The sequence below is a fragment of the Bos grunniens genome, chromosome 20, assembly GCF_055505025.1.
Source record: "Bos grunniens cultivar Pamir isolate PY7600 chromosome 20, Bosgru_T2T1.0, whole genome shotgun sequence".
NCBI classification, from domain to species: domain Eukaryota; kingdom Metazoa; phylum Chordata; class Mammalia; order Artiodactyla; family Bovidae; genus Bos; species Bos grunniens.
The window spans coordinates 65779773-65851861 of record NC_141184.1 but is presented as its reverse complement, the minus strand read 5'-3'; positions in this window follow the sequence as shown (position 1 = coordinate 65851861).

Sequence of the window (72089 nt, the reverse complement as noted above, 5' to 3'; positions counted from 1 at the left end):
AGATGCAAACTGTTACATTTAAAATGAATGAACAACAAGGTCCTACTGCACAGGACAGAGAACTACATTCAATATCCTGAGACAAACCATAATGGAAAGGAATATGAAAAAGAACATTAATATATATGTAATTAAGTCCCTTTGCTGTATAGCAGAAATTAACACAACTACAAAACAACTGTACTTCCATAGAATAAATCAACCATATGTCGATAAAATAAATTTTGAAAAATCACTTGTAATGCTCTATGTGGTCATTTGGCTCTGCTCAGGGTTCAAGTGCCCTTACTGTCTGTTGAGCCAATTCATAACCACTGTGACGATGACCATCCAGTGGGCACTTGAGAACCAGTCATCCCAGTGCATCTGGGAGGGTGCAGTTCCAATGTAGCCCCCTGCCCTGTTGTGAAAACAAGAGAGGCCAGCCATCTTCCCGGACTCAGCTGGTTTTCATCAGTTCTCCACGAGACAGTTTTGCCCCATTTATTTTTGATCACTGCTGACCACGATAATTTACTCTCTCGTCTCTGGTTTTCACATCCCCATTTCACGGAGAGGCCAGTGAATATCTGAACAGAAGGGAAGTCAGAGTCTCCTGCCGAAAAAGGAGGCAGGGTGGTGTGTGTCTGCTGGTGGGAGACAGGGAGGAAAGGAGACAGAATATGATCCATGAGGGACCTATGCGGAGAAGAGGGGCGGGTAGAAAGAAGAGACACCTTTTGTCAAAAGGTGTGGCCAGAGATACATTTATAGCCCCTATTGCCAAAGGATGAGGGGAGGTTTGTGTTCCCTGCAAAATCGCTTTCCTTTCCAAGAAGGCAGTAAAACTGCACAGCAGTTCATTTAAGTAAGTCAGCTGCCTCTGCCAGGCGAGCCATGTCTGCGGAAGGATGAGACCCGGTGGGCACAGGGGGCCGTGAGGGCGCCGGGATGAGGGGGCTGGTGTGCCCTTCAAGGTGGTCACGACAATAATAATGGGGGAAGTAAAGAACGCATTGTCAAGAGCTTTGTTTTACTCCTTTCCTCCCTCCAGCCAATGAACCAGCGATGAAAAGAATACAGCTGGTGATACAGAGAAGAGAACAACAAAGCACGAGGGTGAGGAAATCTGGCCTGTCCCTCTGCCCGTTCGGGGAGAGTGAATCTGAGGTTGTCCGGCTAGAGGCAGCTCAGGTGGTGAAATACACCGTGGCGGCCGAGAACTCTGGTTTTTACAGCCAGGTGGACCTGGGTTTAAATTCCAGCAACACTACTTGCTAGCTGCCAGTTTTTCAAACATCAGTACATTTCAGTTTTCTCATCTGGAAAACAGGATAATAATGTTAGTGATAATAACCTAATGTCTCTTAGGGTAGTTGTGATATTAGGTAAGAGAAGCGAGACGTTTCATCACCACTGACATTTGTAGCGTTAATGACTTGGAGCCCTTTCTGCTTCTCCCTGTCCATCCCACTCATCCTTCTTTCCAACCAGTCATCAAATCCTATTAAGATTTGCTTGAAGATGTCTTCCGAATCCATCCTGTCCCTTCCATCCACACTTGGTTCACACATCATATCCCCCCGGACTATTCAGGGACCCTGACTGGTCTCCCTCCCCTGGAGGAACATTAGCTTCACTTATCACACCTGGGAGTCAAGGAGCCCTGGGGAAAACTGGGGTTCACTTAGCAGAAGAAAGAGAAATGGATGCTGAATGAAAACCACAGGTATCTCCTCTCCATAGATCATGCTTCACATTATGCCCCAAGGCATATAATGCTTCACATTATGCCCAGTGGTCTTTCAGCTGTCTTTCTTTTTTGAAGTCACTAAATTAATTCTTTCTTTAAAAAAATATTTATTTATTCTTTAAATTTATTTATTTTTAATTGGGCGATAATTGTTCTACAATACTGTGTTCGTTTCTGCCATACATCAACATGAATCAGCCATAGGTATACATATGTCCCCTCCCTCCCACCTCCTACCCCATCTGACCCCTCTAGATTGACACAGTAAATTTCTACTGGCTAACTAATTTTGCATATGGTAATGTATATATTTCCATGCTACTCTCCCAGTTCATCCCACCCTTACCTTCCCTCCCTGTGTCCACAAGTCAGTTCTCTATGTCTGCATCTCCATTGCTGCCCTGCAGAGAGGCTCATCAGTACCATCTTTCCAGATTACATATATACATATATATATGTTAATATATGATATTTGTTTTTCTGACTTACTTCACTCTATATAATAGGCTCTAGGTTTGTCCACATTATTAGAATTGAGTCAAATGTGTTCCTCTTTATGGCTGAGTAATAGTCTATTGTGCTTATGTGCCAAAACTTCTTTATCCATTCGTCTGCCGATGGACGTCTGGGTTGCTTCCATGTCCTAGCTGTTATACATGGTGCTGCAGGGCACACTGGGGGGCGTGTGTCTGTTTCAGTTATGGTTCCCTCAGGGTTCATGCCCAGTGGTGGGATTAGTGGCTCATATAGTAGTTTTCAACTCCGAATATTCACTGGAAGGACTGATGCTGAAGCTGAAGCTCCAACACTGGACCACCTAATGCAAAGAGCCAACTCATTGGAAAAGACCCTAATGTTGGGAATGACTGCAGGCAAAAGGAAAAGGAGGTGACAGAGGATGAGATGTTAGATAGCATCAGTGACCCAATGGACATGAATTGGAGCAAACTTCAGGAGAGGGTGAAGAACAAGGAAGCCTGGTGTGCTGCAGTCCGTGGGGTCGCAAAGAGTTGGTCACAAATTAGCCACTAAACAGTAACAATAACAATGGTAGTTTTAGTCCTAGTCTTTTAAAGAATCCCCATACTGTTCTCCTCAGTGGTTGTATCCATCTGTATTCCCACCTGGAGTGCAAGAGGGCTCCCTTTTCTCCATACCCTCTCCAGCATTTATTGTTTGTAAATTTTTTGATGGTGGCCATTCTGAGTGGTGTGAGGTTATTTTGATCTCCTGGTTGTTTTGATTTGCATTTCTCTAATGAGGAAAAGGAGTAGTCAAGGCTGTATATTGTCACCCTGCTTATTTAACTTCTATGCAGAGTACATCACGAGAAACGCTGGACTAGAAGAAACAAGCTGGAATCAAGATTGCGGGGAGAAATATCAATAACCTCAGATATGCAGATGACACCACCCTTATGGCAGAAAGTGAAGAGGAACTAAAAAGCCTCTTGGTGAAAGTGAAAGTGGAGAGGGAAAAAGTTGGCTTAAAGCTCAACATTCAGAAAATGAAGATCATGGCATCTGGTCCCATCACTTCATGGGAAATAGATGGGGAAACAGTGGAAACAGTGTCAGACTTTATTTTTTGGGGCTCCAAAATCACTGCAGATGGTGACTGCAGCCATGAAATTAAAAGACGCTTACTCCTTGGAAGGAAAGTTATGACCAACCTAGATAGCATATTCAAAAGCAGAGACATTACTTTGCCAACAAAGGTCCATCTAGTCAAGGCTATGGTTTTTCCTGTGGTCATGTATGGATGTGAGAGTTGGACTGTGAAGAAGGCTGAGCGCCGAAGAATTGATGCTTTTGAACTGTGGTGTTGGAGAAGACTCATGAGAGTCCCTTGGACTGCAAGGAGATCCAACCAGTCCATTCTGAAGGAGATCAGCCCTGGGATTTATTTGGAAGGAATGATACTATGGCTGAAACTCCAGTACTTTGGCCACCTCATGCAAAGAGTTGACTCATTGGAAAAGACTCTGATGCTGGGAGGGATTGGGGGCAGGAGGAGAAGGGGATGACAGAGGATGAGATGGCCGGATGGCATCACTGACTCGATGGACATGAGTCTGAGTGAACTCTGGGAGTTGGTGATGGACAGGGAGGCCTGGCGTGCTGTGATTCATGGGGTCACAAAGAGTCGGACATGACTGAGCGACTGATCTGATCTGATCTGAATAAGGAGGATGTTGAGTGTCTTTTCATGTTTGTGAGCCATCTGTATGTCTTCTTTGGAGAAATGTCTGTTTAGGTCTTTTGCCCACTTTTTGATTGGGTTTCAGCTATCTCTTGATGGACAATAAAGCACCCCAAAGTGTAGCGTCTGAAATACAGGGATCTATAGTTTCTCAAGAGGCTGTGACTTCCCCGGGCAGTTCCCCTGCTGGCCTCACCTAGGGTTGCCTGTGGGACTGCATTCAGATGGCTCCTTGGGGTCGTTTACCTGCCCTCTTCCTCCACATACTCTCCCATCACTCAGCAGCTACCTTCAGCTGCTTCATCTCAAGGTGATCCTCCCACAGCAGGGAGTCGCTTGTACCACACCGACCGCACTGGTGCAAAAGTCACAGAACAGCTCAGACAGAATGAGGGGGAAACAGCCTCCACCTCTTGAAACAAGGAGTGGCAAAAAAAAAATCTATTTTTAACCCACAAAGAATCTATTTTAATCCACAAAATGAAGATGAGATTGGAGGTGATCGAGATTTAGCTCAACAGCTGAAAGTCTCTGCCACTTTCTTGCCCAGGATTGCATGCCCACTCCTCACTTTCAGTGTTTTTTTTTGTTTTTGGAGATTTGGGGTGTGGCTGTGACGTCTTGAGGGGGCTGGGGTGCTGGGTCTGACCCAGATGAAGAAACCACAGAAGTGAGGCATTTGGCCCCCCAGGCTCTCAGCACCTGATGGAAGGGGCGGGGACAATAGTCACCATTCATCCCAGCGCTGGGCCCAGGAAGCTGGGACAGGGACCCTGCAGACCCAAGTTCCCATCCTGCCTCTGTCACTTGTATGAGTGAAAGCTTGCCTTGTGGCTCAGCTGGTAAAGAATCTGCCTGCAATGCGGGAGAACTGGGTTCAATCCCTGGGTTGGGAAGATCCCCTGGAGAAGGGAAAAGCTACCCACTCCAGTATCCTGGCCTGGAGAATTCCATGGACTGTATGGTCCATGGGGTTGCAAAGAGCTGGACACGAATGAGCGGCTTTCACGTCACTGCGACTCGCAGCTGACTCCCTGGCACCCAGTGTGGCCCCTGATGGGTAGTCAGTGCTCCACAACTGTTTGCTGGATCAATGAACAAACCTCTCTGAGCCTTATTTTCTTCATCTGAAAAGCTGTGGTAACAACAGGAACAGCTGGTGCAGTCAGGGTGATGCTGTCAAGCCTCAGCTCTTCTTCACAGGCTGGGCGGCCCTGCGCAGTCTCACATCGTCTGCCTCCAGCCTCACTCCACACCAAGTCCCATGGCTCTCTGCACTCCAGTCACCACAGCTGTATTCCAGTTTCTCAGACTCACCTGTCTCCTCGTCTCAGGACCTTGCACATGCTGTTTTCTGTGTCAGATGTGCTTTTCTCTCTGTCGCCACTGAACTAGCTATTTCTCCCATTCCGGTTCCATCAGCAGTTCCTGAGCTCAGCCGTTCCTGGCCCTCTGCATCAGGCTGGGTCCTCTCGTTGCTTGCTTTCAGAGCACCGTGTGCTTTTTCTGCCTGGCTCTTCTCAGAGGTGGTATTAGTCAGGGTTCTCCAGAGGACAGACCCTCCAGAAACAGAATACACACACACACATACACAGGCACACAGACACACAACACTCACACTCAGCCTATATATTCGGACACACACTCGTATCTGTATCTATGTACACACACATACAACACGTTGTGTGCTGTGTTAGTCATTCAGTCGTGTCCGACACTTTGTGGCCCCATGGACTGTAGCCCACCAGGCTCCTCTGTCCATGAAGATTCTCCAGGCAAGAATACTGGAGTGGGTTGCCATGCCCTCTTCCAGGGGATCTTCCCAATCCAAGGATCAAACCCAGGTCTCCCGCATTGCAGGAGGATTCTTTACTGTCTGAGCCACCAGGGAAGCCCATACATAACACATCTATATCTATATACACATACACACACATAGAAAACACACACTCAACATATGTGTATCTATATCTATACACACATACACATAATACACACTCAACATGTCTATATGTATATCTTTATCTATATATACAGAGAGATTGATGTATTATAAGGAATTGACTCCACAATTATGGAGGCAAAGAAGTCCCATGATCTGTTATCTGTAAACTGGAGACACAGGGAAGCCAGTGGTGTAATTCCAGTCTGAGTCCCAAGGCCTGAGAACCAGGATAATCAGTGGTGCAAGTGTCAGTCAGAGGGCAAGAGAATATTGGCATCCCCACTCAGGAGTCAGACAGAAAGAGAGCACATTCTCCTGCCCTCTGCCTTTGTATGTTCTTTAGACCTTCAACTGATTGGACGAGGCCCACCTTCAAGGAGGACGATCTGCTTGACTCAGCCTACTGACTCACAGGCTGATACCATCCAGCAGCACCCTCACAGACATACCTAGAAATCATGATTAACCAAATACCTAGTCTCTCTGTGGCCAGGTCAAGTTGACATGTAACTTCAACCATCACAGAGACTGAAGCTACGGTTTGCTTATTACTGTCTGGTTAATGTCGGGCTGGCCAGCCTGTCCTGTTTTGCAAGACTAGTGTTGGGGCTGGTTTGTTCCATAGTGCAAATCCAGAGCTTAGCTCAGTACCTGGCACACAGTAGGTGTGTGACACATGCTGGGACTGGAGGATCAAGGGGAGGGTAAATACATGATTGCCTGGTGTGGGGCTTTGGTGCCGGAAAGGCATGTAGCCAGTATTAAGAATTTTATTTAAGTGAATGAATGAATGAGCTAGTGAATGGCTGGAACTAATCTATGCACTAATCTGTGGGAGAAGACAAAATCAGAAATGCAATTACAAAGCAGTGAGCAAATGTTAGAAAAATTTAAGCAAATCACTGCCACAATTCCCCAGCTGTCTTTCTCATTGTTCTTAAAAAAAAAGAATTTTTGCTGATGGGGGTTGGGGATAAATTTAAAAAGCCACATGAAAGATGAGCAGTGACCCCAAGAGGGGTTATACCAGGAGGAGAGGCCAGAACTGTCAATGACTTCCCAATGGTGCCCAAGCCACCAGTACCACAAAGCAGACGGTGCTTCCCTCAAGCCATCCCCGCCCCGTGGAGCCAAAGATGCACCAAGGTCAGGTCTGTAGATGGCCTCAGTTCCCAGTTCCTTCCTGGGCATTCTTGGGGATGCACTTTTAAAACTCAACCCAGATGCTGTAAAAGGACAGCAGGGCGGATGCTCCTCTCACACTTTGCCCAGCGTCACGGTTGGGGACCAGCAGATGCCTCCACAGGGCCTGTGCCCACCCCAGAAGCCGCTCATGGGCCAGGCTGGAACTTGAACCCTACTGCAGCATGTCAGAGTTGCAAAGAGCCTCAGAAGCCTTCAGTCTGCTCCTCCCTTTAAGCAGACGGGAAACTCAGGCCCAGAGAGGAAAACTGGATGACCAAGATAACAGCAATTTAAGTTAGCCATGTCATGCCAAGTCATAATGGAGCCTGAGGCAAAAGGAGACACCCATAAACCCGATCCTGCTTTTATTGTAAAATTTGGTATTTTGTTCATCATGATTTTTGCATTAACTTTGATGTTGGAAAATATTGCATTAAGACATTACTTATCTTGATTAAAGTTGTTTTTTTTTTTTTGACATCCCTTTAAATTCTGCTCCAGATGCGAGTGCCTTACCCCAGAGAGGGAGTGTAGCGGGAGTCAAGGCAGCATCCTGGATTTGTATTTCTTGTTGGGAAGCCCACACCCTTTCTCAGTCAGGTACCCACACTTCTGGAAGGAACTGGCTTTGTGGGCAAGCCCATGGGGACCCCACTCCCACCTCTAGCATCACCCCTAACCCCACTTGGGTGACCATGGGCTGGCCACTGAATTTCTCTGAGTTTCTATTTTCTCCTTCCGAAAACTGGGCAGTCCCTCATTTATCCAATTGATTTTTTTTTCCCAAGCATCTACCATGTGCCTGGCTCTGAGCCCACTCCTAGGCATGTGCAGAGACTGCCTGAGGATCTGAGATCTCAGTGCCCGGCCCTGGGCATGCACAGAGACTTGCTGACTATCCGAGACCACACAGAAATTGCTTAGGGCAGAGCCTGAAGATAGGGGCTCCAGTCAATATTATTATCTCCTTTTTTTCCTTTTGAGACCAGTCAATAAAGGACTGATGTTGAAGCTGAAACTCCAATACTTTGGCCACCTGATATGAAGAGCTGACTCATTTGAAAAGACCCTGATATTGGGAAAGATTAAAGGCAGGAGGAGAAGGAGACGACAGAGGGTGAGATGGTTGGATGGCATCACCAACTCAATGGACAGGAGTTTGGGTGAACTCCGGGAGTTGGTGAAGGACAGGGAGGCCTGGCTTGCTGCGGTTCATGGGGTCACAGAGAGTGGGACACGACTGAGTGACTGAACTGAAATGAACTGAATAGCTATTTAATGCATAATATCCTAAAGGCCAACCCAGATGCTCTGAGCCTACTTCCAAGAGGTTCTAGCTCCCAAGATCTGACCTCTGCCTGTGCCACCCTCCTGCCCCCCACCCCCTCACCCCACTACCCCCACCCCCCATTTCAGCTGCATTCCCCGACCCCTGGGCCTGAGATAAGGCCGCTGTCTCCTCTTCTTTTCTCTTCTGTCTGGCCTGGTCAAGCTGGCTTATATGGTCTTAGTTTTCTGTGTTTTTAGTGACGTGGGTGGGGGACGTGAGCAGGGGAATGGCTGACTGGCCCGCAGCTCCTGGGCCTGTGGAAGACACTGGTCACAGGGGGCATTTAGCCTCTGTCCCCGCTGGCTGTAATTCTGGAGGCAGCTGAGCTGCTTGGGATCAGGTCCCCCGGCTGTGATGACAGGCCTTCAGCAGGCACTATAATTGCAGTTAAAACCACCCATTTTCCTCCTGGCAAGCTCTAGTTAAAGAGGTGCTAGCGGGCAGCCTGCTTGTCTGCAGTGAGGCTGATCAAAGGGCTGAAGGCATCTGTTTTGTCTCTGTTTTCTTTCACCACCCCCCTGTCCTTTGAAAAAAAATAGTTAAAAAGTAATTTATGAAAATGAATACCTGTCCTCCTCCGGAGGCTAAAAGGCAGCCACATATTAGAGATATTCAATGTGCTTTGGGTGTTTTTTACACTTCGGTCAGTTTTATAATGAGAAAATTGGAGCTAGAGAATGCTCCTGATATGTCCGTTCCCATTAAAACCTCTCGGCAGGGTTTTTATAATATAAGGCTTGACTCTTTACACCCCGAGGATTTCCTGAGGAAGATTAAACTCTCCCGCCTCCAGCCTGTGATGGGCAATGGTGTCCTGACTGGTCTGTAACCCCATAGGCCTCCCCACTCGCCTCTCCCAGTTTTCCTAGAGCCCAGAGGAGAGGTTGTACTGGACGAGGTTGTCCAGGTCTCCAACCTCTGCCTGTTCTCAAGGGTCCACACTTTAGAAATTTCTCTTCATCTGACTGCACACAAATAGGTTTTCCATGTAGAAATACATATACCCCTCCCTCACACATAATTTTTTTCCTCTTTGGCTTACAAAGAGGATAAAGGCATTCACACATGAGAAGAAAATATCCTGAGCAGAAAAAGGATGAAAAACTTGCTTGGGACTCTCAGGAAATGGGACACATTTAAGGAAACTGTAAGAGAATAATTCATTGAAAGAACAAAACAAAAACACGTGTAATGTCTTGAAAGAGGTCTCATCAGCCACGCTTCACACGGCATGCAGTTTTGTGGCTTTGGTGAGAAACTTTAGCTCATTTGCACAGTCATTTACATGTAAAAGCAACACTCAGCCTTCCGGGAGCTGGGAACACAGAGAGGTCCTGGACTGCCAGTCACCACGTTTGAAGGGTTCACATGGTAACTTAGAAGCTCCCTGTCTATGTTTCTTTCTCATCTCCGTGTGCCAAGATTCTGCCAAACCCTCGGGAGATACCTGATAAGGACTAGTTGTGCCCTGTTGGGTTTCTGGCCCACCACAATTAAGGGTTAATTCTTCACCCTCCTTGCTACCATCTTTCTTGCTTTCAGAGTCCCTCTGAAAACTCGAAAGAATCTGCACGTGTATGTGTACAGAAAATTTATAGTTTTTGGAGTATTTTCATAGCCTTTGTTGCACTAGAATTCCCACCATGATACCCTGAAATAGGCATTACTGTTCCCATTTTACAGATGGGGATAATCAGGGCTCGGAGGGAGGAAGGTGCCTCTCGAGGTCACAGGGCCAGAAAATTATAGGACCCATATCTGAATGCCTCTAAAAGAAGCCTCCCCACCACAGCCAGCTTCAGGAGTTTGCCAATGAAACAACCCAGAGCTCGACATCTGACAGAGCCTGGCTGGAAACCGAGTCTGATCTTGGACAGGTCACTTTCCTGCCCATGTCAGGGTTTGGAGGGGCCACAGTAATCAGGAATCTGGTAAAGTGAAGGCACCCTGCCCTCTCTTTGATGAGGTTTGGCTCAAGGGGCAAAGCTCCCCATTCTTGGGTCCTCCAGGCCCTGCCTGGACCCTGTGATGTTCCCTTCCCTCCCCCTGGGTCTGAAGGCAAGCCTTGGAAAGTAGAACAAATCATTCACGCCTGTGGGCATGGAGATGCCCAGACTCTGATCCCTTCCTGACTTCATGCTTGCTCCCTCCCAGCAGGCCTGGTGGCTCATTAGCATAATTCAGCTGCCCATTTGTACGGGCCATGCGAACATTCTTTCTGGTTCCCAAACACCCCGGGGAAAGTAAGACTGCTGTCCCCACTGGTCAGTGATTCCGTTACATACGCCAGCACGCCCCTCCATGTGGTATGGGAGAGCCGATGGAAGCATTTTCTTCAAATGAGCTTTCATTCCCTTCCAGAATGAACTCCCTGGCATGTCAGCTTTCTGTTCATTAGACTCTGGGCTTCTGCCTAGGAAAGTTGAGCTGGATTGAATGGAGACAACCTCCCGCCTCACACGCAACCCTGACTCGGGTGGGTTACGGGCCACCTCCCCTGCCCTTTCTCAGCATGTGGACAAAGACCTGCGGGTTGATTAGATGTTCAAGCACAATCCCTAGTCGTGGGTCAGTCTTACCTGTAATGGGAGGAAGAAACCTGATCAGCTACTATATGCCAAGTACTGCACTGAGCAGTTTGCCCAGTAATGATTACATAGTGACAGGTGAAGTGATCTGATCTGATAGACCAGATCTTGAGGCAAATATTTTCCATGCATTATATCTCATTCAAGGTTGGGAATTACCCTGAGATCTATACTATTGCTGCCCATGACATTTTAGGTGAGGATACAGACAGAATACCTTCCCCAGGATCTCAGTTAACAAGCAGTGAGACAGGCATGCACACTTAGCTGTGTGGCTCAAAATCCAAACCTTTTTAAATACCAAATAATGTGATCTTCATAACAGCTCATGAGGATGAGGTTGCTAATTCCATTTGATAAATGAGAAGGATGAAGGCATGGAAATGGTATGTAATTTGGGCATCTCTCCAGAGGTCATGTGTCTGTTGAGTGGGAAGGCTGGGATTTGAATTCAGAAAGCCTGACTTGAAAGCAACATACTCAAACTGGGCTTTAAAGCCACACCAGATCCTCTACTATCTCTTTCCTTGGAGGCTAGATGCCCTTTGTCAGAGCTAGGTGGGAAGTTTCTATTCACCCTTGAAGACCCAGTCCAAATGTCCCCTCCTAAGGAAAGACTTCTCAAATTATTCCAGTTCCATCAGTGCTTCCTTCTCTGTGCACTTATATAGCCAACTCGGTATCCCCAGGTTTTACTTTCAATTTGTCTCTGTCTCTCTCACCAAAGAGCAGCTCCTTAGTGATGGAGCTTGTCTGCATATCCTTCAATGTGATACAACACAAGATACTGAAGTAGTAGTGGAGGGTAGAGAATAGCTCATTTTTTCTTTCAGCTACCTTGAGATCTTCAAATATATCACTGGATGTTTTGTATCCATATAACATATTTAATAAATATAGATCAGGATCACACAGTGTGGTGGCTAATATCACGTCTGTCCAGGACTCAATCATCCACCCCATTAGGTAGGAGTGTCACCTAAGCTGATCCCATCAATGTTATTCCCTGGGAATTTTTCTCCTGGAATCATGGGGAAGAAGAGTTTTCTTTGTGCTCCAAGTCATAGAGCTGGAAAATTGTGAACCTATGAAGGGCAGCCCTGGTGGTGCAGAGGTTAAAGCGTCTGCCTGCAATGTGGGAGACCTGGGTTCGATCCCTGGGTCGGGAAGATCCGCTGGAGAAGGAAATGGCAACCCACTCCAGTATTCTTGCCTGGAGAATCCCATGGATGGAGGAGCTTGGTGGTCTACAGTCCACGGGTCGCAAAGAGTCGGACACAACTGAGCGACTTCACTTCACTCCACTTATGAAGGGTAGCAATGGTGTCCAGCACTTGTGGGAAGCCTGCCTCCTGTGGGAGGTGGGATGGAAAGAGAGACAGAGAGAGGGGGAGAGAGGGGCCCTCCAGCCATCCTCAAAGTCCACTCAACACTTGTGCTCTTTGAGGTTTGATGAAATGAAACAAAGAATTTCCTTTTTACTCTTAAGCTACTTTTTGAGAAGTTTCCATCACTTGCAAATGTTCCTGGGTGATGTATATATGTACATTATGGGGTATATATACATTTTAATGAATTATAGTGTCAAATTTTTATATAAAAGATAAATTAAAAACTATGCAATACTGCTCAAAACTCAACCCAGTGGCATAAAATCATATAGCACTTATTGCACGCCTTTCCCTCTATAAATATGTGCCCTGGGAAGAAAGGTCCTCTCTCCCGACATGGTCAATGTATGTGCCCCAAACTGACGGAAAGAGTGTGGATTTCAAGGTTTTCTTAACCATCACAACCAAGGGAATCCACCTTTATGAAGACAAGGTTTTTGAGAAGTGATGGTATATTACTTCTTCTAACAGAAGACTTAAAGGAAAACTGAAGACCACCAACATAAAAGCAGATAGATGGAGAAAATCATCTATGGCGCTGAATACACAAATACATTTTTTATTGTTATTTATAGGTATTTAGGGGTTCCCTTCGGAGAAGGCAATGGCAACCCACTCTAGTACTCTTGCCTGGAAAATCCCATGGACGGAGGAGCCTGGTAGGCTGCAGTCCATGGGGTCGCTAAGGGTCGGACACAACTGAGCGACTTCACTTTTACTTTCCACTTTCATGCATTGGAGAAGGAAATGGCAACCCACTCCAGTGTTCTTGCCTCGAGAATCCCAGGGACGGGGGAGCCCAGTGGGCTGCCATCTATGGGGTCGCACAGAGTCAGACACGACTGAAGCAACTTAGCAGCAGCAGCAGCAGGGCTTCCCTTGTGGCTCAGCTGGTAAAGAATCCACCTGCAATTTGGAAGACCTAGGTTCAATCCCTGGATAGGGAAGATCCCCTGGAGAAGGGAAAGGCTACCCACTCCAGTATTCTGGTCTGGAGAATTCCATGGACTGTATAGAAAGAGTCGGACATGACTGAGCAACTTTCACTTTACTTTCAGGGCTTCCCTGGTGCCTCAGACAGTAAAGAATCTGCCAGCAATGCAGGAGACCCAGGTTTGATCCCTGGACTGGAAAGATACCCTGGAGAAGGGAATGGCTACCCACTCCAGTATTCTGGCCTGGAGAATTCCATGGACAGAGGAGCCTGGTGGGTTACGGTCCATGGGGTCACAAAGAGTCGTACATGACTGAGTGACTGACACGGGAATTTAAAGAATCTTTAAGAGGAGTGTTGATCCTTCCTGATCTTACCTTACTTGCTGACTTCACACCCAATAAGATCAACCTCCACACTCGGTAATAGGTTGTTTCTTAATATTATTTGTCCTGGAAATACTATGAGCCACCTCTTGGCCCATCTACTGTCCATCAGAACAATTCCTATCCCATGTTTGTCCATAACTTTGTGTTCACTGGTCATAGTGCAATGAGTGTGCTCTGCAGGTGCAGCACTTGCTAAGCCATCAGCTAAGTATCTGCTACACAGTTGGCTTCTTCGGCTCCAACATGGATCAGAAGTGGCTCCTGACCTCCAGGAGGTCATAACCTCTAGAGAGAAATAGAAAAGGAAATAGAGTATCATGTGCTTTGACAGAGGGATCTATAAAGGGTGGTCCAAGCACAGAGGAGGGGTTTCACTACCATTAGCAGCAGGTCAGGAGAGTTCATTAAACACTGCAGCTTTAATCCTGGCTTTGACGTATGTTAGGAGTTTACCAAGTAGTGAGAGAAGAAAAGCATCCTAAAACTACATTTGAGTATTTTTCAATTCAACTTTAAGAATCATGTCCCCAAATGTGTACCTTGCCGTAAAGGGTCTTTTTTTTTTTTTTCTTACAAAAAAATTATGGAAGAGGGAAGAATTTATATCTCACTTGGAGATTTGTCTGGGCCTTTTCCTAATCTACACAACTGCCTCCTGAGGAAAGGAAAATCCAGTAAAATATCTTATGTCTAAAAGCCACAAAAATATGCAGAGCAGGAGCTAACTTTGACATATAAATATATTAAATAAATGCATTCACAGCTCAATTTCCTCACCCTCTGACTGTAATTTATTCAGACAGCTTCAGCTGAAACCATTTCTCACTTGATACAATAATCTGCAAAGGTGTGTTCAACTTCTCTTCATTCTACAGGGCTTTGTCCTTTTCTTGCCAAGAAAACATTACATCCCGGGACCTCTGGCCTCTCTGAGTTGAGATGGGTGGGGAATGGACCCAATCCTCTCTGGCAGGAGAGTCAAGCTGTTTCTGTGCTTCGAGATGTTCTCTTTCAGTTCAGTTTTGATTGATGTGTCCAGCACCTTAGAATTTAAGTAAGCCTTTCATCATCGTTTACAATGACCCAGGGAGATGGGTCTTGTGATGCATCCTGTTCGATAGCTGAGGAATCTGAAGCTCAGAAAGTAAGGAAGGAAGAGCAGAAGGAAGAAGGGCTAAGGAAAAGGAAGACTTAATGAGCACTTACTTTTGAAGGTGCTTTTCACATGTGAGATCTAATTTAAGTCCTCCACACAATCCTGAGAGGGAGGAATTACGGGCCCATTTTAAAGCCCAGAAACTGAGACTCTGGGTGGAGAAATAACCCTTAGAAATCAGCAAGGCCTCCATGTGACCCAGTCCCTCACCAAGGCCCTCTTACCAGAAATCAAATCCCAGCCTCTGAAGGCTAGGATACCATCATGGTATCCTACCATGATGAAAGGCTGTCCTGGGGACCTACTGAGTGCCTGTCGGTTAGAGGGGTATGAGTAAAGGTGAGACACGGATCTTGCCTCCTAGCTGAGAGGCTTAGCAAAATCCTGGAGAGATGACCTTCCCTGGGCACGCAAAGAAGCCGCTCTCCGGCCTGTCAAAGGGTAGGCGATCCTGTAAGCAGATTAAGCCTCTGGCAGGAAGGCGCAACCTGCTCAACTTTTCCATTCCCGGGACAGAGTTCAGCCGGGGCCCCAGCAGCACTTAACCCCCGGGTCAAGTGAACTTGCTGAGTTTCAAAGGCAGATTGGGCTGAAAACGTGCCCACTTTGATAAAGAGGTTTATGGCGCGGGGCTGGAACACCATCCCCCACCTCTCTTCCCCCACCACCCCCACCCCGCCCCACCCCGCCCCCCACCATCCTCGCTCTAAAAGCCAGCTTCTAACAGTCCTCATCCCATGCATAATCCACTTGTTACTTAATCACGAAATATAAAAGGTGGCATTTGGTTACAGAACCAGCTGGGATTCAGAGCAACAGAGGCCCGTTAAACCCTCTCAGAGACCCCCCCCTTTTTCGCCCGTGTGATGACCGTGCCCTAAACCCTCCTCCCTGCAGCCCTGGCCAGGTGCTCTCCGGTTCGGGTATGTCATTCATCCCGCCATGTCACCAAGGAAACGAGGATGGCTTCCTCCACAGGGCAGACCAGGAAACGAGCTGAGAAAAGACGTCAAGGTTCGCTGGTGTTCCGGGAACAGAGGCAGAGTCCTGCCTTCATGCCTCTCTATTGCCAAAGCCCATGCTTTTGCCTTTTTAATCAACTTTATTGAGGCTTGAATAAAGTTAATGATTTACAATCATTATATATATATATATATATATATATTTAAGACGTAAAACACGATGCTTTGATGTATCAATCCATTGTGAAATGATGCCCTCATCCAACTAATTGAACTTTCCCATGTAGTAACCTTTTTCTGGTGAGTGGTGAAAACATTTACGATCTCCTCTCTAAGCAAATTTCAAGTACACGATACATTGCTGGACCGTCCAGTCAAGGCTATGGTTTTTCCAGTGGTCATGTATAGATGTGAGAGTTGGACTGTGAAGAAGGATGAGGGCCGAAGAATTGATGCTTGTGAACTGTGGTGTTGGAGAAGACCCTTGAGAGTCCCTTGGACTGCAAGGAGATCCAACCAGTCCATTCTGAAGGAGATCAGCCCTGGGATTTCTTTGGAAGGAATGATGCTAAGGCTGAAACTCCAGTACTTTGGCCACCTCATGCGAAGAGTTGTCTCATTGGAAAAGACTCTGATGCTGGGAGGGACTGGGGGCAGGAGGAGAAGGGGATGACAGAGGATGAGATGGCTGGATGGCATCACCGACTTGATGGACATGAGTCTGAGTCAACTCTGGGAGTTGGTGATGGACAGGGAGGCCTGGCGTGCTGCAATTCATGGGGTCGCAAAGAATCAGACACGACTGAGCAACTGAACTGAACTGATAGTCACCATGCTGTATGCCAAATAGCGAGAATTTATTCATATTGTAATTGAAAGTTTATATCCTTTGACCAACACTTCCTTCCCTGACTCCTGGCAACCACCATTCTGCTCTCTGCTTCTATGAGTTGGATTTTTTTAGATTCCACATATGAATGAGATGGTGCAATATTTGTCTTTCTCAGTCTCCATGCTTTTTTCTACTCACCTTCCTTAGTTTATTTAAGCTTCAGCCAAATTTTAAAAAATCATAAAAATTCTAATTAAAAATGTGGAAGTAAAGATGCCACTGCTGCTGCTGCTGCTGCTAAGTTGCTTCAGTCGTGTCCAACTCTATGCGACCCCATAGATGGCAGCCCACCAGGCTCCCCCGTCCCTGGGATTCTCGAGGCAAGAACACTGGAGTGGGGTGCCATTGCCTTCTCCAAAAGATGCCGCTAACTGAACACAATCTCTTTTCATTTGTTCTGGCTCATATATAACACTGATCAAATAATTGAATGGAAGGGTGACGGATGGATGAGGGCTGGCTGGCTGGATGGGTGATGAATGGATGGATGAATAGGTGGTAGACAGATGAATGAGTACTGGATGGATGGAATAGATGGATGGGCTAATTAAATAAGTTTTTTTCCTTTGTATCAAGGACTTCTCCTAATCTAATCTATCTCTCATCTGAGCCATATTTTACAAACACATTGTGTGTCCCCCAGTACCCATCTCCATTCTCTCTCTACTAGACTGATAGTAAACAAGGATTGAGGAGACCATCTTCCCAGGGTTCTGGAGGATAGTGTGCCTAAGGTTAGATAGCAGTGTCCTGAGTCAGAGCCCACTCAGAACTACTCTATTATGTCATAGAATAGAGTAGATAGCTAAAGCTGGATGAAGAGGCTCCCCGGAAAGTGGCTGCTCTCAGTGTTGTAGAGTTACTGCTCCTGGACCAGGGAAGAGGTGCAAGCCTGCTCCCACTACCTCTCTTAGAGACCACAAGTTAGGAGAACCTGTGAATCCTGTAGAGTCATCTTGGGCATTAAGAACCAGCCTTCCATCAGTTGAAGACTGTCTCCAAAAGCAGCAGGGCAGATGGGTATAGAGGAAAGAGCATTAGTTCAGGAGTCAGCAAGACTTGCATTGTGCCCTAACTTTACCTCTGACCCTGGGAAAATTTCTTAACCTTGCTGTGTCTCAGTTTCATCTCTAAGTCAAGAATGGAGACAGTACCTACATCAGGGTTGTTGGAGCTAGAGGGAGCTGGGGAGGGGGTGACAGTCAGGGGCTTCACTGCAGAAAATGGGCAGGTTGCTTGGCACAGAGCTGGGTGTACCACATGGGTGTAGATGCTCAATAGATGTTAGTCTCCCCACCCCTGCATCTCTGGTCTTTGCAGCTGACTTCTGGAATATAGAAATGGGAATAGATCTTTGTGTAACTGTGTTCTGAGTTTCCTATTTTCTTAAACACACTGTAATGGGAATTTGACGAGTTTAGTCTTGGCATATGTTTCACTTGCTAGGTCTTGTTTGTCTAAATCTGAAGTCTTTCAGTGGAGACAGTTGGAAAGGCTTTGAGCTTCAAATTGTTTAGAATATGATTCTGAATTCACTCCCATTTCCCACAATGATACAAAAAGTTGGTTTTCTTGTTCCTACTTCACTGACTCCGCGAAGATGTGGTCCTCTAAAATAACAGTCCCAGCCCAGGAAAAGAGAATATTCCACAGTCTCCATCTGCAGTGTGTCAGGAAAGGAAAGGAAAAATAAAGAAAGCTTTAACAATTTGCCATATTGTATGCTTTGGAAGAGCCTGGTAAACTTTCTAGCAAATTGCTTCTAATTATAGGAAACCTGCCTTTTGCTTCAGGAAACACTCGGCAGCGTCATTCCAGTCCTCAGTTCTTGGCAGAAGCAGACGTTTCTCCCAGTATTATTTCAGTTGGCTTGAGCTATTGACAATACATTTATCAAATGGGGCATGGAACTGCCTCCCTGGAATACTGCCCTAGTGAGGGCAGAGCTTCAGAGCCCAGGGAAATGGGCCAACAGTTGACATGGTCCTGATGCAGTTTCCAGAACCCATGTCAGCCCATCAACAGTGTTGACCTGTCTTATAATCCATTTCTATTTAAGAAGTTGCAGAATGCATAAGTGCTTATTTTCTCAAAACCTACAGAAATAAGTACAGCAAAATATCAAATTTCTACATCCTCTCTTCCCCAAGCCTGCATCCATCCCCAGGATAGCTTACTACTCCTTTGGTTTTTTCCTAACCCTATTTATGCCTTTCAAGAGTCTTCTGCTTAATTGCTCCATTTGGGTATAGCATCTGGTCCCAAACTCCCAGGGACCTCTTCAGATATTTCTCCTTAATCTTTCACTTTGCAATATGTACATAGTTTTTAAAATATTTCTATAAATTGGATTATGCATTTAGTGATACAGCTTGGTTTCTTAACTTAACAGTAAATTTTTATTAGAGATCATCCCTGACAGTGCCTACAGATGGACTTCATTCATTTAATGGTTACACAGTCTACCGTAGCTGTCATAAAGACATAATGCCAGTCACGTTCGTAATTCTTACTTTTCTAGTAGGCATCTTAAAGAAAGTAAAAAGAAATTGGTGAAATTAATTTTAATTCCCACACATCATCAACATTTGTCTACAAAGGTCATGCTTACTGTGATATTATGATGTCATGGGAATCTTGGAATTTGTTGGCTCTTATTTCTGGGAGTCCCCAAAGGGTGATTCATGTGTCTGTGACAGCCACTAAATATCATTCCCTCCCTTCTTCCTCTCTTTTCTCTGTTCCCACTGGTTACCATCAACCACCTAAAACCACCTGATAGACTCTCCCCATGGCTCCTGTGCATCAGGAGAACGTGAATGTTCACATCAAGGACGTCATCATTGGAAGCTCCCAGAGTTTTCAGTTCTTGGGGTGCTGGAGTGGTGGTGATTTCTGTGCAGAGGTGTGGGACACTGTTCATGAACACCCCAATGCATTTTGTTAACTGGACTCCAAAGCAGAGTTGGACAGAACACTTCTAGAATAGATCTTTCAGTTTATTTTATGACCTTTCTCCCAAAGGTCTCCAGGCCAGTCCAGAGAACCATGGGGAAGGCAAACACTGCTTTATCCTTATCCACCCTACCCTAATGGCCCATCTCCTAACAAAAATGTTCATTTCTCAGTGTCCCCAAAGTTGCCTCCCGCATGAATAAGTGTAAGCAGTTATCTGGAAAAGGATCAGGAGCAGAGTAGCTATGGAAAGCTATGATTAATTAACCCCAGCTAAGACAGTCCAAAATTTGATAACTCATTCATTTATTTGCACATCATTCATTCCATAAGAGTTCAGCATCTATTCTGCCCCAGGACTTTTTGTGGATTCAAGGAATATCTGATTCCTGCTTTCTAAGAGTTTACAGTCTTAGGGATAAGACAAACAGGAGATCAGCCAGCACAAGATATGTGGTAAGTTTTGGGGTAACGTTAAACACAAAAAATTGGGAAACCAAGTTTTTTTCTGTAAAGAGTGAGCCAACCTGGACTGGGAGAGTGGATGGTGGTTAGTTGGGAATACAGCTCATCATGTGAAGTGTGTAAGATCAGTAGGAGCTTGCCAGGTGGACAAAGGTGAGAAGAGCCCTGTAAGAAGAGGGAACAGTGAGCAAAAGCGCAGCCGTGGCAGGGGGACCAGACGATTTCTGAGACCACAGAGGTGTGACAAGGTGGAGGCTGGGATGAAGTAGAGGAACTCTGGCTGGAGAAGCAGAAGAACCAGCCCAACTAAATCCTTTCCAGCCACCAACTCAGATTCAAAACATGTCCGAAATGAAATTTACCATCTTCTCTCCAAAGCCTCCTTCCATCAATGGTTCGGTACTCTCTCCACCATCCAAGTGAGGAACCTTGGTCACCTGATGACCCTCCAATGCAATGTCTCACTTACATCCCAACTGCTATGGGGTTGTTGTTGCAACCTCCAGACTTGTCACTTCATCATGCTTCTTCTTATCCACTCCCCACACCGCAATCAGTGACCATTCCAAAATGATAAACTGACTATACCACTTGTTGTAGAGCTTCCACTGGTTCTCATTTTCCACAAGATCATGAATTAAAAAAAAATTTTTTTTTGATCATCAGCTTTATTGAAAGACAAGAGTAGGGGGTGGGCATGGGATGGAGACTCAATACATATCCCTGGTGGCTCAGACAATAAAGAACCTGCCTGCAATGCAGGAAACCCAGATTCGATCCCTGGATTGTGAAGATTCCCCTGGAGTAGGAAGTGGCAACCCACTCCAGTATTCTGGCCTGGAGAATTCCATGGACAGAGGAGCCTGGCTGGCTAAAGTCCATGGGGTCGCAAAGAATCGGACATGACTGACTAACACTTTCACTTTCATAGCTGATTCACTTTGTTGTACAGCTGAAATTAACCCAACATTGTAAAGTGATTATACTCCAATAGTAAAATATAATAATAATAAAAAAAGGAAAGAGAAGAGCGGAGTCCCTCTCCTACCCTGGTCCTGGCAGAGTGGGCCTCAGTCTCTGAACATCCAGGTATCCTGTAGCCAGAGAGCAAAAATCTGTTTAAAGACCTGATAACGGACTAACTTTCTGTTATAGAATAATCTCCACTTTCCTCTATTCTTCTAATCACCCAGCCTTAGCAAGCCATCCCATTTCCTAACAGACAGAACTTTCATATTTCCATCCTGTTCTTTCTCCCTGGAATTTTTATTCACCTGTGCAACCAGGCTAATTTTTTCATTTTTTTAGGGCTTAGATCAAAAATTTTCTGCTTTCTTTACCCCAACCCATCTCTTCTACCCACATAGGATAAAATAATTGGCTCTCCATCTGTGTTTTCAAACACTATTTTTCTGTAACCAGTCCTTAATATATTATACTGTGATTCCATGATGGCTTGTACAACTCAAGAATATCTCTCTCTGGGGACATACTGGTCCAATTTCAACATAGGCTCAGGTCCTCAAAAGGCAGAGTCTTGCAATCCACAAGTAATGAAGCATTTTGAGTCTTTTTTTGAGCTCCTCCATGGGAATGGCAAAGAGGAGGATGGATTCTTACTACTAGTATACACCTTTGAAATTCTCTCCCAGCTGTTGGCTCTCTCAATATCTTTCTGTCAACAGTTCGTCTAAAACTAACTCACTCATTTTTTCTCTCTCTCAAATTCTAACTCTCTGAAGCCAACCTTGACTTCTAACTTCTGTGTTTATTACTGCCTCCTTATCAAGGCCCCCGAGTTGCACACAACAAGGGCACCATTTCTGCCCTGGCCTTTGGAATGGTGCTTCTAAGATTGCTGCTGCTGCTAAGTCGCTGCAGTCGTGTCCGACTCCATGTGACCTCATAGACGGTAGCCACCAGGCTCCCCCGTCCCTGGGATTCTCCAGGCAAGAACACTGGAGTGGGTTGCCATTGCTACTTTCATAGAATATCAAGCAAATGACACTCCCTGAATTTTTGTAATGAGTAGATATGTTCCTTTTCTTTCTCTCAGCTTATTTTATATACATTAACTTTGTATTTCTGGCTTATTTTATTTTCTCTACACTCTCCCTTAGCCAGTCTCTGGATGCTGACTCAGCAAGCAAAGATCTTTCCCACGACAGCCATGGGAAAAAGTAGAAGCTCATGAATACTCATGCAATTATTATTGTTCTTCCTGTGACATCCGTTTTCAAGTCAGTCTTCCTCGGCAAACGGTGAGCTCCTCTAGGTCATGGGCTGTATATTTAGCTGGGAGCCTACCAAGGGTTCCAGAGCGTGTAGACTCTCAATTATTGAACCAAAGACTTTTAAAGAAAAATACACATGTAAATGCTTAAATGGCCACTTGCAAAAATAAAGGTAGTACGAATATTTCTACCTTATTCTCTTTCAAGGGTAAACTTTTTTGTTTTTATTTTTTTAGTAATTGGCTTTCAAAATATAGTTTGTATCAGACAAAAGTTTCAAGCACAGAAATTACCCTGCTGCTGCTAAGTCACTTCAGTCGTGTCTGACTCTGTGTGACCCCATAGACGGCAGCCCACCAGGCTCCGCCATCCCTGGGATTCTCCAGGCAAGAACACTGGAGTGGGTTGCCATTTCCTTCTCCAACGCATGAAAGTGAAAAGTGAAAGTGAAGTCGCTCAGTTGTGTCCGACCCTCAGCGACCCCAAGGACTGCAGCCTACCAGGCTCCTCCATCCATGGGATTTTCCAGGCAAGAGTACTGGAGTGGGGTGCCATTACCTTCAATCCTTTCTAGTTTCTTCTATTTCTTTCTTTCATTATTACTTTTTTCTTTTAATTTAGAGCTTGTCATCAGCAATGGAACTGATTGCACTACTTATCAGTTTTGTTCTATGGTTTGAAAAGCACTATCCCAATTTATCTGGAGAAGGATCGTTTTCCTATTTACGCTCCAGCACACCATCTGTGTGTTTTCCCTAGTCAGCAGTGGGACACTTTTCACTTACTTCTGATGACCTGTGGCCACTCCTGAGTATTGTCTCCTCATTAGGAAAATCTCCACTCTCTGTGGCCATCATGGAGAAGGAAATGTGGGACTTCTTAGGAAGAGCAGGTATCTGATCCTCTATGTCTCAAATCTGAGTCAAGTTAGGCCCGAGGTCACCATTCAGAGCCCTTTTGGTCTAATGCTCACACTCGAGCGTACACGAATCCTCAGGGAAAACGGAGTCTCAAATCGTAAAGAGTGAGGGAAAATGTTTCCTAACCACCAAATAGTTGTACAATACCTCTTCTTCCATGCACTTGGTACTTCCTCATTATTCTTTGGAATTGAAGTGAAGTGCAGTCGCTCAGTCGTGTCCGACTCTCTGTGACCCCATGGACTGTAGCCTACCAGGCTCCTCTGTCCATGGGATTCTCCAGGCAAGAATACTGGAGTGGGTTGCCATTTCCTTCTCCAGGAGATCTTCCCGAATCAGGGATCAAACCCAGGTCTCCTGTATTATAGGCAGACGCTTTACCGTCTGAGCCACCAGGGAAGCTATGTATCTACCCTCTTCCCGCTTTCAAATTGTGCCCCTTGAGGTCTGCCAAGAATAGCAAAAGAGCCCGTTTTATACCCTCTGACTGACTCTTCGCAGGCACTAAATTTGATTTGAGCCGGCCATTCTGGGAAACATTGACTTCTATTCCTGGCCTTGGTTTCTGTCTGTGGGGACTGGTGGGATGACCCTCTTCTTCCAGACACACTGGGAGATAAAAGCTTTGCTGAGAATTGAGAGTGAACGCAAGACAGAGAGGGAAGCAGTGATGAATTTGTGGTGTCCTGGATTCCCCCAGGCGCCACAGACGTGATGATGTGTGTGAATTCAGTAGCCAGCACCCAGCATCTGCTCAGGAGGGAAAGTTCTCTAGACCCATTACAATTGAAAAGAGGGAAGAATCAACAGCAACAGTTGCTGTTGCTGTTGCCACCGGCTTAGGCAAGGCAAGCGCCTGTGAGAAACTCAATTTCTCAGTCCCATAAAATAAAGACCATAGCCTGCCCTGCTAACATCATACAGCTGCAGGGGAGTGTGCAGGAAACCCACGTGGGATGAAAATGCATTCGGAATATGGCTCAGTACCCTGTCAGTGCCATGATTTTAAAAAGAAATACAGTCCTAATGAAACATGAGGCCCACAAGATGCAAATACAATTGCATTCCAAAAATGAGAGGAAAAAGCTCACATCTACATGCAGGCACTCAGCTGGGTCATTTCACAGACCATAGCTCATTTCATTCTCAGAATGGCAGTGGGATGAGACAATGTTATTCTCTGTTTGTTTCAGAGAAAGAAAGAGGTTCTGGGAGAAGAGCTGACTTGTCCTATTTCACAGCGCAAGAAGACACTCAGAGCCTGAACTGGAAGGTAAACTCATGGCCAGGCTCCAGGGGCCTTTGCTTCTTTCTACTTCTGCTCGATATCCAGTAACCCAAAACTAATCGGAGACACTCAGGGTAGACTCCACTGCACAGCGCACAAACCCCAAGAATTGCAGGCATTAAGAACCCAGCAAGGAGGCTTTCCACAGAGGATTCCAGGATGAGCAAGCCCTAAGCAGTCTGGATTCACCTCCAGGAGTAAACAACTGTTTTCTGGCCTTCCTTCCAGATCGTGGATTCTGAGCATTGAAGAAAATGAGTCATTTCTGAGTTGACCAGGAGGCACTGTTTCTTGAAGCCACCAGGCTCCCCTGTTCTTTGTGGCGTTCCCCGACGGCAACCCCTATTCATTCTGTGGACTTAGGAGTCCGCAGACACGTGACCTTTCCCTTTAGCTTTTAAACTGAAGTGGGAGCTACTTGAGGTTGCTTGGATCCCGAGGACGGGGCTCTTGGGTGTTGGAAACACCTCTCTGTTCTTGGAGAAGACTTTTTTATTTTTAAATGTCCCCTGATAGCAGTTACTAGAATACTGCCAGCTTCCCGGCCCCATTCTGGCAAGAGATGAGCTGCCTTGGAGACACTGTCTGAGCTTGACGGGGACGCTGCCTTCTGAAGTTGTTACATCCCCTCAGTCTGTTTTTAGAAGGCTCTCAAAAAGAAGAGATAAACTGCTCAGTGCCCATGATAATGGAAAGGGAAGGAGCCTAGCTGCCTGGATCAGGTGGCAGGGGAGGCTTGGGTCTTGGAGATACTGCTGGTTCTACATCAGCACCCACTTCCTGACCCCAGTCCAGCCCTATGTATGCTGAGTCATTCTAGGAGCAGCTAACTCTCTGGGATGTTAATCTGACCGCATCACCCCCTTGTTTCCAAAAATAATCCGAATCTCCTTAGCCTACCCATCAAGTTCCTCAGACTCCAGCTCCTTCCAACCTCTCCATCCCTCTTGCCCTCCCCTCTTCCACCCGCTCTCCAGACCTGCAAGTCTGAAATAGTATGTTATGCCGCCACACCCTTACTCAGGGTGTACCCTCCACCTGGAATGACTTTCCCCACCTCCTTGGCCTCGCTAACTTCCCTTTGCCCCCAAGATCTAGTTTAAGCTTAGGCTTGCTCAACCTACCACTAATGTGGTCACTGCATCCCTTACCTGTGACCCCACAGCACTCTTCACTTATCCTATCAGAGACTTAGCACACAACAAGGTAATTATTCATCCTCGTGTCTCTTTCCCCATAAGGCAGTGAATGTTATAAGGTAATGACCATGCCCCATTCATCATAGCAGCCTCACTACTGCATGGTCCAGTTCTTGCACATGGTAGACATTTAGTGAACTTGGAAGAGTCAGTAAGGAAGAGAGAATGAGGGAAGAGGGAAGAGGGGTGTGCGTGTGTGTGTGTGTGTGTGTGCACGCGTGCTCAGTCGTGTCCCACTCTTTGAGACCCCATGGACTATAGCCCACCAGGCTCCTCTGTCCATTAGATTCTCCAGGCAAGAGTACTGGAGTGGGTTTCCATGCTCTCCTCCAGGGGATCTTCTCGACCCAGGGATCGAACTCTGTCTCTCGTGGCTCCTGCATTGGCAGCTGGATTCTTTACCACTGTGCCACCTGGGAAGCCCGGGAGGAGGGGTAGATCCTCCCGAACAAATAAAGGTGTAGTTCCTTATCATCAAAACGTCAAGAGTGCACACTCTGGGGCCAGACCGATTGGGGCTGAACTCTGCCATGTCATGTCCCAGCCGTGAGAACCTGGGTGTGTCCCTTAAGCCCTGTGTGATTCAACTTCCTCAACTGTAATGTGAGGATGAAAAGGCTTGTGAAGATGGATAAGTCAGTACATGTAGATCACTGAACAGATGCAACAGGGCTTTAGGCAGAGTAAGTAGCACCAGCTACTCTGACAGTTCATCCTGGACTCAGGCGCTCACAACCACCTCCTCCACAGTCTCGCAGGGACCCAGGCTCCTTCCACCTTGGTGCTCATCTTCCTCTGGGTCCTGAGATTTCTACCCCTGTGACTAGCAGATGGGAAAGAGAGCAAGGATTACCGAGAAAGGGAGGGAAGATATCAGATCACAGTCCAGTGGTTGTAGCTGACCAAAGAGTGACTCAAAGTTCAGCTGTGGGCGCTGAGAAGGAAAAGCCATGGTCATTGGTGGGCACAAGAGCTCAATGCATCAGATGTCACTTGGCATATGGTGAGCTCTCAATAAATGTAGTTGCTGTTATTACAGGGAATGAAATCTCCTGAGAACTATCTTCCATGATTCTTGAGGGATCATGAGGACATTTGTGATGGCCAAGAGCTAGCTCCCTCCCCAAGGAATGGGCTCTGGAATCAATATATTTTTGCGGGCCTGTTCTGGAAGGATACCGCACAGTTACTGTCTTTCATCCGCACAGGGGAGATGGTTTTGAGCTTACTGTACCACTCCAGTATTCTTGGGCTTCCCTTGTGACTCAGCTGGTAAAGAATCCACCTGCAATGCAGGAGACCTGGGTTTGTTCGCTGGGTTGGGAAAATCCCCTGGAGAAGGGAATGGCTACCCACTCCAGTATTCTGACCTGGAGAATTCCATGGATTGTTTGTGTGACCATGGGGTCACAAAGAATAGGACACAACTGAGTGACTTTCACTTTACTGATGAGGAAACTATCTCCAGGAAGAGGAGCAGCGCATTAGAGTTCCATGGAGAGCTCTAATCCCACCTTGGCCAAGGACATCTTTCTGGCAATAAACTCTACCTCTCTGTGGCCCCAGTCACCTTACCTGACTACTCAGGATCCCAGCTTCCACATCTGGAAAATGTCAGAGTGGGAAGGGACCACTGTGGGGAGGATGCTCTCAGGGCTTCTTTCTAGCTTTAAAAACCTATTTTGTGAAATGAGGTCAATGAAGGGTCTTTACAGGAAGGAAGAATTAATGGTGATTATATTGTAATTGGAGAAAAAAATGTGACTGGATCCTGTATGTAGTTTTACCTCTATGAAAGGTACAAATTAGCTCCGCCTCTATGCGAGAAATGTGCTGCTTTCCACAGGGATCTGGCTAGGGTGAACTGCAGATTTGACCAGAGCAAATATATTTTGTTAAGTATTTGCCCCTAGAAACATTCATGTTTTTACACTGCAATTGCAATTAAGAATAGCTAACATTTAGTTAATTAGCACAAACATACTCAATTGTCAATTGAAATGATTCGGATCCATGAAAAAAGCAGCAGGCTCAGATGGATTCCATGGGGTTTCAGTTTTATAAAGACATGCATGCCTTTCTTTGAAGTTTGCCTCAAGAAGCTTGGGTCTGCCCAACACCCTAGCCTATTGATCTGATCTGGAAGAACAACTTAATGTCATGAAAGTTTAATTTGTTTAAAGAATTCCCTGATTCAATTGTTCATTCTTTTGTAAGATTATTAAATATAGTGTGACATACAGAGGCAGTTTGGGCAAAACTTTGGCAGGAAGTTGCAAATAGTAGCTGGCTTGTTTTCAGCTAACGCTTTTGGGACACAAAGAAGTAGAAAAATACAGATACCAAAGCAGACCACTGTATTCCCAAAACTATGCTGTAAACAGTGTGTGACCAAAAACTGTCCCCAGTCAAAAGGCCGTGTTTGATCTAATGACTTTGCTGGGGCTCCAGCTTCTAAATGGCCTGAAGATGACTAGTTAGAAGGACCTTGGGGCTGGGTCAGAGGTGACTCAGAGGCTGAGATTATTCAGTTACCCACTTTATATGTTTTTCATTAATAATTTCTAGAGTTTGAAAGTGTTTATGGAGTGGAAAAAGGAAGAAAGAATAGAAAAAAGGAAATTAATAACCATCATATGCCTACTTTTTAACTCCCTCAGGAATCTGAACCAATATGACCATCTAGCCAAGGGGGCCTCTCTTGGAACCCCAGGCACTCTCTGTCCTGTCTGGTCCCCCCACTCTCTTCAGGCTGTTCTTTATACTTTTTTTCTCCCTTCTTTCTTTCAATACTATTGAGAGCTACTCTGTCCCAGGCCTGGGCACTCAGCAAAAAGAAAAAACAGTCCTTCCTTCAAGGAGCCCCAGTCTATCAGGAGAGAGATGAGCAAGTGGACACATGAGTTCAGCAAGGGTGCAGGGAGTTGCGAGGAACACTGGGAGGGCCCAGCTCTGTATTCGAGAAGACAGAGCTCTTAGAGAAGAAGAGTGACCTTGACACAGAGTTCCCAAAGGACGGGTAAGATATGAAATAAGGAAGGGAAATGTGTCTAAAAGCAAAGGAAAAAGTGAAAAAGTAGAAATGACATCAAAATCACAAGCACCAGAAGAATAAAACAGATAAACAGGATATGGTCAAAATTTTTAGAATTACGCTTCAAAGGACACCATCAAGAAAGTGCAAAAACAATCCACCAAATGGGAGAAAAATTTTGCAAATGACATATCCAATAAGCAACTATTATCTAGACTATAAGTAACTATTATAGCTCAATAATAAAAGGACAAATAACAAATAGCTTAAAATGGACAGTAAAGCTGAATAGACACTTCTACAAAGAAGATGAAAAAATAGCCAATCGCACATGAAAAGATGGCTGACATCATTAGCCACCAGGGAAATGTAAATCAAAGCCACAAGATACCACCGTCTATTTACTAACATGGCTATAATCAAAAGATCGATAATAACAAAATGGTGGTGAAGGTGTGCAGCAGTTCAAACCTTCCTATACTGCTGGTGAGACTACAAAAGGGTGCAACCACTTTGGAAACACAAAGTCTGGTAATTTCACACAAAATGTTAAACACAGAGTCATCACACAATCTGGCAATTCCACTGCTAGATATATACCCAAAAGAAATGAAAAAAATTCCACTCCTAGGTACATACCCAAAAGAAACGAAAACATATGTCCACATGAAAACTTGTGCAGGAATGTTCATAGCAGCTTTATTCATAAGAGACAAAATGTGTAAACCCTAATGTCCACCAACAGACAAATGGATAAACGTGACCTGATGTGGCCATACAGTTCACCCATGAAAAGGAGTGAAATACTGACTCAAGCAACACATGGATGCACACTGAAAGAAACCAACAAGGGATCTTACAGCATATGATTCCATTTATGGGAAAGGCTACCACAGAAAAATCTAGACAGAAAGTAGATTAGTGATTGTCAGGGGCGGGGCTGGGGTTGATGAGATTGGGGAGTGATGGGTACAAAGTGCAAAGTTTCTTTGGGGGGCAAGTCTTCTGCACTTGATTGTGATAATGAATGCAGGTGAGGATACTGAAAGCCATTGAATTGTACACTACAATTTAAAGAAGGATTTGTATGATATGCAAATTATAGATCAACTACATTGTTACATGGAGAAGGAAATGGCAACCCACTCCAGTATTCTTGCCTGGAAAATCCCATGGACAGAGAAGCGTGGCAGGCTACAGTCCATGGGGGTCACAAAGAGTCGGACACAACTTAATGACTAAACAACACCAACAACGTTGTTAAAAAATATAATAAAATTATAACTCTTATAACTTGCATTTTATCCAGAAGGCTGTAGACAGTAATGGTTACCAGTGCCTATTCCTATTTCAAAAGCAACCTGCTGAGATTCGAAGTCCTATGACCCAGGATCAGTCACATAATCTCTTAGGCTTCAATTTCCTTGTCTGTAAAATGGGGGGTAAATGAGAGAATGAATAAAAAGGGCTGAGTACTATGCCTGGCTTCTAGTACATGCCCAGTAAGTGTGAGCTGTAATTATCACAGTCATTTGATAGGTTGAAAGAGTGATACCCCTTGAGAAGAGTTCCAGGTGGGTTGTAAAGAAAGAAAAGACGTATTAGAAAAAAGTATTTTTAGGCTGGCCTTCATGAGAGTTATAAAGAAATCTATGAATTTGGAAACACTAAATGTGCACAATAAAATTTATTTTACAATGAGAGTTTTCTGTTGGAGAAGAAAATGGCAACCCACTCCAGTATTCTTGCCTGGAGAATTCTATGGACAGAGAAACCTGGCAGGCTATGGTCCATAGGGTTGCAAAGAATTGGACATGACTGAGTGACTCTCACTCACTCAGAGCTCATGTGAAGTCATACATTCATTCATTGGGAGCACAAAACTAGGAGGCAGGGTGGTGCCAAAGCCCATCAAAATGATGCTTAACTGACGGTGTTAGCAGGAAAGAAAAGCAGCTGCCCAGAGTGTAAAGACCACAAAAGTTGGGGACTTGGAGTCCTGGAAACCACTATGGTCCCAACGCCAAGCACAGAGGCTGGTACCCAGGAGGTCCTCTCTAAGAGTTGGCTGGAAGAATCTATTGTCTCCTCTGTGCCTGGCCTTTTGATGATTCCTTCACACACATGATCTCATTCCATTCCTCTTGCACTCTGATACAGTGATTTCCATCCCCATTTTACAGGGGAAAGCCAAGCTCTTGGATGTTAAAAAGCAATCTAGGATCACCCAACCAGGTAGAAGAGGTTCTGTGCCTCAGTCAGTCAGTCAGTTCAATTGCTCAGTTGTGTCCAGCTCTTTGCAACACCATGGACTGCAGCACGCTAGGCCTTCCTGTCCATCACCAACTCCTGGAGTTTACTCAAGTAAACAAGTCGGTGATACCATCCAACCTTCTCATCCTCTGTCGTCCCCTTCTCCTCCCACCTCCAATCTTCCCCAGCATCAGGGTATTTTCAAATGAGTCAACTCTTTGCATGAGGTGGCCAAAGTATTGAAGTTTCAGCTTCAGCATCAGTCCTTCCAGTGAACACCCAGTACTGATTTCCTTTACGATGGTCTAGTTGGATCTCCTTGCAGTCCAAGGGACTCTTGAGTCTTCTCCAACACCACAGTTCAAAAACAACAATTCTTAGGTGCTCAGCTTTCTTTATAGTCCAACTCTCATATCCATACATGAGTACTGGAAAAACCATAGCCTTGACTAGAAGGACTTTTGTTGGCAAAGTAATGTCTCTGCTTTTGAATATGCTATCTAGGTTGGTCATAACTTTTCTTCCAAGGAGTAAGCATCTTTTTATTTCATGGCTGCAGTCACCATCTGCAGTGATTTTGGAGCCCCCCAAAATAAAGTCTCTCACTGTTTCCACTGTTTCCCCATCTATTTCCCATGAAGTGATGGGACCAGATGCCATGATCTTCCTTTTTTGAATGTTGAGTTTTTAATCCAACTTTTTCACTCTCCTCTTTCACTTTCATCAAGAGGCTCTTTAGTTCCTCTTCACTTTCTGCCATAAGGGTGGTGTCATCTGCATATCTGAGGTTATTGACATTTCTCCCTGCAATCTTGATTCCAGCTTGTGCTTCCTCCAACCCAGCGTTTCTCATGATGTACTCTGCATATAAGTTAAATAAGCAGGGTGACAATATACAGCCTTGACGTACTCCTTTTCCTATTTGGAACCAGTCTGTTGTTCCATGTCCAGTTCTAACTGTTGCTTCCTAACCTGTCCTGTGCCTAAGTGATGGGAAAGCTAGTGTCTCTCGAGGGCATGATCAGGAACCCAGCATCCCATCAGAGGGCCTTTGAAATGAGAGTGTACATCCTGCCAGAGAAGAGAAGCCTTCATCCTGTGTTGCTGTCTTTCAGAATTCTCCCAGTGCTGATGGAATCTGTGTTGTTGCTTAGATAAAAACGGCCAGGGATTGTAGAAAAATAGAGGTAGGAAATAAAAAATAGGTACTCCCCATAGCCTGGTAATTCCCCCTTCAAGCACCTACCCTAGAGAAGCACCAGCTCATGTGCTCAAGGAAACAGGAACAAGGATGCTCTCTGGGACATCGCTGACAAGAGCAAAGAGAACCCCCCAACTGTCTCTCTGTCTAAACAGGTCGGTAATGGGCCCTGCATGAGCAAAGCTCCCGACATTCTCTGCATCCACACCCAGGGGACCGCTGTGGACCAGGTAAACAGGGCTCACAGCCCCAGGAGCCCAACGGACCCTGTGCACCTGAGGCCAGGAGGTTGATAAGAACAAAGTTTCTATGCAGGCCTTTGACAGGGTGGGCCGTCCTGGGGAAAGTTATTGTGCTGGTTTGGGAAAGTGAGGTATTGAGCCCTGTCTCCCTCACCTCCAGCAACTCTGGGGGAGGATTTTTTTTTCTGTATTATAATCCATTACTGAGAGACTAGGGTTCATAAGGAAAAGTTGACAGATTACAGGGAGAGGAGGGAAGGGAATGAAGGAGGTGAAGCTTGAAGCTTTACCGGCCTTTATTATTTTTGTGTGTCCCAAGAGCCCGCTGCATTCCTAGGTGAGAACTGTGTTCACCATTTGGTTTCTCTTGCCTCTCCCCATCCGGAACATCTCATTGTTTAGCTACAGGTTTGCACAAGCTGGCTCCTTCAGGCCCCAGTTTACACATCACATCCCTGGAGAAGCCTTCCCCAAACTACCATTCTAAAGGCACATGTCCTTTCCAAATCTCTCTAGCACTCACCCCGCTTTATTTTCATCACAGCCCTTATCATGACTAAGGATTCTCTTGTCTGTGTGTCAATTGTCTGGCTTTCCCTCTGTCTACAAACTCCATGAAATCCCAGATCTGCTGTTCACAGCTGCATCCTCAGCACCGCATGCAGCAGTCAGCACACAGGAGGGCTCAGTAAACACCCGATCAGCTTGACTAATTGATTCATTAATTGGAAGTCTAAATGGAAAGACGAGTAATTGGCTGAGCTATAAAGCAGAGGCAGGCAACTCAAAAGACTTTGGGGGCCAAATCCTGCAACATAATGCAATGACGATATAAAACACAGGGTGCGGCGGTAACGGGGCGGACTGGGGTGTGCATGGCCAGGGGACTCAAACCTAAATTCAAATGGTAGGCTTGGCCAAGCAGCATCAATGTCTGAACCAGATTCAGCCCAGGGGCCACCAGTTTGCAGTCCTTGTTATAAGGGTTTGACCTTGACAATTCATTGACGGCATGTCTTTCCTTCTTAGATAAAATTTTCTGTTCTAGACACTTTAATAAAAATCTGAGTTTCTGTTTAAAGAGTTGGAAAAGTGAAAGAGACCTTGGAGGAAACCCACTTGTGAATTACAAAGTCATTCTTTCTGGAGGGCACAGACCGCAAGACATGAGGTCACAGAGAGAGCTGGTGGAGCCACTGGACTCTTGACGGCCTGCATGAACACATAGATTTACAAAAGCATTTATTGCAACACTTTTTATAAACACACAAAAGAATCTCGAAAGTCCAAAAATATGGTATTACTTAAATAAATTGTCGTCAAAGAACTAGACGCACGAGCACTAATCATCAAATTTAAAAATCATGCTTTAGGAGAGTTTTGATACCGAGTACGAATGTGCATGATGCTAGAATGTGTATGAAATACGATCTCAATTTCATAAAGATAACCTGTACTCCAACTGAGCCCCAACTCCTGGGATTTAGACGTATCTCAGGCAATGGCACCCCACTCCAGTACTCTTGCCTGGAAAATCCCATGGATGGAGGAGCCTGGTGGGCTGCAGCCCATGGGGTCGCTAAGAGTCGGGCAGGACTGAGCGACTTCACTTTCACTTTTCACTTTCATGCATTGGAGAAGGAAATGGCAACCCACTCCACTGTTCTTGCCTGGAGAATCCCAGGGACGGGGGAGCCCAGTGGGCTGCCATCTATGGGGTCGCACAGAGTCGGACACGACTGAAGTGACTTAGCAGCAGCTCTGTGTTAGGTGAACTCATTAAACACATGTCTAATGGCGTGAGCTTTTCTCAGTGGACGAAAGGAAACATCAAAGAGGAGATTTGGGAAAGAAATGGGGTAGGGGCGTGAGGAGGGCAGCAAAGGACCTGCAGTCTGCTGGCCAGCCCCAGGGGCCCTTGTGAGAGACAGGAACTCAGAAGAAGCTGTGCTTGAGGACTCTGTCTGACCTCAGGCAGTTCAGGGCCAGTTCTAGTGGAGAGAACCTGTCCTACTGTTTTGCCCAGTACCCTGGGCCAGCTCTGGAGAAGGACCTGGGAACTCAGGATCCCTTCGTTTTCTCAGGAGACAGGCTTTTGGCCCAGGTGTCACCACTGTCTCAGCGAACACGGGATGGAGAGCAGCGGCCAAGGTGGGTACTAACCTAGAGATGTTTCTCAATGGGGCACAGAGTGGCGGGCACAGGGCAGCAGAACACGAGGGCTCTGTCTTGAGCTCACCTGAGACCCCCACCCCAGGCTCCCTAGGAGACCTCAGGGAGATTGGCAGACGGAGGCCCTGAAGGTTAATTTAGTAAATGTGACCTCATTGGACACAAGGCCTAGAGGGGAAACTTGGAGGATGTATTTGCGTTGATATTAACCATTACAAAGACATAAAAATACAAGCAGCTTCTTTGGATGGGAAAATGGTGAAAGAGTTTCAGTTTCTGCTGCATAGTTTTTACCTTTTGTTATTTTTGTTTCTAAAAGGAACAGATGTTACTTTCATGCTGCTGCTGCTGCTGCTAAGTCACTGTGCTGCTGCTGCTAAGTCGCTTCAGTTGTGTCCAACTCTGTGCAACCCCATAGATGGCAGCCCACCAGGCTCCCCCGTTTCTGGGATTCTCCAGGCAAGAACACTGGAGTGGGTTGCCATTGCCTTCTCCATTGTGTGAAAGTGAAAAGTGAAAGTGAAGTCACGCAGTCGCATCTGACTCATAGCGACCCTGTGGACTGCAGCCTACCAGACTCCTCCATCCATGGGATTTTCTAGGCAAGAGTACTGGAGTGGCTTGCCATTTCTGCTGCATAGTTTTTACCTTTTGTTATTTTTGTTTCTAAAAGGAACAGATGTTACTTTCATGCTGCTGCTGCTGCTGCTAAGTCACTGTGCTGCTGCTGCTAAGACACTGTAGTTGTGTCCAACTCTGTGCGATTCCATGGACGGCAGCCCACCAGGCTCCACTGTCCCTGGGATTCTCCAGGCAAGAACACTGGAGTGGGTTGCCATTTCCTTCTCCAATGCATGAAAGTGAAATCTCTCAGTCGTGTCCGACCCTCAGCGACCCCATGGACTGCAGCCTTCCAGGCTCCTCAGTCCAAATTATAGTATTTTAAAAATGCATGATTGATGAGTTCAAATCTTTTATTTTTGGCCATGCTGGGTCTTCTTCATTGTGAGCACCAATGAAGGGTTTTCCCTGCTGCTCAGGCTTTGCTCTAGCTGCAGAGAGTGGGGGATGCTCTCCAGTTGGGAGCACAGGCTTCTCATTGTGGCAGCGTCTCTTGCTGCAGAGCACAGGACTTCAGTAGCTGTGGCCCATGGGTTCAGTAGTTGGGACTCCCAGGCTCTAGAGCACAAGCTCAGTCATTGCAGTGCCCCAGCCTAGTTGCTTCACAGCCTCTGGGATCTTCCTGGACCAGGAATTGAACCCATGTCCCCTGCATTGGCAGGTGAATTCTTCATCACTGAGCCACCAGACTCTTTGAGGGGTGATCCAGGAAACTGACTTCCGAAAGTGTGACCGAGGAGTCTGGAAGGTGTTCAGATCCCGGGAAGGTGACCAGGTGATGTCCTAGAGCTGAAGAATCGGAAACGTCGTGATTGAGTTGGGTGTTCCCAGTCCTGACTGATGATCACATATCACTTTATTGTTGTTGTTATTATTGTTTAATCCTCACGAGAGCAATGCAGGGTATTATTAGCCATACTTAACAAAAATAAGGCAACATTCTGAGAGACCCTGGAGGAGCAGGTGGGTGCACAGGTGTTTTATGACTGGGGTAGCACACCTTGTCAGCAACAGGATGATGACTCAAACCTCGTTTTCCTAGGATTTCCCCCTTGCTTTTTCTAAGACACTGTTGGTCCCCAAACTCTGGCTTCTAGAGTTGAGCCTCTTCACCTGGCTTTGGGAAAGCCTGTAAGCCTTTTGGAATTCGATACGGTTTGGCATGCATGCACTTTTTCTAAAAGGATGATCCCCACTTCTACCACTGCTCTGAAATAGAAGAACTGCTGCTTCGTGTGGTGTGGCAACTCTCTGCATCAGATACAGCACTGAAGATAGAAAAATGCTTCTTGGATGGCGCTACTCGGAGGATCCAATGGTGAATAAATCAGCAACACGTGGATTGAATTTCCTTTAAATTATGCGTGAACCGAATGATTCGAACGGTTTGCCAAAACAGGCTTGGGGTTTTCTCAAACCCAAACTGTTGGTACAACTGGGTCTGTTTGGGAGATTATAGGTTGGGTGGGCGTGCTTGCGGTATGGGTTTGGAATGATACGCTTTTGATTTGGGGGCACTGGTTCACTGGGGCTGGATATTGTGGGGTTTGTGGTGTGGTGGGTGTGTAGTGGTGGTGGTGGTGGTGTGGGTTAGGGTGAAGGGATACTCCACATTGCCCTCTGCCATGGTTTATTCCAGGTTGTTTGTTACTGAGAAGGATTTCACCATTGAAACTATGAGAGCCCAACAGAGCCCAGGAGCTGGTGGAACACAGCCTCTCTGGCACATAAGCCAGATGAAACCACATCTTCCAGGGGGAGCAGCAGTAACTGGACATGGGAATGGAGATCATCAATAGATCTTCTGCTGCAATTCAGGTGGGTATAAAGAGACAATGGTTTTAATAGTTTGGGGGGTTCTAAAAGGCTGATAGCAGTTGCTAATATTCCCCAAACACAATCAGATTAAGATTCACTGATCTTAGCTGATACCTGTCCTATGTCTAGAGCTCCCCTCGAATGGTAGACAAGAAGAGGTGCCACCCAGATCCCACTTCAAGGCAGGACTTGCTGCTCAACTGTGGGGATCGTGGTCCAAAGATCCCCGGCTATCAGCTTGTTCCAGATCTGACTAGAGGTCACACACCCTTCCCCTTTGAGTATATGGAGACTGAGGAGGGCAGGGAAGTGAACACCTAGGTGTGCTGACTCAGGATACTGGGCCATGCTAAGGCCGAGCCCCTTCTCTGCTGACCAAGGCTCTGCCAGACCTGAATCAAGTGTGCCTTCTCTGCCCTGAGCTGCTGCATCCTCTTCTGGTCAGAGGCATTGATCTTTAGAGCACAAGCTCCTTTGCTCTAAGACTCCTCCATCTCAGTCTGTTTCAGGAGAATCAGCTCCATACCATCCTTTGTGAAGTTTGCAACCTTCACGGCCATTTTAAGAGGGTAAGAATTACAATCCCCATTAAACAGATGAGGAAACTGATACTCAGAGGAGCAAGACTCCTTAAGTAAGTCGATGTATGGCAAAAACCACGACAATATTGTAAAGTAATTAACCTCTGATTAAAATAAACAAATTAATTTTTTTAAAAAGGGGATAAGCGTTTTGAAGGTAGGACATTGTGAAATTGGGATTTGAATTCAGCTCCTCCCACCCCGTCTACTGTATATTCCAATGATCCCAGCGGCCTTCCACATTCCTCAGTGATCTTGCTTCTGCATTTTCCAATGACCTTGGCATGCAGTGATAAATTTTTGTATGATTAGGTGTGTTGGTGAAGAGTGGACAGCAAATTGTATCAGAAGAGAACATTCAACCTTAGTAATTAGGGGGAAATTCTGTGATTTACTGGGCACCGACCAAGTGCCATAGAATCTACATATATAATATTCCCACTAAACAGTCTAAATGGTAGCAGTTTCTGACACAGAGATATTGACTAGGAGCAGGACACAGATTCATCAGCATCTCATAAAAACCAATGAGGATGCTGCTGCTAATGTTCTCACTAAGGGAACTGACAGACAGCTAGGAGTCACTTGCCTGGGGTCAAGGAAGGACTATCAACTCCAAATCCTGCTTGCTTCCCCACTTTGCTACCAAGCCTACATATCCCCATTCTATAAGGAAAGGCCCAAGGCCTAGAGTGATGAATACACCTCCTCAAAACCACAGCCGATGGAGGTAGATCCAGGTCCCAGCCCGCATCTGCTCACCATCAAAACCTATGACCTCTTTCCTACCCAGTGTTGCCTTTCTGGGGAGAAGCAAGAGACATAAAAACTCATCTGTTGTCTCAAGGGAACTGGGATCAGATTTTACCTTTAGGTGAAATCCAAAGCTGGTGAATGCCAGAGGGAAGGCATGGCTGTGTAGAGAGAGGAAGGGATACTGCAGAGAGGCAGAAGGTTCACGGCCAGGAATCTGCAGGAAGAATCTGGAGCAGATTCCTTTTCATCTGCGTGTATTGGACGCTGACCACGGTATGCTGATGACTTCCACACTCATAACTCCCTCCAGGTTGTTTTCCTGATGTCAGGAGTAGGTTCACGTATCCACTGACCTTTCTTCTGGATGCCCCATCCTCATCCATTCAGCAGGTATTTATGGCATGCCTGGCAGCACAGGTATTGTCTTGTGCTCTGGACCCAGTAGTGAACCAAACATGCTTCTTGACTGGTAAAGAGGTCAGGGAGGGAGTCAGACATGGGGACAGGCAGTTACAGCCACCCTACCCTTTCCATGGCCAAGAAAGTGGGAAGTCTGTATCCCAGGACGGTCCTCTCTCTCTAGGTCATGAAAACACAGTCCAGAGTGCCAGAGCAGAAACACAGATATCACCTTAATTGCACTCGGCTTTGTAATTTCTTGTTTTAAAGGATTTATTACTTTTATGTATTTATTGTTGGCAGTGTTAGGTCTTCATTGCTGCAGGTTTTTCTCTAGTCACGGTGAGCTGAGGCTACTCTCTAGTTGCAGTACACGGGCTTTTCATCACGGTGGCTTCTTCTGTTGCAGGGCACGTGGACTCAGCAGTTGCAGCTCCTGGGCTCTAGAGCACAGGCTCAATAGTGGTGGCACATGGGCTTAGTCGCTCCGTGGCATGTGGGATCTTCCTGGAGCAGGGGATGATCCGGTGTCTCCGTCATTGGCCAGCAGACTCTTTCCCACTGAGCCACCAGGGAAGCCCTTGGCTTTATAATTTCTTGCTGACCACTGTGCCATAATGATTTGGTCATTTCAATCACAAATGCTGGGTCCCCACTAGTGCCCCATCTTACACCTGCCGTAGGCCTCTGAACACCAGCTGCATGACCCACAGTATCATCCTGCTACTGCCAACGGCCTCACGTCTCATCTGGATGTCCATACCCGAGGTCATCCTGCCCTGTCCCCAAACCCACTCCTCCTGGCTCCAGTGGTGGCCCTGCCACCTCCCCACACATCCTGAACTCCTCTCGGTCATTTTCAAGGGATGTCAACTATACTTTTTCAAACTGTTATCTCTTCATCCATCTCTGATCTCAGCAATCAAGCCCCTGACCCGCCCTAGACCATGCTCCTCTCTGGTCTCCATGATGCCATTCTTTCCTCCGACATTCCTTTTTGGAATCAGTCACTTTAAAACACAAATCTTACTGTGCCATTTCCATACTCACAGTGCTCTTCTGTCTCATCTTCAGCTTGGTATCACAGCTTTCCCTGTTCGGGGTCGTGTTTTCTTCCACTCCTCCTCCATCCTCCCTACCAAATGCACCAAGAGCTCATGTCACTGTGCCTTGAACATGCTGTTCCTTCCAAACTCACCCCAACTCTCACCCCTGCTGAGACACCTCCTTTGCCCGCCTCACATACACCCAAACCATCTCTTGTGACCCCAGCCCCAAATGCTTCCCTCCAGTGTCACACTTGTCCCACTGTTACAGGGGACAGTGAACACGCTGATCCCCCCATCTAAAAAGGGTGGACCCCTGGGAGTGGGGACACGTCTTCCGCAACAATGTATTCTGCGTCTGGCGCATAGTTGGTACAAATAAGCCACTGTGAATGAATGAATGAATGAATAAGTATAGAGTCTGACACTCCAGTTGGCTCTACCATGAGGAAAGGCTCCTAAATATTTTGTTCCTGCTCTTGCGCCCACCCTACCACGAGATCTTATCTGGACATCTGCTTCTGTCACTGTGTCAGTCTTTCAGCAGGACATGAACCTTGGGGACCCTCTGGTAAATCATTTGCAGCAGCCACAAGTGCTTTAGAGAAACAGTCAATTGGTCATCGCCTGCACAGGCTGGTGACCCACAGAGAGTTTGTCTGCAGACACCTTTGTGGGCAGCCATTTGATTTCCTGAGCATGGGGAGGCCTTTATTTCAGATTCCAAACTTTATTGCAACTTCTGAGTGACTGCCTTGACCCCCCTGGTAACCTCACAGCCCTAACAATGATTCATCTCTTTAGGAAACTGTGTCTCCCCTGGGTTTGCCCAGTGATATTGGGCCAGATATGCCGGCTAGGAGAGGGATTGGAGAAAGGGGGAAAGCCCTTCGCCGTTTGCAGTCTCCTGAGTGGTCTGTGAGAACCAGATTTCTTTTCCTGGATTCAGCAGCTAAAATGGCAAGGGGCTGGACCCTGGACAAAGCCCAACAGGCAGCCAAAGGGGATAGTCAAGTTCACTGCTGCTGCACCTATGGCTCCCTTCCAGGAAGCTGTCCACTGAGTCATCCAGTGGTTCCAAACCGTTTTGATTTGAATCTTTCTGCTGATTGAACTCCAAGCATCACTTCCTTAGTCCTCGATTAATGAGAGACAGACAGGGTGGTATCCTTGAAAGATGACTAATTCTAAAATCAAGCACATGATAATTTTTAAACTTGTTTTGGAAGAATAACACACAGCCATAGAAGTCCACAGATCATAGGTGTGCAGGAATAACACACAGCCATAGAAGTCCACAGATCATAGGTGTGCAGTTCCTTGAGTTGTCTCGAAGGCACAGCTGACCTTGAGTTCCCACTCTTGCTGCCCAAACTTCCCCAAGTCACATACCCACTCCAAGCTTCAGTTTCATTAATTCTCAAATGGAGTCTTCAGAGAATCAGGCTTCCATTACAAACGAATCTAAAATCCTATGTCCTCGCCTCCTCCCTCACCCTGTGGTCATGCTGTCCCCTTTCCCTGAGATTTATTCTTCACAGAACATATCGGCATCTGACGTGTTATCTGTTTAGATTTGCTAATGTTTTATCTTCCAGTGAGAATGTCAGCTTCCCAAGCAAAGAGAATTTGCTTTATTCACTACTTTATCACGTCAGTGGTGTCCAAGCACTGGGAGTTGTAAATGAATACTTGCTAGGTGAATTTAGACAAAGGTTTTTGAGGACTGCTAAAGTAATGCTTTAGCATTTGGGAGATGCCATTAGGATGGCTATTCTAAAACCAAAAGACAAAAATTAACAAAAGTTCATGAGCTTGCAGAGAAATTTAGGACCCTTGTGCCTTGCTGGTGGGAATGTCAATGGTGCAGCCACTGTGGAAAACAGTATAGTGGCTCCTCAGAAAACTAAACATAGACTTTCTGTATGACCTAGCAACTCCACTTTTGCATATACTCCCAGAAGAATTCAAAGCATGTTTTCAAAAATATATTTGTACTCCCATGTTCATAATAGCATCATACACAAAAGCCAAAAGTAGACGCAACCCAGATGACCATTGACGGATAAATGAATAAATAAAATGTGGTATATACATGCAATGGAATATTACTCAGTTGTTAAAAAGGGGAAAGACTTTCCACCACATGCTACAATATGGATAAGTCTTGAGGACATCATGCTAAGAGAAATAAGCTAGTATCAGAAAGACAAATACTATATGAGTCCACTTATATGAGGTACCTAGAGTAGTGAAATTCATAGAGACATTGGAATGATGGTTACTAGGGGCTGGGGGGAGAGGGGATGGGGAGTTTCTGTTGAATGAGGACAGAGTTTCCATTTGAGAAGATGAAAAATTCTGGAGACAGACGGTGGTAATGGCGGCCCAACAATGTCAATGTGTTTAATGCCACTGAACATTACCAAGGGTTAAAATGGTAAATTTTCTGTATATTTTGCTGCAATAAAAATTTCTAAATGTGAGAAATGGTGTGGGATAATAATCCTATAAGCACCAGTAGTGAGTTTGCTCCCCCTAAAGGTCCAACCAACTCCATAAACCTTCCCTAAACCTTTGTGTTCAGATTACACAATCTTCAGCTTCATCTTCTTTTGCATTCATGTCATGTGTATCAGTCTGGGCTTTCTGATGAAAACTAAGGGCAAAAAGAATGTCATATGTCAGGCCCAGGGTTGGTGAATCCAACCCTAAATCCACCCTCTCATTTCATCCTCACCACAGTCCTGATTTTACAGAAGAATAATCTGAGGCCCAGAGAGAGGTGAAGTAACCTGCTCGGGACCACATTTTATTCATTCATGCAACAATGATGTATTGGACATCTGCCGTGAACTTGGCATTCTGCTAGGTGCTGAGGCTCTGATGATGAATGAGACCAATCCCTTGGTCTTAAGAACGTCTTGTTTCGTAGAGAAAGCAGGTGATTAAATCAATCACCGTAGGAGCACTGGTGCTAGTGGTAAAGAACTTGTCTACCGATGCAGGAGACATAAGGGACCCGAGTTCATCCCTGGGTCTGGAAGATCCCCTGGAGAAGGGAATGGCAACCCACTCCAGTATTCTTGCCTGGAGAATCCCAAGGACAGAGGAGCTTGGTGGGCTACAGTCCGTGGGGTTGCAAAGAGTTGGACACTACTTAGCAACTAAATGATGGACTGAGTTCTGTACCCTACCTCCAATTTGTATACCGAAGCCCTAACTCCCAATGTGATGGTGTTAGTAGTTGAGGACTGTTGGGGATAATTAAATCATGAAGGTGGATCCTAATGATGGTATTAGTGTGCTTAGAGGAAGAGAGAAAAGAATGTGTTCTCTTTACATCAAGAGATGATATAGCAAGAGGATGGCCATCTGTAAGCCACAAAGAGAGTTATCACTAGGGACAAAATCAGCCAGCACCTTGATCCTAGATTTCCAACCTCCAGAACTGTGAGAAATAAATTCTGTTGTTTAAGCCACTTGGTCTATGGTGTTTTGTTATAGCAGCTGGAGCTAAGACAGGAGCCATGATGGAACTCACATTCCTCTCCAACACACCGAATGTGTTTTTCACCATAGTATACCACTTTCTGGACCTCTCTGGTAGCTCAGACAATAAAGAATCTGTCCACAATGAAGGAGACCAAGGTTCAATCCCTGGGTCAGGAAGATGCCCTAGACAAGGGAATGGCAGCCCACTCCAGTATTCTTGCCTGAAAAATCCCATGGACAGAGGAACCTGGAGGGCTACAGTCCATCGGGTCACAAAGAGCAACTAACACTTTCACTTGCACACGTGCCACTTCCTAGATCTGGGGGAGTTAGGTTTATTTCCCTACCTTTTCATATTGGCAACACTCAGCAGTGCCAAGCACTTAAGAGATGCTTCATGAACCCCACAGACCAGCCTCAGGACGTTCTAGGAGGACTTAGTGGTGCAGAGCACAGCACGGGCTCAATTGGTGTGTAGGATGTTCAACACTGTGCACACATCAAGAAGTAGGAGACAAGGGCTGTCATCATCTCTCTGTGGGGAAGGGTCCCTGTTGCTGAGTTCACCCATAAACTGGTGGCAGTTGCCACTAAATTATCAAGTCTTAGTTGTAGTTAGGGAACCAGGGATATGAGAGTCAGGAAGGGAGTGTCAGAAGCTGTTACAACTTGACTTAGGAGCTTAGACCCTGATAGTCTGATTTGCATTTTACAAAATTCTAACAGATCCTCACATGCCCACCCCACTCCCTGCTCAGGTTTATCACATTCATTTCCCCTGGAGCACTCCATAAAGAATTTGGGTCTTCTGAAGGCTCCATTTAGAATCTAGTTGTTATCAACAGTAAGATCATCATTGCAGGAGGATATGAATTGCTCTCTGTTTATAGCTCAGAGCGGTGAGAGAAGGCTTCAGTATTGAATTTTCTAATAGTCACACCATGGTTATATGCACCCATGCAGCTACAGATCAGTCCAGTCACTAGATCAAAGTTGCTTGGGACTGAAGAGTCCTTATAGAGGTCACCACCTTGATGCAGGTCAGGAAACTGAGGTCCAGGGAGGAGATGGATAGGCCCAAGGTACTAGGTGAACTAACGGTTGAGTGGGCAACTGCTCACTAACCCTTATTATGTTCAAGGGCACAAATGGCAGACAAAACACTGCTTTCCTATAGACTATGACTTCTGTATGCTCCTATTTCTTGCTAAACAAAACCTGATTTGGAATTAGGTTTGTATCTCTTTACCTCTTAAAGTAAAGAATGCATTCATTAACCACTTATTCTGTATCAGAGACCATCCTGGGCATTTTGCAATCATTAGCTTGTTCAAGGCTTACCAAACCAAGAGATACGTATCATCATCCCATTCTACGGATGGGGAAATTGAGGCTCCAAGAGGCACATTATGCTGCCCAAGGTGGCATAGATGGTAAAGTACAAAACTGGGATTAGGCCCTTCACTTGCCTGTCTTCAAAGCCTTTGTTCTTCATTCTCATCCTTTGTCTCTGGCCAGCTGATCTTTACATCCTTGGGTAAAAGCCTCTACAGTGGATTTTACTTGGCCTCCAGTTGGTGGGACCCCAGAAACTTCACCAGATGGGTCCAAAGTGTTCCCATGTTCCATGAAAATTCTTCAGGAGAAGGAGTGGAGCCTCTTTTCTTCCACTCTTCCTCATGGGCCCCGTAAAGAGTCAGGGAAGTCCTGAAGTGATGTCTAGACAGAGACAGTTGGCTATGTAACTCAGCCTGGTACACACCATTGATAACTATGTGCCAGGCGCTATGCTAAGGGTGTTACAAGCACCAACTCTTAAATCTTCACACCCTCACTATGAGATTGCCTCTATTACTCTCTCTGTATTCGAACTAAGAAATGGAGGCACAGAGAGGTGAATTACTTTTCCAAGGTGGCAGGCCAGTCGAGACAAGATTGGAGGAGCTTGGTTCCATCTGAGTCTGGAATCCAGGCCCTTTATTACTATTTTATATGCTCAAGAATTGATTGTGGACTGAAGAATTGAAATTACTTTTTAAAATCAATCTTTGAATAAAGAAAAAGAAAACCTGTCTCTGCGTCCATTCTCCCACTTGAGCGGACTGTGAGCTGGTGAGGGACAACCAGCATCGGGCCAGCTGCCTGGTGGGTGTACTGACTGAGCAAGGCAGCCACTCGGCGGGCTCCAAGGGGAGAGGCGGCTGGCCCCTGAGGCCGACAGCCAGGCTTTGAGGATCCTGGCAAACCAGGGAGAGTGACGCCTGTGGTTAATTCCAGAGGCTGTCCAGTTTTCCTCTCCTGCTCTGGTTCTTTGATTCATAATGGTTTGCCTCATTCCTCTGCTCCTTCCCTTGGGGTTAGGTCACCCAGGTGAACAAAGCCTCTTTTCAAGGATCCTGCAGAAACCAGATTATGTTATGGGTCCTGTAAATTAGAGGCCTGGAGAGGAGACCTCTTATTTGGGGATAATCACCATTTGTTCTCTGTTGGACGACTTGTTTCAAGATAATTAGAGCTTCACTTTCAAGACTTGAAACAGCCTCTTCTGTTTTCTCTTGTCCCCGCCAGCCCTAGAGCTGACTCTCACGGGTGCTGCAGTGAAGCACGTGACATGGGGAGATGCACGCCAGGTCATTCCCTTACCAAGAACTGTCAGAACAACTGCCATGTATACAGCCTTTAAAACCAGGCATGAGCGGTCCTGGTAAGATGCATGTTTAAACCTTTAGTCATTCAGATCTTTAACCGACACATGTTCAGTATGCACGGGGCTAGATGTAGGGGGTACAGCCATAGAAAACGAAGACAAGCACTTGCCTCATGGAGCTTTTATTGTAGAGAGAGCAGAGAGAGGACATGAGAAGCTTGACTCATGTAGAAGTGAAAACAATTTTAACAATGAAGTGTGTTCAGTAAATGAGACCCTAGGAATTGATCATTATTATTCCTGGGTACAACAGTAGGAGAAATAATAATAAAATCACTGTAGTAATAATATTAAGAGTCTGGTTTTGCTTCAGTAAGCATTAAATGACTTTGCCAAATCTATTCATTATTAGACTAGAATTGGTTGTATAGAATCTTGCTAAAAGTAAGTGACTAATATTTAGGACCTCCACTATTTTTGTTGGGGTTTCCCCAGGCTCAGCGGTAAAGAATCTGCCTGCAATGCAGGAGCTGCAGGAGAGGCGGTTGCAATCCCTGGGTTGGGAAGATCCCCTGGAGGAGGACATGGCAACCCACTCCACTATTCTTGCCTGGAGAATCCCATGGACAGAGGAACCTTGCGAGCTACAGTCCATAGAGTCGCAAAGAGTCGGACATAACTGAAGTGACTTAGCACACACTCGCTATTTTTGTTGAACAGATTTGTTCTTCACTGTTGTGTGGTATAGTCGTGGGAAACCAGAGCACCTGGGAAACGAGGTTTTTCATTAACTGAATTCTCTTGTTTTGTGTAAAAATCACTATTAATAATAGAATGATGATCCATTTTTTTGGCATTTATATCACTATTCCAAATATAAATGATTATGTAATTTGAGTCAATGAGCATTTACTTCTAGGAGACTGGAGCTGGAGTGAGAAGCAGATGAAGGAACTGACCTCCAGATAAGGAGACACATAACCCTGAAATGATGTGTACTCACCCTGGAAGATTTGAGGGGTGAGGTTTTCCCCAAAATAACAATCTTGATTTTTTTTCTGGGCTTCTGTTTAATATAATGCTTAACTCTGTGTCCTTCAGTAATGATTTTTTAACACAGTCAAATTTAAATAAATGAATATGCACTTGCTCAACCAGGAAAAAACTTTAGAAGTTTAGTTGGAAATTGACATGCTCATAATCATAATGGAGATTTTCATATAGCTATTGGAAATGAACGGACCAAAAAAGAAAAAAAAGAATATATGGAAAATTTGACCAATAAATACATACACAAACTTGAGCTGATGAGCCTATATAGAACCTTGCATCCAAAAAACAGAACATGTATGCATTTCATACTCACACAGAATATTTGCAAGCATTTAGTAGATATCAAGCCCAAAGGAAGCCTCAGTTCAGTTCAGTTCAGTCATTCAGTCGTGTCCGACTCTTTGCGACCCCAAGAATTGCAGCATGCCAGGCCTCCCTGTCCATCACCAACTCCCAGAGTTGACTCAGACACACATCCATTGAGTCAGTGATGCCATCCAGCCATCTCATCCTCTGTCGTCCCCTTCTCCTCCTGCCCCCAATCCCTCCCAGCATCAGAGTCTTTTCCAATGAGTCAACTCTTCGCATGAGGTAGCCAAAGTACTGGAGTTTCAGTTTCAGCATCATTCCCTCCAAAGAAATCCCAGGGCTGATCTCCTTCAGAATGGACTGGTTGGATCTCCTTGCAGTCCAAGGGACTCTCAAGAGTCTCCTTCAACACCACAGTTCAAAAGCTTCAATTCTTTGGCACTCAGCCTTCTTCACAGTCCAACTCTCACATCCATACATGACCACAGGAAAAACCATAGCCTTGACTAGATGGACCTTTGTTGGCAAAGTAATGTCTCTGCTTTTGAATATGCTATCTAGGTTGGTCATAACTTTCCTTAATGAATATTATAGAAATAACCCTCTAACCACAATGCTGTAAAATTCAAAACCAACACAAAACACATTTACAAACTAAAAAAGAGCCCTTGTAAATTATTTGTCAAAGAGGACATTACAACGAACATTACTGAATACTTTCAGACCATAGTAGAAGTGAAACTGTTAGTCGCTCAGTCCTGTCCAACTCTTTGCAACACCATGGACTGTAGCCCTCCAGGCTCCTCCGTCCAAGGAATTCTCCAGACAAGAATACCATAGTGGGTGGCCATTCCCTTCTCCAGGGGATCTTCCTGACTCAGGGATCAAACCTGGGTCTCTTGTATTGCTGGCAGATTCTTTACCATCTGAGCCACTAGGGAAGCCTCTTGTGGAATACTGTCATAGTAGAAGGCATATTATTTAGCTATTGTGCTAAGTCACTTCAGTCATGTCCAACTCTGTGCGACTCTATGGAATGCAGCCTACCAGGCTCCTCTGTCCAAGTGGATTCTCTGGGCAAGAATACTGGAGTGGGTTGCTGTGCCCTCCTCCAGGGGATCTTCCCGACCCAGGGATCAAACTTGTGTCTCTTACCTCTCCTGCATTGGCAAGCAGGTTCTTTACCACTAGCGCCCCCTGGGAAGTCCCAGTTAGCTATTGCTGCTGCTGCTGCTAAGTCGCTTCAGTCGTGTCCGACTCTGTGTGACCCCATAGACAGCAGCTCACCAGGCTCCCCTGTCCCTGGGATTCTCCAGGCAAGAACACTGGAGTGGTTTCCATTTCCTTCTCCAATGCATGAAAGTGAAAAGTGAAAGGGAAGTCGCTCAGTTGTGTCCGACTCTTCACGACCCCATGGACTGCAGCCTACCAGGCTCCTCCATCCATGGGATTTTCCAGGCAAGAGTACTGGAGCGGGATGCCATACAGTTAGCTACTACTGTATAACAAATTACCTCAAATTTTAGCTGATTAAAACAATAAACATTTATTATTTTACAGTGTCTGAGAGTCAGGCTTCCAAGAGTACCTTAGCCAAGAGGTCTTGGTTCAGGGTTTCTCATGAGGTTACAATAAAGCTGTTAGCTGGGGCTGCAAGCTCTGAACTTGGGTGCTTCCAAGTTCACTGACATGATTTATTGCAGGCAATCATGTTCTTCACTGGGCGCTCCTCACTGGCTGTTGGATTTCTTGCCACACGAGCCTCTCCACAACATGGCCTCTAGCTTCCCCCAGAGTAAGTAGTCAGCCAGTCCCCACGATGGAAGCCATTGTCTTTTATGACCTGATCTTTCTATCTGCTCCTGGTCACACAGACTAACCCTGCTGTTGGACAGGGGACTGCACAAGGGTGTGAACCAGGAGAGCTGGACCATCGGGGGCCACCCTGGAGGCTGCTTACCACAGACAGAGTCCCGCAAAATGGGATTTTTCTTGGCTGCTAATCCTCACACAGTGACGAGTAGGTGAGGAAAATCAGTTCCAACTGAACAAAATCATTAGATTCTCCTTTGGGTTTCAGATGATATTGAAATTCAAGGAAAGGTAGTGGTCTCAGGGTTGGATTTCTTGGCATTTGGATCGGGACTTAGGTGAATTCTCTTATGTTTTGCTTTCACTGTGAACCTTTCAAAATATCTATTTTTCCCCCAAATAATTTTTGCCCACCAAGTCCCTTAACACATTTTGCCAATCCACTTTTCCCATCATTTTCAAGTTGATGTCTCCTCAAAAGGAAATTTGATTTAAATGTTTTCGATTCCTTTACATAAAAGTATTGAAACTCAAGTTAGCAAGAACGATTAGAGGGCCAAGAAATCCTCCAATTTCATGTGAAAGTTGTGGGGTCCATTTTTCTCAAAAATATGAAATCATACTTTTGCCAAAGAGTCAATAAAATACTGACTCAACTAGGGTTAAGTTTAACCACCCACAAATCAAAACGTCTTGCTAACTTCATGCCAAACAATTTTTTGTAGCTGGTTTAGAATACTGAATTGACCATTCCCACCCATTCCTCAGTTTAACTGAATTGTAAAATCATCTTCTGTCTGGTGGAAAGTAGGCATGGAAAAAATAAAGTGCTGAATTAAGATAATTTAATTTCGTTAAATGCTTCTTTCTACTTTAATCCACAATACCCAAGTATTAGCATTATCTTACTGAGATGAAATACCAGTCTTATTTGTAGCCCTCTTCATTGTTTTAACTGCCTCCTCGTTAGTTTCAGATAGACTTTCCATGCCATCCATGACTCTGCATTATATAGTCTCAACCTCTTTCCCTAACCTCTTTCCCTCCTGTCTCAACTGGGCAGATTTAATTCTAGTCCTGCAGGAAAGAGTGCCATTTCATGAACATACCATGCACTTTCAGACACAAAGTCTGTTCAAAGGCTGTTCCATCTGCTCACAATGCCCTTTCCCCGGTCACTGCCTGGAACTATACAATTCCCTCTTCAAAGTACATTTTAAATGTCATCTTTTCTTTTGAGGAGTCCTCTCTGACACACCCTCTCCACCAACAAATCCTTCATTTAACAGAAAAATTTTCAAATCCTTTGGTCTCAAAAGGAGGTAATTCCACTTAGTATTCTACAAAATTTTGCATATACCCACATGACAACACTTTCCTAACTGCATTGCAACTGTCTAGAGTATTTTTTGTGCTGTGCTAAGTCGCTTCAGTCATGTCCAACTCTTTGCAACCCTATGGACTGCAGCCCACAGGCTTCTCTGTCTATGGGATTCTCCAGGCAAGAATGCTACAATGAGCTGCCATGCCCCTCTCCAGGGGATCTTCCTGACCCAGGGATTGAACCTGCATCTCTTAGGTCTTCTGCACTGGTAGGCAGGCTCTTTACCACTAGCTCCACCTGGAAAGACCCAGAGTATTAACAAAAGTAGTGTTAATACTAATGTTAAGGGAGTGCTTCAACAGAAGTACCTCCAAATCTCACTGCTTAACACAATAGGAATTCACTCCTCACTCTTGTAAAATTGAATCAGCAGCCAGGGCTGGGAGGGTGATTTGCTCCATGCAGTCAGTCATTCAAGGACCCAACTTATAAAAGTACTGCCCTCTGCACAATGGCTCCCAGGACCATCCTGGGTATAGAGACCCAATCAGCAGACAGTGAAAGAGATGGGGTAGAGAAGCATGCAGGAAATTTCATGGGGTAAGCTTTGAAGTGGCACAGATCTCTCTCTTTCACATTCCACTGGCTGAACCTGGTCACGTGGCCCCACCCCAGCTGCAAGGCAGGATGGGAAACCAAGTCCAGCTGTGCACCCAGGAGGAAAATCAGACAGGTCTAGTGAACAGATAACCAGGCTCTTTCCTAATTACCTGCAATAAATTGTGAAAATTTGAAGGAAGGGACTGTGCCTTTTCCACTGCTCCATCTTCAGCATGTATCACTGACCATCCTCAGCACAAGTTTGGACACTTAGTAAATATTTGTCAAATACATACACTAATATTAATAGATAAAAACCTTGTGTTGCTGAAATTACTTGAAAATCCCCTCAATCCTCCACTGCATCCTTGTGGTTATAGAAAGACACTATGTATTTTAAACAAAATTTGCAAATTGAGTCAAGTCTTTAGATGATCCAGACCTAAAGTTCTTCTGCCTGTAATAACTGGTTAAATGGATTTGCCTGCCTGAATAATAAAGATGATAATTCAATTCAGCGCTTTAACATTCAGTCTCTTCATTTGTTTGGGCAGGGTCTTAACAGCAAACATGCTTGTCTCTAATGAGCAAAGTCACTTTTCAGCATTTGTCTTCAGCAAAGTCACAGAATCCACACACCATCCCCTTCCCCCAAGTTAACATGGGAACTGAAGCTTCCAGGTCTAAGCTGTTCCCTCTGTTCCTTGGATTTGCAGACGGCAAATCTTCTAGAGCTTTGTTTCCTGACCTATGAACCAGGTGGAAGGCAGAAACGGGGAGGAGACAGAGAGACGGGTGCTCTCCTGTCTTCGTATAGACGGTCTTTCTGTACCACTTCATTGGTCTTCAAAGAGCTGGAAGCCTCCGATGGAGGTGAGGAAGGTGCTTAGTTTTGTGTTAATGACCTTGGCTTTTGACACCAAAGACATCTGGTTGTGCACCTTGGCTCTGCCATTTCCTAGATGTGTGGGCTTGTGGCAGTTACTCGTTTCGTGCTTCTGGAATGATGGTGCAGAACTTTATCTTGGGGTCTCCTCTGCTGCCTACTGTTTTGTCATCTGTTTATTCATCTCCTATTCCCCCTAGACTGTGGGTTCCTCCACGGCAAGGATTTCCCATAAATGCTTATGGAAAACCAAAATAGGAATGCTCTGGAAATACGTGCAGCTTCAGATTTAAAACTTTGGGATTGGAAAAAAAAATCTGTCTAGATGGACGCTGCCACTGGAGCTTAGGTGCCACCGCCTCCTCCCCGCGACCCCATGGTGTTCCGCTCGAGCACCGCAGCCCCCCTCCCCCCTGCCCTGGAGGCTCTGCCGAGGAGGTGGCAGGCGGAGGAGGGGGCCACCGGGAGGAGGAAACTGGCAGACCCTACTGAACGCTCCAGTTGGGAAAATGAGACAGAGGAAGCGAGCCGAAGGGTGGAGGGAAGGCTCCGGCATGGCTGGGGACGAGGGACGCCTGGGCCCGGGGCGTGAGAACAGCAGCCCCTCTGAGGAGGAGGAGCGGCGGCGCAGCAGTGGTAGGGGCCAGCCCTGTCCTGGAAGGTGGTTCCTGAGCTCAAGCAGCTGACACTTTGGCAATGGCTCTTGGAGGCCAGGCCTCTGCTGGGGATCTGTTGGGAGCTCAGAGGTCAGGGCTGGTGGCTGGTCATCTGTTCCACCGTGGAAACCGCTGCTGGCAGGGCTCCTCTGTGAGGTGCTGCCACCTGTGATGTGCATATTAAACTGGATGTATTGGTGGGGGGGTGGAATTGTGAGGCTGCAAGCTAGGAGTGGCCAGAGGGTCTCAGCCTGATGCACTGAGGGTGATAGCCACGCTGCTTAGTGGTCCAGTGGTTAGGACAGCGGGCTTCCACAGAAGGGGGCACGGCTGTGGGGGGACTGAGGGCCTGTACATGCTGCTCCAATGCGGCCAAAAATAAGAATAAGAAAGAACCCACCCCATGGGCTCTTCTTCCAACGTGCCACTGTCACCACTACGCTGAGTGGGGGTCTATATTCCCTCCCCTGAACCTCTGTGGCCGTCTTAACCAATGGAATATGGTGACACGGCACTGTGGCTCTCAAGGCGAGGTGTTAAAATGCTCTTCTTCCTGCTCTCCTGTGATGCTTGCTCTAGAAATTTGGTCACCATCATGCAAAGAAGTTAGGCAGCCACACAGACAGGCCAGCATCCACCACAGGACGGGAGAGTGAGCGAGTGAGTCTTCAAACGACCCCAGCCCCTAATCTCCGAATCACTCCAGCCTTTGAGCTGCCCCAGCTGACAGCAGGAGGGGCAGAATCGAGCTGACCCCACGGAGCCTTGCCCAAAGCACAGACTGTGAGCAAAACAAATGACTGTTGGTGTCATTTGTCATTAAGTTTGGATGGTTTGTTACCCAAGGACAGATAAGTGGAAGAGAGGAGTCAAAGGGCAGAAATACAAGGAAGCCAGGAATGCCAGGAGGTTCAATAGATGGATGGCGGGTCTTGAAAAAAGAATCACCAAACCCAGGACGGTCTGACTGCATCTTTCCATATAGCCTAGGCTGTGGGATTCCTGCATTCACGCTAACCTTTGTATCGCTCTTGTGTGCCATTAAAGTTTTGGTTCATTTGCTTTGGAAAAATGTGTCTTCATGTTACCTTGAATAGAATCTCATTTTAATCTTAATGGTCTATTAATTTAAAATCAGTATATATGTAATGGTTTCTTCTTTAATCAGAATAACCAAATCTCTACTTGAAACTCAACAAATAGGTAGATAGATAAATAGACACATAGCATACACGCATGCATATACATACTCAGTTGCTTCAGTCATGTCTGACTTTTTAACTCCATGGACTGTAGCCCGCCAGGCTTCTCTCTCCATGGGATCCTCCGGGCAAGAATACTGGAGTGCGTTGCCATTTCCTTCTCCACAGAGTCTTTCTGACTCAGGGATCAAATCCATGTCTTTTATGTCTCCTGCATCGGCAGGCGGGTTCTTTACCAGATAGTAGATAAATCCATACCTCTAAGGGCATTTCACAATATGTTTAGGGATACAGGTTTAATGTTGAGGATAGCCTGACTGAGAGCCCATCCTTTGAACCCTTGTCCTCCTACCTCCACTGGAAGGCTCTTCTTCCCGTGTGCCAATGCCACACCTGTCACTGAGTGTTGGGGTTGATGTTCCTACCCCTTGAACCTACGTGGGCCTTTGTGACTTTCTGAACATTGCCTGGGACAGAAGAGATGTTCAACACATATCCCCATCCATTTCTTTCTAAATAACAGCAAACAAGTTCCTACACACTATGCCACAGCCAGTCTGTGTGTGTTCATCTTAGTTGTCCCTTCACAGGAGGGTTTACACATGGTAGGTGTGTGGAATGTTTGTATCGATTGTTGACACTTCTGGGAGGATGGTCTTTTGCATCTGAGGACTCCAAGGGTGTGCAGTGGAGCAGAGGCCCGTGAGCAGAGAGTCCAGAGCTTCAGAGAAGGACTTTCTTCATTGATGTGTTTCAGAAGACAGCCCATCTCGGACACATTATGAAGCAGCATGAAAGCAAACGGCGCCTTCCCTCCGTCTTCCTGGGGGAGAATGAGCTATCTGAGAAGACCTTCCCTTTCAAATAAAAAGAGAAATCATTGAGTAAAGCTTCACGGTCAGCCCCTGAGAAGGGTGCCCCTCAAAGCAGGCTGAAAGGCATTTCCACCAAGCCCAGGGACAGATGACCTGGTGCTCCCCCAGACCCCCGCGTCTCCCCCTGCGTAAAGGCGATATGAAACACAGGCCTTCAGAGGATCAGGCCGAAGCAGGCTGCACGTTCCGGCAACTGTTATAAAGCAGGCCAAAGCCACGTCAGGTCCAATTACACTCAATGAGGAACATCTGTATTTCGGCACCCACGTTGCTTAATGCAAACATTTCGTAATTACAGCCCCTTGCACACGCGGTGTGTTATGAGATGTGGTGTCCCAGTGTGAATCACGGTCACATTTTTCAGAGTCGTCAGCAGTCTCGGTCTGGCTGGGATGCCGTTTGCTCACTGCCCATAAGAGCATGTCTCTAAAATATTGAATTAAGCGAAGTCCGGCTTTTCCCTCTTATCTATGAAATCTTGTGGTTGAAGCTTGACTGTTTTTATAAAATGAAATATAGAAAATGTATAAAATGCAAATAAAGTTGAGGTTAGAGTGGTGTATTTTTTTTCTCTCGCTCTCTCTCTCTCTTTTTTTTTTTCTGGAGAAGGACATCTGGTTTTTTCCCCCTTTTCCCTTCGGTGTTTTCAGCTGAAACGTGAAGGTTCAATTGTCAAGCACAGTCTGAAAGGCTCCATTTCCAAATGATTTTTCACTTCATCAGAAGCAAGTCTGGTTACAAGGACTCAGCTGGTTTGGGCATATTTTCTCATGCACAGTTTTTCCTGGGCAAAGCAATTGATATTGACTTTGCAATCAAAGGAAATCCAATAGCCCTGGGTTCAAAGTTAAGATACTTTAAAAATTCTTATGATACAGTCAATGCGGCCTCACAGCAATAGGAGCTGTGGACCGGGGCACTGGGGATAATACAAATCTGTCAATAAACGTGCAGATTTATAGTCCACACACACGTTTCACTCAGAAATTGCCATTCCCAAGAAATCTGAAACTCTACATTGCCACTTTATGGTGACACCTTGGCCTATTTGGATCCTCATTTTCTGATCCCATCCCTTGGAACAACCCCACTGTAATCAGCAGACAGGACCCTAATGACCATTTCCCAGACTGATATGCCCTCCATTGAGAAAGCCCCTGATTCAGCCTGACTGTGGGGACTCCACCCCCAGCACAGTGAAGGGCTCATTCTCTACTTCAACCCTATTTCTGCAGGGAGAACAGGGCTAACATCAGGAGAGGATGACCAGCTGCTGGGTGGCTGGGTCTTTGAGCCAGCCAGGCACTTCTTTTGATTGGTTGGAAGTGAGAGAAACCCAAGTCAAACTAACTAAACAAGAAAAGGGGGGAGGGTAGGCTTTATGGGTTACTAACATCTAGGTAGTGATTGGAAGACCAAGTTCCAAGTTCAGGGCAGCTGAACTTGGGACACAGGTCTCATTCCAGTTTCTCTCTGTGGGTCAGCTTCATTCCCTCTCCCTACAAATTTCCCCTCTAATCTTTCTTAACTTACAGTCCAGTCAAGAGAGTATAGACTTATTTTCTCCTGCTCTTTCCTGCTAAGCATAATTATAAGCCCTGAAAATGGCCCAAGAGACAACTGTGATGGTTAATGTTACATGTTAGCTTGGCTGGGCCATGGTGTCCTAATCTTTGGTCAGCTATTATCCTAGATGTTTCAGTGAAGTTGTGGTTGTTGCTGTTCTTGTGTTTTTTTTTTTTTTTTTTTTAATGTTTTTTGAATTTTCATACAAGCTGGTGGACTTTGAATAAAATGGATTGTTCTCTGTCATATACGGGCCTCATACAATCAATTGAAGGGTCTTAATAGAACAAAGATGGATTTCCCCTGAGCTAGAAGACATACTTCAAGCAGACAGCCTTTGGATTTGAACTGTCATTCTTCCCTGAGTCTCCAGCCTGCCAGCCTACCCTGTAGATTTTGGACTTTCCATGCTTCCACAATCATGTGAGCCTGTTTCTTAAAATTAGTCTTTCTCTCTCTCTGTCTCCATACACACAGAGCTAGATAGAGATATCTATACTTTTATCTCTGTATCTATTTATCCACATATATACATCTCTCTCTACAAAAATGGATATCTCTATACACTTATGATATATAGACAGGATATGTGTATGTTTACATAGGATGTCTATCTATCAATCTATCTATTCTGTTAGTTCTGTTTCTAATACAACCACCAAAGGAGAACTCTGAAAAGTGATTAAAAAAAAGGAGAAGAAGAAGAAGATAAGCTGCTTTGGGATCCCAGGAATGGAGGAACAGCACAGGAGCAGGTCATCCTATGTCCCTACCAGAGGAATGTCCCCTGGACCTGGTATTTTTCTAACCTCCAACATAGCAAGAGAGGGCAGCCAGACTAGGCTCATTCCATCCCTGGATCAAAAGGGGAGTCACTCTAACAGCATCAGATGAGTCTGACATCCCCTGTACAGACAGTGATTGGGATCCCCTGCCAGATGTAAGAGGATAAAGGAGAGCTCTCCTTCCCTGCCAGGCCCAGGATGCCCTTTGTAGTCAAAGGTCCAGAGGAGCTGTCAAGAGAGGACCAGCTACTACAGCAGGCAGCCTGGCCAAGGAAGCCTCTCTGTCCTTGTCAGTACAGCTCTCCTCTCCTCTGCCGAGAGGCACTGAGAAGGCAGCAGACACGAGCAGGACGAATCCCTCTGCAGTGTCTCCATTATGGGTGTTCTATTGGCCAGATCTGGGGACACCCTTTCTGCCTCCTCAGGCAGCCCAAGTAGGGATTAGCAAAAGCCCCAGTGGCACAGATAAACCAAGAAGACTAAAACAACACTGCAAGTGTTCTGAAAATTAAACTGCCTTCGGAACCACAACCCACAAAATAGGCTAAACCCGCATGATGAACCAGAACACAGTGGTTGCCTGAGAAAATAAAAGAATTATATAGGATCCAGAGTCTCCTAGGGAAATAGACAAAATGTACAGAAGTCAATTAAAACTCCCCCACCTGTTGTACAAAGAACCACAAAGATCACAAATTGAATGAGAAAAGACCATCAAGAGACACCCGTAGTTGACATGACTTGGATGTTTGAGTTCTCTGTCAAGGGTTTTTAAAGTAGCTGTCATAAAACATTTTAACAATTAATTACAAACTCTCTTGAAACGTATGAAAAAAAAATTCAGCAAAGAAATAGAAGTTGTTTCTACTTCTTTTTCTAAGCAAAGATAAAGAGCCAAATGGAAATTATAGAACAGAAAAATTCAATCACAGAAGTAAAACACTAGATTGGTGGGCTGAATAGGAGAGTGGAGATAACAAAGTATAGAATCAGTAAATGCGAGAAAAGAATAATAAAATTCATCTAATCTAAGAAACAGGGAGAAAATAGACTTAAAAACGATTAAAGACCTAGGAGTTTATGGGACAATAACTCAACATTAGCATCACTAGAGTCCCAAATTAGAGAGAAAAATGGGGTTGAAAAATATTCACAGGAATAATGGTTGAAAACTTCCCAAACAGGGGTGAAGACGCAAATCTACAGATCCAAGAAGCTGGGAAAATCTCAAATAAGACAAATTCAAGTAAATCCATAGTAAGATACATAATAATTAAACTTTTAAAAATGAAAAAGAAAGAAAGGAACATAGAAAGAAAAGAAAGCTCTTGAAAGCAACCAGAGAAAAATACCACGTTTATAGGGACACATCAACTTGAATGCCAGCAGATTACTCATCTGGAGGCCAGGAGAAAATGAATGGCACCATACTATTCAAGTGCTGAAAGAAAAGGATTGTCAACTGCAAACTCTGTTTCTGGTGAAACCGTCCTTCAGGAGTGAAAAAAAATAACATTCTGACATGAAGTAAAACTAAAAGAAAATTCATTTGCTTAAAGGTTAGCTAAAGGAAATTCTTTAAACAAAAGTGAGCTGATTAAAGGAGAAGTCAGAACATCAGGAAGGAAGAAGAAACAATGGAAAGAATAGAAATGGGTACACACGAGAGACTGTTCTTGATACTTTTATAAATCATGTTTGATGACTGAAACAAAAATTATAACACCAACTAATATATAAGACAATAATATTTAAAAGTAAGAAAGGTAAGTGAAGAAGATAAAGATTTTTATATAGCCAGCAGCTTAACACCCTTTTCCCCAAATCAGAGTGTAAGTAAAGTTTTCATGTTTCACTCAGAGTGGCAGGATGTTGTTACTAATAGACTGTTGTAAATCACATATGATGTTGTAATAGAGAAATAACTACAAAAACTATACAAAGAAATATTAAAAAACACTGAAAGTAAATCAAAATAGAATTCTAAAATATGTTCAAGCAACCTGCAGGAAGGCAAGAAAAGAGAAACAGAGGCTGAGAACCAGAATAAACAAATAGAAAACAAACAAAATTATAGTTAGATGTTAGCATACAAATAAGTGCCTTAAAAGTAAATAGCCTAAACACAACAATAAACAGACAGAGATTGGTAGAGTTGGTAAAAAAAAAATACAACCCAACTATCTACCACTTACAAGAGATACACTTCAAATTCAATGACCTAGATTGAAAGCAAATGATGGAAACAGATACACCACACAAACGTGTATGAAACTGGTTTCCTCCACATGGCAAATGTAACCCCTAATCTCCTTAAGTTTCACATGCACAATTGCCTTAACTCTCTGTCTAACCCTGGGGAAGGGCTCTAATTGGTGCAGCTTGCATGTGGAACTAACTCCTGGACCAGTCAGGGGCAGGGTCCCATAAGACTACAGCTTTATATAGAGAGTCCAGGCTTGGATTAGGGGGACAAACGATTCCTAGTAGAAAGAAAAGCACTATTCACAGGAGGTGGGTGTGTGGGAGCCACAAGAATTGGGCCTTAACTACAGTATGGATCCCACTCCACTTTATATGGGTACCAGCCAGCTCCCCACCCAACAAATCAGAAGAAAGGGAAACTGAAAAAATAGTTGTTCCTCCCAGGAAGGGAAAAAGGTGAATGGACTATTTTTGCTTGTTGTCTCTCAGTGCTCAGAGGTTGACCCTTTCTTAACCTTTAATATTCTCTTAGGCATCTCCAAGTCGAGTAGAAGAAATGAAATATAACACACATTGGTCACGGTCTTTGGATTCTGATGTATCACTCTCATTAATTTAACCGTGAGTAGGATTGAGAGCTCACGTCTCCAGACTAGCCATACCACATTCTGGGTTTTTCTTCTATTTAAGCAAAGATTATAGTCGAAATTTACTAACTTCTGTGAATTAAAATCAATTATAAAACACAACTCTTCTCTCTTTTAACAGTTAGCAGAACTTCCACTGACGTTGAAGTTGTTGGTTAGTTAAATCCAAAGTTGTGCATGTTTGGTGGAGGAGGTTGAGATGAGTAGGTCAGTCTTAACAAATGCATTCAGGACTTCCCTGGTGGTCCAGTGGTGAAGAATCCTCCTGCCAATGCAGGGAACGCAGGCTTGATCCCTCGTCCAGGAAGATCCCACACGAGACAGAGCAGCCAAGCCTGTGCACCGGAACTCCTGAGCCCATGTGACAACCGGAGAAGCCAGCACAGTGACGCACCCACACACCACCACAAAGAGTAGCCCCTACTTGCCACAACCAGAGAAAGAAGACTTAGTGCAGCCAAAAGTAAGTCAATAATTTTTCAAATGCCTTTAACAAGTGCGTTCATTCAACAGCCTTTCCCTGGGATCTTTGTAAGCCAGACTCTACTAGGCTGTGGGTTCAGGGAATATAGTCACTAACCTCAACGGGTTCGTGGTTGAGCAGATTGGACAGGTGCATGAACACATAAAACAAAATGAAAATATATTCCAGGCCTCCTCAGTCAGAGCTAAGAGGCAAGCATATCTGGTCAAGAGTTAAGCAACGACCCTCTCCTCTTCACTGTATCCTTTCATCTCTTCTCCTGGGATTAAAATCTGAACCATGTCCACAATAGGTTCAGATCCCCCTCAAATGTTGCTAATGAAGGTGGTATCCCAGGAAGCGGTGGAAACCAGATTCTAGGGAGGGATGTTGCGTGCTAAGAGAGGATTTTTATAAGGAAGGAGGAAGCCTCTGGGAGACACCAGATTTCAGTCCAGGGCCTGAGGACCAAACGGTCTTCATTGTTCTGGATATTGAAAGGCAATCAGGAACAGGCCCCAACCAGGGAGGACTGTAGGAATAAAAAGAGTGATCTTTCTAAATGTCGCACGACCCATGGCTCCAGGAAGCCTCTTCACAGAAGGTTGCTGCACCCTTGTGGCATTGTGAAGGCTGAGAGCATGAGTGGCTGGAGGAAGTGATAAGAATTGTTACCCTAACAGGCCAGAAGCTGGTGCCCATCAAGACACACCAGGGAAGCAAACTTGCTCTTAGAGGCAGCGGTCAATGGAACACAGAAGCAGCATTCATTTCTGTGAGGGTCAGCCTCACCCACCACCACTCCTTGGACACTTGTACTGGGCACTTGCTAAGATGAAGGAGGCTCCCTTTCTAGGTCCTGTCTACTTTTGGTTCTTATAATATAAGCACAGAGAATAGAAGTTTCCAGACAAAGAGAGACTCGAAGATAGTCAGCGAATGACTCCATTGCCCTTTATGTTATATTCAATGAGACGTTACCTAACACAAGCTGTTTCCCCAACAGGGTTAGGTAGGGTGGTTAAATAATTTATCATCCAAGCTTATAATTTAGAGAATAGCAGGGGACAATCTTAGTAGTTATGCTGGGAAAGCAGGAGTAAAATGAGACGGTCCTGGGCCAAAGGGACCTTTCTAATTCTATTCCTCTGCTTTTGAGATTTCTTCTTTTTCATACTTCTGAACTTATCGGAACACCTTCCACTTTGGCAGTTAAGGAAGGGGCAGAGGTTGAACCTCAGGCTTTTTCCTCACAACCAGTAGTCTTCTTCGGATGAAAAGTGTTCTGCACCTTCTTGTACCCTCTCCTGGGACAGGCATGATTGGCAGCAAAGAAATCTAACTTGGGGGCCCTTCCCACATTGCAGGCACACTCAGCCAGCAGTTGTCTCTCTATAGTTTAGTAGCAATTTAGTAGCTACATGATTTTTAAAACTGAGATATAATTCATATATCATAAAAGTCACCCTTGCATAATGTATAATTCAGTGGGTTTTCATATATTCACAAGATTGTGCAACCATACCCACTACCTATTTTGAGAACATTTTCATCATCCCAAATGGAAATCCTCTGTACCTATTAAACAATCACTCCCCATTCCCCCTCCCCACCAGACCCTGGCAACCATGATCTGTTTTCTCTCTTTATGGAAAAGTCCTATAATCTATGGCCTTTTGTGACTGGCTTCTTCACACCGCATCGTGTATTCAAGGTTCATCCATGGGCTTCCCTGGTGGTCCAGTGATTAAGAATCCACCTTGCAATTATTGGGGCACCAGTTCAATCCAAGGCCCAGGAAGATCCCACATGCTGCAAAGCAGCTAAGCCTGTCTGCCACAACTACCGAACCAGAGCTCCAGAGCCTGTTCTCTACAAGAGAAGCCACTGCAACGAGAAGTCCACACATCAAAACGAAGAGTAGCCTCCGCTCGCTGCAATTAGAGAAAGCCCTCATGTAGCAGCAAAGATCCACCACAGTCAAAAAATAAAATAAACAAATCCTTTAAAAAAGATTCATCCATGTTGCAGCAAGAGTCAATATTTCATTCCTTTTTATGTCTGAATAGTATTCCATGGTTTGGATAGACCAGATTTTATCTGTCTGTTTATTAGTGGATGGGCATTTGGGTTAGCTGCATGCTTTTAAACAAACATTTCTTATAAGGACTTTGCAAGCATCAGACATTATGTTTATCACACACATGTGAATTTATCTTTCTAGAAAATTGTGTACCTGTATCCCACTATGGCTTACTTGAAATAATTATTAATAGTACTACAAGTGTTTGCTTTCATCTTTTTCTCAAACAAGAAGAGACAAGTTGCATGGATATTTTTCAGGAGAACTTTGAAGCTACAAAGGAGGATTTGACCTGGGGTCTAGTAGAATAGAATACTCCCACATATTCCGGGAACCCATGCAGGGATTCAGAGGCTTGAATGAGAAGATGGGGCTGGAGTCAGTGAGCTTCCAGGATGAAGAAAAATGCAGTGTCCTTCTTACTGCAGCCTGCAACTCAGATAATAGGAGAGAAAGTCCTAAGAAGCTACGGGGGTAAAAAGGGGAGAGCGAGGAAGGCTGCTCAGAGGAGACAATTTTGATAATAAATAGAAGACTGCCTGGAAAACAAAGGAGGAGGACAAGCATTTTAGGCAGAAGGATAAGCATCTGCTGTGGATCAAAGGTTTGAGAGAGCAGAGCCCATTCAGAGGGATTGCAAGTGGATCATTCATTCTGATATCTAGTCACTAGAATGGTTTTTGTGGCATTCTGTCTTAAAAGAATTTCATTTCATGAACACACAGCGCATGGTGCTGAAGTGTCCTACCAGGTTGGGACATACAGATCATCATTGCCATAGTAGCCACATCAGCGTGATGCAAATCAGGTGGTGTGGGATGTAAATGATGGTCAAGGTGACATCACAGCTCTCTTGCTGGAAAAGGCCCTCCGTGGACTCTGCTTTCTCTTTTGTCATATCCAATCCAAGAACTTTCAGCTTTACTCCTCAGGCCAATGTTCTCAAACTGTAGTGTTTGAACCATCTAGAGAGAAAGAAAGAAAGTGAAGTCACTCAGTCATGTTTGACTCTTTGTGACCCCATGGACTGTAGCCCACCAGACTCCTCCATCCATGGGATTTTCTAGGCAAGAATACTGGAGTGGGGTGCCATTTCCTTCTCCAGGAGATCTTCCCTACCCAGGGATTGAACCCAGGTCTCCCACATTGTAGGTAGACGCTTTACCAGGGAACCATCTAGGAAGTTTGTCAAATGCTTGTTTCTGGGCATCTCCAACAGAGGGTCTGGTCAGTGGGCCTGGGGAGTCACTGACCATTTTTAAGCAAGGAAGTGCCATGTCCTTCCAAGACACATTTTATATCTTTAATGGTTTAAGTTAGGGACTGACTATATCTTCTCAACCCCATGAAACTCAAGACCCCTGAAAGACCCCATGAAACTCAAGATATACCACAAGTCCTCAGCAAAAGTTTGTTGAATAACTGAATGATCTTTCCAGTCATCAGTGTGGGTTTGGGATTGGAGACAGTAAGACTGGAGACAAGATTGATGAGGATGTACCCAGTGAGGTACTACCAGCTAAATCAGGTAGTCTAAACCAGGACTACACAAGATGGAAAAAGGACAAAGGAATCTATTGCCCTGTTCCCAAGAGGATTTGAGGAAAAAAGAAAGGATCAGTGATTAGGGTCAATCAAGATCAATAGCTGTACTAATAATCAATGGGTTTCGGCCAAAGCCACCCAATACCACAGGGAAGGAAATACTGATCGATCACCCCAGAGGATCTGGAAACAGACAAGGTGTGTTCATACTCTTTACTCTTAAACCAGAGCACATCTTGATCGCTTTGGGGCTGGGCTAGGGCTGGCCATGTCACACAAGTGATAAGGATATTGAAGAAAAGGCAGGGCCTGGTGCCAGTATGCAGGGAGACATGGGAGGGGAAATATGAAAATGGAATAGGAGAAGAGTTTAACCATGAGAAATAAGCTCCAATTCATCTTTAAGGGTCGTGGCTTCCCAGGTGGCGCTATTGGTAAAGAACTCAGCTGCTAATGCAGGAGACACAGGAGATGCAGTTTCAATCCCTGGGTTGGGAAGATCCCCTGGAAGAGGAAAATGACAACTCACTCTAGTATTCTTCCCTGAAAAATCGCATGGACTGAGGAGCCTGGTGGGCTACAGTCCATGGGGTTGCAAAGAGTCAGACACAATTGAGCAACTGAGCATACAAGCACACTGTTGTAAGAATATGCATTTTAGAATTAAACACAGACTGGAAACCTCACTACCAGCTATGTTGGCCTTGGCAAGTTCACAAAATGCCTCAAAACCTGTTTCCTCATCTGCAAACTAAGGATAGAAATAATTCCTACCCAAGTAGTTTTAATTAAAGATGAATGATACATATAATAGCCTGATACACGGTAAGTGATGAATTAGTTTCTTTTTATTTTGAAGAGTTTAAACACACACTATGGTGTAGGCAATAATATAATAAACATCTATTAGCCACTGTCTAGCGCTGTCAAATTCAACGTTTTGCCGTATTTATTTCAGATATTCTTTTAGAGAAATAAACCACTTCAGATATGATTGGTTCTCCCTGTGTACCCTACCTTGATTGGGTGAATTCCCACCTTCTTCAGTGTGGCCACGCTATTTATTATCCCTAAAACTATACAGCTTTGAGTTTTGCTGTTTTGAAACTATACAAATGACACCATAGTATTTACATCTGGACGCTGTTTACTTTTCACATAGAGGATGATTTTTGGTAGCTCTAGTTAATTCGTTGTCATTGTTGGTAGTAATCCAGTGCACAAACATTACACGGTTCTCAATTCTCTTATTGACAAGATTCTAGGTTGTTTCTAAGTTATCATTTTTCAAAGATAAATTGTTCAGCTTCCTATAAATTTATAGAAGTACGGCTACATATGGTTCTTTGGGGCAGTTTTACAACTTCAGCCTAAATCCAAAGCCATGCCCTTTGGATCTTAGGTCATTCTTCTCAAAAGCAAGCAGTTTCTGGTTTCTGAGTCATCTGGTCATATCTGTAATGACTTTTTTTTCTTAAAGTTCTGAAAATGATTCAGACATGTGTGCATATTTAATTCACTTTGATGATCTGTAAACTTGGATGGTATTTATTCTAAATGAGGGGAGAAACAATTTTATACTACAAATCTATGTAATTTATAATGATTTTGCTTTATATATATTTTCATATCTTTAGGGCACATCTACTATTCTCATCTTTTGTATATCATACTTGACAAAAAGAGATACTAATATTTGCCTAAATCTCTAGGAACCAAATGTGACATCTGGTAACATATAGAAATCACTCTAGAAACACCTGAACTTTCTCATCCGTCCTGAGCATTATTATGCTGTGTCATTACACCCAGAATGACTGCTGATGGGGATTTTCTTTTTTTTTCTTTTCAAAGTCAAGGCCAAAGGTCCTGACCTCCCACATGGTGAAGTCTGGAATCCTTCGCTTCTATATCTTTTTATTGTGTGTTTCATTTTTAACTGTTACTCAGTTAAATGACAAACAATGTTTGTGTTGTTCAGACTTCCCTTGAAGGGCAAATGTGATAAGAAAGCAACTTGGTGGAGAGACTGGGCTTGAACGATGGCTGCGTAGCTTATTCACTGGACCGATAACATTTCAAATATAATACATGGATTGTTATTTATTGGTACTTTCAGATCTGTTCAGCTCTTTAGCTCATGAAGAAAACAAGACAGAAAGAATATGCACATGTTTCAAACAGATAGCCTTTAAATGTGGTGCCACCGACACAAACCAGCTCAACCCTAGAGACCCTGATCCCTGCCAGCTGAGGAGCTGTTTCAGAAAGGCATACCAGCCCATCTGTTTGCATAGGTTGAATTTCACTCTTGTACAAGGGCTTCCCTGGTGGCTCAGACAATAAAGAATCTGCCTGCAACTCGGGAGACCTGGGTTCAATCTCTGGCTCGGGAAGACCCCCTGGAGAGTGGAATGGCAACTCACTCCAATATTCTTGCCTGGAGAATCGCATGGACAGAGGAGCCCGGTGGGCTACAGCCTACGGGGTCACAAAGAGTCGGACATGACTGAGTGAATAACATACTTTCAAGTTATCATTATTATGAGAATTGCTAAGATAAACCATTTTCTCCCATATCACCTGGTAAGCATGTGCTGTAAATAAGAAGTTTTATTGCTTCACACTGACAATGGATTTTACCAGGCTTTTAAACTTGTGCCAGCCTCTGCTGGGTGCTATTTATTATTTTAAGGAAATAATAAATCGTAACAGGATCTGCACCTCTGGATTCTCCAGAACTGTTCTAATCCAAATATAATGTCCTATTGTATCCATGAGTAACAACTACACTGGTTGGAGAAGGCAGTGAACATTTAGATCAAGAGCAACAGCCACTGCAAATAGAGAGTCTGGCCAACCAGGAGGGTGGGGTGGCCTGGGTAGAAGATGGCATTGGGAGGAGGGCATCGTCTTTTCCAACCTTGACCCTGCTTTTTCATGCATTCTTAGAAATCACTGTTATGCTGACATAGTTCTTGGGTGTTTTGATTTTTCCTGAGACTGATCGCTGGGGAAGAGATGAGTTTTTTTACAGACTTTAGTCCACTTCACAAACAGGGAATTATAGAGATGGTAAGACATCTTCTCTGTCTCAGGCACTTGGGGCCTAGAGGTGGGGCGAGTGAGGCAGGGTGGGGAGGGAAGGCAGGTTAGGGAGGACTACTGCTCCACTGAATGACCCTCCCCAGGGTGAGCACAGTGTCTGTCCAAAGCTGTCTCTTGGGACTGGGGCCCTCGTGCGTCAGGGACCCACAGGTAACAGGAAGGAGGGAAGCCACCTGCTATGTAGGTGGAGAATGGTACACAGACCCCATTGAAAGAAGACTGTAACAGAGCAGGGTCTTCAAAGGGTATGGTCTCAGGGTGCCTCATCTTTAAGAGGAGTTCTCAAGAGGAAACAGAAGCCGCTTTTGGTGGTGCCAGTAGGGTGAGGGGAGGCACCTGACTTGAAGGTCTAAGCTTCCTATGTTGCAGGATGTTAACTAATTCTGGTTTTAAAGTGAACACTGGTCCCAACAGAACCTATCCAGCACTGCACCTGGTCCACATGTCATCAGTTTAAGGCCCTTAAACTGCTCTAATGTGCTTTTCGATACTCTGATAGCTGCTTAGTCCAGACCAGGATACCACTACCTTCTTCCCATGCTATCTTGTTACATCTGCAAACTGGCCTCTGAGGAACGTCCTCCTGTGGACCCTGTTCACATACAAGAGAGGTGGTCCCAGTCACAAGCTGCAGAGTGGCAGAGAAGACCAGGCCTATTTTTCTTTACAGTCTGGACTTACAGTCTGGATTTTTCTTACAGTCTGGATTTTTCCACTAATCATGTGCATGGGAGATGAAGAGAAGATTTCCCATAAATGTGACATAAGAACCGGGTCTTGGACTAGGAGTTTGTCAGGCAGAGGGACTGGCAAGTCCATTTGTCCCTTGGTTTCCTAGGGGCACTGGTTCCATAACTGCTCCTCTCCCCCCAGACCCCATGGGTACATCTAAATCCTTGGATGTTCAAGTCCTTTATATTAGATGGCATTGTACAGTCAGCCATCATATCTGTGGATTCTGTGTCTGTGAATTCCACCAACTACGGCTGGAAAACCCACTGGTTGAATCTGCAGAGGTGGAACCCACAGATATGGGGGCTGGCTGTATCCATTATAGAGCCAGGAGTATATCCCAAGGCTTTAAGTACAGGTAGAGGGGAACCTGTCATGATTCTTGCCATCAAGCCACTGCTGGGTCAGGGCTTGATAATTACAGTGAATGACTGGAGCGGGCACTGTCTTTGAGACGGTCCTTAAACAAGGCATAGCCCCAGGGGGATGCCTGACGGCTTTTGAGAGCCTGCATGAGACCTTCCCCCAGGGATCCTGGAGATAATTCAGTGAACTGTTGCAGGGGGAAGATGGTGGAAAGGCAGCTATATTTAAGTTAATGTGGCTTCCTTCGTGCACAATGGAAGAAACTTGGGTATATATTGCATTTACATTGATAAATACAAATACATCAAAATACTAACAGAGTGTCTTTTGGTGATATAATGACCCTTTGCTCCATGTTACTTGTTTCCTTGGATATTCATATTCATCAGTTCAGTTCAGTTCATTTCAGTCGCTCAGTCGTGTCAGACTCTGCAACCCCATGAATCACAGCACGCCAGGCCTCCCTGTCCATCACCAACTTCTGGAGTTCACTCAGACTCACGTCCATCGAGTCAGTGATGCCATCCAGCCATCTCATCCTCTGTCATCCCCTTCTCCTCCTGCCCCCAATCCCTCCCAGCATCAGAGTCTTTTCCAATGAGTCAACTCTTCACATGAGGTGCCAAAGTACTAGAGTTTCAGCTTTAGCATCATTTCTTCCAAAGAAATCCCAGGGCTGATCTCCTTCAGAATGGACTGGCTGGATCTCCTTGCAGTCCAAGTTACTCTCAAGAGTCTTCTCCAACACCACAGTTCAAAAGCATCAATTCTTCGGTGCTCAGCCTTCTTCAGAGTCCAACTCTCACATCCATACATGACCACTGGAAAAACTATAGCCTTGACTAGACGGACCTTTGTTGGCAAAGTAATGTCTCTGCTTTTGAATATGCTATCTAGCTTGGTCATAACTTTCCTTCCAAGGAGTAAGCGTCTTTTAATTTCATGGCTGCAGTCACCATCTGCAGTGATTTTGAAGCCCAAAACAATAAAGCCTGACACTGTTTCCACTGTTTCCACATCTATTTCCCAAGAAGTGATGGGACCAGATGCCATGATCTTCGTTTTCTGAATGTTGAGCTTTAAGCCAACTTTTTCACTCTCCACTTTCACTTTCACCAAGAGGCTTTTTAGTTCCTCTTCACTTTCTGCCATAAGGGTGGTGTCATCTGAGTATCTGAGGTTATTGATATTTCTCCCAGCAATCTTGGTTCCAGCTTGTGTTTCTTCCAGCCCAGCATTTCTCATGATGTACTCTGCATAAAAGTTAAATAAGCAGGGTGACAATATACAGCCTTGACGTACTCCATTTCCTATTTGGAACCAGTCTGGTGTTCCATGTCCAGTTCTAACTGTTGCTTCCTGACCTGCATATCGGTTTCTCAAGAGGCAGGTCAGGTGGTCTGGTATTCCCATCTCTTTCAGAATTTTCCACAGTTTATTGTGATCCACACAGTCAAAGGCTTTGGCATAGTCAAATTGGCAGAAATAGATGTTTTTCTGGAACTCTCTTGTTTTTTCCATGGTCCAGCGGATATTGGCAATTTGATCTCTGGTTCCTCTGCCTTTTCTAAAACCAGCTTGAACATCTGGAAGTTCACCGTTCACGTATTGCTGAAGCCTGGCTTGGAAAATTTTGAGCATTACTTTACTAGCGTGTGCTGCTGCTAAGTCGCTTCAGTCATGTTCGACTCTGTGCGACCCCATGGACTATAGCCCACCAGACTTCTCCATCCATTGGATTTTCCAGGCAAGAGTACTGGAGTGGGGTGCCATTGTGAAATGAGTGCAATTGTGCGGTAGTTTGAGCATTCTTTGGCATTGCCTTTCTTTTTTTTTTTTTGGCATTGCCTTTCTTTGGGTTTGGAATGAAAACTGACCTTTTCCAATCCTGTGGCCACTGCTGAGTTTTCCAAATTTGCTGGCATGTTGAGTGCAGCACTTTCACAGCATCATCTTTCAGCATTTGAAATAGCTCAACTGGAATTCCATCACCTCCGCTAGCTTTGTTCATAGTGATGCTTTCTAAGGCTCACTTGACTTCACATTCCAGGATGCCTGGCTCTAGGTGAGTGATCACTCCATCGTGATTATCCTGGTCTGTTTTGTACAGTTCTTCTGTGTACTCTTGCCACCTCTCCTTAATATAGATAGGGTACAGAACTATCTAAAATTAAAAGGTTCACTTCACCAGGTGAGAGCCTGTGTCTGAAGCAGAGGCAGATAGACCATGAAGGACACTTAGATGGAGTATAGATGGCGAGTCATATAAGAAATAATTGATAAATTAGAATTCATCAGAGTTAATAACTTCTACTCTTCTGAAGACATAATTAAGAAGAATGAAGATGTCATTATACGTTTGTCCAAATCCATAGAAATCGCAACACTTAGAGGGAACCCTAATGTAAACTATGGAGGTGGGGTGCTAATGATGTGTCAATGCAGGTTCATCGTTGTAACAAAAGCACCCTCTGGTATAAGATGTTGACCATGGTGGAGTTTGTGCATACATGGGGGCCGAGGATATATGAGAGACTTCTGTACCTTCTGCCCAATTTTGTTATGAATCTAAAACTGCTCTGAAAATAAAGTGACTTCAAAATAACTTTTTAAGAGCACATATTTTTAAAACGAGGAGGCAGGCTACAGACAGATAGAGATATTTGCAAAACATGTATCTGACACAGAACTTCTGTCCAAAATGCATAAATAACTCCTAAAACTCAATAATAATGAGAAACAATAGTCAAGTTTAAAATATAGGCAAAGACACTTCAGAAAAGAAGATATTTCAATGGCTAATAAGCATACAAAAATAATCAATGTCACTGTTTATTAAGAAAGTGTGAAATAAAATCACATTGAGATGCCACTGCATACTTACTAGAATGGTAAAATTTTAAAAGACTGAGAATACCAAGTGTTGACAAGGAGGTAGAGTAAAAAAAAGACCCATTTCTAGTGGGAGGATAAAAAGTGCAATCACTGCAGAAAAAAATTTAACAGTAACTCATAAATTTAAACTTACATCTATTGTATAAACCAGCATTCACTGAAGAGAAATGAACACATATATCCATGAAATGATTTGGACATGAAAGCTTATAACAGCTTTATTTCTAATAGTCCCAAACTGGAAGCAATCCAACAGTCCATCAACAGGAGAATGACTAAATCAGCTGTGTCATATTCACACAAAGGAATAAGATTCAGCAATTAAAAGGAACAAATATTGATATGTACAACTACATGGATGAATCTCACAGATGTGGGGCTGAGGACAAAAAGCCAGAGACAAAAGAGTGCACGCAGCATGATTCCACTTACACGAGGTTCAAGAGGAGGCAAAGCTAATGCACGTTGGAAAAATTCAGAATATTGTTGTCTCTAGAGAGAGAGGAATTGATTGAGAATGTCGATGAGGGAACTATCTGAGGTGAATGGCAAGATTCGACACTACAGAGATGTGAATTACATGAGTGTATCATTTTGTCAAAATTGCACATTTAATATTCATGTATTTCAGTGTATGTAAATTTTACCTTACTGCTGCTAAGTCACTTCAGTCATGTCCAACTCTGTGCGACCCCCATAGACAGCAGCCCACCAGGCTCCTCCGTCCCTGGGATTCTCCAGGCAAGGACACTGGAGTGGGTTGCCATTTCCTTCTCCAACGCTTGAAAGTGAAAAGTGAAAGTGAAGTCGCTCAGTCGTGTCCGACTCTTAGCGACTCCATGGACTGCAGCCTACCAGGCTCCTCCATCCATGGGATTTTCCAGGCAAGAGTACTGGAGTGGGGTGCCATTGCCTTCTCCGAAATTTTACCTTAAAAACTACAAA